Source organism: Taurulus bubalis (genome assembly GCF_910589615.1).
Source record: "Taurulus bubalis genome assembly, chromosome: 6".
Taxonomy (NCBI): Eukaryota; Metazoa; Chordata; class Actinopteri; order Perciformes; family Cottidae; genus Taurulus; species Taurulus bubalis.
The window spans coordinates 24,230,124-24,301,311 of record NC_136594.1 but is presented as its reverse complement, the minus strand read 5'-3'; the positions used below and the strand labels follow the sequence as shown (position 1 = coordinate 24,301,311).

At 45.4% G+C, this 71,188-nt stretch overlaps 6 protein-coding genes across 6 annotated transcripts in view; 4 read left to right on the top strand and 2 right to left on the bottom strand.

Moving 5' to 3' along the window:
- Positions 1-108, top strand: part of pcdh7a (protocadherin 7a) — a gene marked incomplete at its 5' end in the record, with an annotated part of 39,279 nt that extends 39,171 nt beyond the window's left edge. The window contains one exon of the mRNA XM_079219293.1: positions 1-108. This exon is cut by the window's left edge and continues 1,062 nt beyond it.
- Positions 109-15,191: 15,083 nt separating this feature from the next.
- crmp1 (collapsin response mediator protein 1) lies at positions 15,192-22,940 on the bottom strand (the record flags this gene model as incomplete). Its single annotated transcript, XM_079219704.1, has 14 exons — positions 15,192-15,283; positions 15,472-15,637; positions 16,571-16,750; positions 17,615-17,785; positions 17,888-18,029; positions 19,353-19,509; positions 19,618-19,738; positions 19,844-19,912; positions 20,568-20,648; positions 20,744-20,805; positions 21,170-21,334; positions 21,442-21,626; positions 21,780-21,868; positions 22,590-22,940. 14 exons carry the CDS (start codon positions 22,938-22,940, stop codon positions 15,192-15,194), a joined length of 2,031 nt encoding a protein of 676 aa, XP_079075830.1.
- Positions 22,941-24,932: 1,992 nt separating this feature from the next.
- wfs1a (Wolfram syndrome 1a (wolframin)) lies at positions 24,933-33,794 on the top strand (the record flags this gene model as incomplete). Its single annotated transcript, XM_079219250.1, has 11 exons — positions 24,933-25,479; positions 27,520-27,599; positions 29,486-29,630; positions 29,723-29,896; positions 30,134-30,211; positions 30,299-30,432; positions 30,579-30,716; positions 30,842-31,087; positions 31,794-32,072; positions 32,286-32,449; positions 32,592-33,794. 11 exons carry the CDS (start codon positions 24,933-24,935, stop codon positions 33,751-33,753), a joined length of 3,147 nt encoding a protein of 1,048 aa, XP_079075376.1. The 3' UTR covers positions 33,754-33,794.
- A 4,477-nt stretch (positions 33,795-38,271) lies between these two features.
- ppp2r2ca (protein phosphatase 2, regulatory subunit B, gamma a) lies at positions 38,272-43,325 on the bottom strand (the record flags this gene model as incomplete). Its single annotated transcript, XM_079220164.1, has 9 exons — positions 38,272-38,569; positions 38,783-38,874; positions 39,679-39,848; positions 39,954-40,118; positions 41,275-41,452; positions 41,643-41,755; positions 42,395-42,578; positions 42,739-42,836; positions 43,262-43,325. 9 exons carry the CDS (start codon positions 43,323-43,325, stop codon positions 38,272-38,274), a joined length of 1,362 nt encoding a protein of 453 aa, XP_079076290.1.
- A 3,092-nt stretch (positions 43,326-46,417) lies between these two features.
- Positions 46,418-57,286, top strand: pde5aa (phosphodiesterase 5A, cGMP-specific, a; the record flags this gene model as incomplete). The annotated part of the gene is made up of 20 exons (XM_079220226.1): positions 46,418-46,707; positions 47,442-48,081; positions 48,803-48,886; positions 49,037-49,117; positions 49,316-49,405; positions 49,537-49,692; positions 49,794-49,861; positions 49,958-50,106; positions 50,203-50,378; positions 50,467-50,517; positions 50,819-50,965; positions 51,769-51,897; positions 53,423-53,517; positions 53,739-53,826; positions 55,786-55,886; positions 55,985-56,062; positions 56,150-56,213; positions 56,321-56,395; positions 56,859-56,942; positions 57,113-57,286. The coding sequence occupies 20 exons, from the start codon at positions 46,418-46,420 to the stop codon at positions 57,284-57,286; spliced, it is 2,820 nt and encodes a 939-aa protein (XP_079076352.1).
- Positions 57,287-57,905: 619 nt separating this feature from the next.
- On the top strand, positions 57,906-64,815 carry hpf1 (histone PARylation factor 1). The gene is made up of 8 exons (XM_079219687.1): positions 57,906-57,975; positions 60,119-60,302; positions 61,824-62,010; positions 62,135-62,233; positions 62,680-62,833; positions 62,946-63,033; positions 63,167-63,339; positions 64,502-64,815. Exons 1-8 carry the CDS (start codon positions 57,937-57,939, stop codon positions 64,634-64,636), a joined length of 1,059 nt encoding a protein of 352 aa, XP_079075813.1. The 5' UTR covers positions 57,906-57,936; the 3' UTR covers positions 64,637-64,815.
- The last annotated feature ends 6,373 nt before the right edge of the window (positions 64,816-71,188 follow it).

Below are 71,188 nucleotides of genomic sequence, written 5' to 3'. Positions count from 1 at the left end.
TTTAAAATAGAAAAAAAAAGGAGAAAAAAAACCACTGAGGTCTTATCCAGTCAAAAAACAGACGAAGGAGAAGTAACGGGTCTTTGATTGAGTTCCGTGGATCTAATTCAAACCAATCAAACGTTCTGATGCCTAAAGTGGGGGGGGGGGGGGTGTTAACCAATCAAACTGCTGATCCCCGGGAGGATCTCAACGAGTCACAAACAAAGACAGGGTGGTGACTGTACAGTTACACGGGAGAGAAGAAGAAAAAAGGTGCTGATCTCTGAAATCAGGTATCTTCAAAAAAAAAGAAACATTCTGCAATGACGTGAGAAGACTTTTTCTTTTTTTCTTGCAGTAATCAAATGTAACCACTCAAAACACAAGGTGCTCATGGAGCGTCAGTAGTGCCACAGAGTTCCCGGCGTGTGTGAAAATACGTGTGTTATCATTTTTTGCCTCCTGTATGTGTGTATATATATATATATATACACATATATATATATATATATATATATATATATATATATATATATATATATACGCGTACGCGTGTATTTGATCAGACGGCAGGTTTTTTATTTCCTTTGCTGCTGTCCGCCGTTTCCACCGGGGACCGAGGACGCGCGCCGCGTCCTGACAGTGTTCCCGTATCACAAACTGTTTCAAACGCAGACACACACATACACGCAGGCATGCACACACTTAACACACACACACACTCAACACACACACACACACACACTTGAGCATGTGAACACAGTCGTACAGTTGCATTTACAGAATGTGAACATGCATAGGGCCACAGTTTATGACATGATCCAGGTGGCCGTGTATCATAAATTATATAATAACTTCAGCATTAACTTTCGTACAAGAGACATTAAGCACACACACACACACACACACACACACAGTTTTGCGACATACATACATACATACATAGAAACACAAAACCCATTTTAAGATGTGCGCAAGTCATACGCACTATGTGTGTATGTGCTCTTAATCATACTTTTTTAAACATATTGCCTCTCATTGAACTAGCTGTAGCATTTTGCCTGATCTCCCCTCTACCCCGCCTCCTCCACACAGTATTTAAACATGAAATGTATTTAAATAATTACTCATCTCTCTGACTAACGTGCGTTGAAAAGGGAATTTCAGACGCGTCATCTCCTGTATGTAAACGATAGACGATGCGGAACATGGAACGTTCCGCATTCTGTAAGTAGGACTCATAGAAAAACCAAATTTCTGTAAGGGAAAAAAAAACAAAAAAAGGGACTCTGCATGAACGAAAGAAAATGCTGACTTTGTTTCTCTCTCTTTTTTAAACCGCGCGCCTTTTTTGGATACCACGCCTATTTGGATACATCCGTATTACACGTGTGTGTGTGTGTGTTTGTGTGTGTGTGTGTGTGTGTGAGTGAGTGTGCTCGCGCTCACTTGAGGGCAATGGAGATCATGATGGCGGCGAAAGAGTTAGCTTCAGTGGATTAAACTGTTCCCACTCGGATCGTGGAGCCAGTTCCGAGGGGGCGGGGCAACCTTTCTCTCAGTTTCCACCAACAAAAATAAAAAAAAAACACAATGCAGCGGGAGCCGCCGCAGCCCTTTTCACCACACAGTGCCGACCCCAGCTCGCCCACGCCGCTGCGCCAAACTACACAGATAACGGAACTTGTCCTTTTCCCCAGCAGCTGCCGCACGACTCCAGACACACACACTCACACACACACACACACACACACTCTCTCTCTCTCTCTCTTTCTCTGCTACGCCGGGATTGAGGCCGCCGCATCTTAATTCCCATCGCCAGTGTGTGGTTCCGGCAGTGCGATAGGGATAATGGGGTTAGGTCGTCCCTGTGGTCTTAATGAGTTGCCCTTCCTCCCCTCCTCTCCTTGATCGGCCGCTGATCTCATTAACGTCTGGATCGGCGAATGTAACACCGCTAGGAAATTGCCACTAAAGCGTGTCTTCTTCATTTTTCTGGTGGTTTCTCGGAGAGCCGGTATAGAGGTCGGAGGGGACGCCGCGTTGATCCTTTGTGGAGCGAGCGGGTAGTCGGACAGGAGGGCGACACTCAGGTTAAGGTGTAACTACAACGCTCACTCGGCGTGGGCAAAGCAGCGAGTCCCGCGCGTTGCTTTGACGACTGAGAAAAATGGGTGTGCTCCTCGTGCGTGGTTACACGCTGTATATCTGTATATACCTTCAACTTGACGACTGTGTGACCGACTCCCTTTAGCTCGTTTTAGGCCACTGATGTACTTACTCCCTAAGCCTTCATTTACCCCCAAACACGGCTGTTTGCTGAGCTCTGTTGTCGATGGACTGAGGATGTAACGAACTCAACGCATGGATTTAATCTGTGGACGGTTGGGGGGGGAGAAAAAGGGATTGGTGGAAACACTGAAGGAAGGAAGGAAGGAAGGAAGGAAGGACATGTGCTCTTTCTCTGGGAGAAAGGGTGTTGGGGACGAGTGTGTGTACGAAACAAAGAACTAAACGTCCAGCTTGTGGGTTTTTGGAAAGAGACTCCTGGCGCAGCCCTGCCTCTTCAAAGCGGCAGATATTTCTTCAAACTGCCTGTTTTATGGCAGTTCTATTACGGCACCTTTCAAACCCCTCCCAGCACAGGTTTGAGGGAACTTGAGCTGTACACGAATCGGTGTGGGTGTGTATTTCTATTTTTTTCTTTCTTTTTTTTATACTGCACGTTTAAACATGAATATCTTTCAGTCTACTGCAAAACAGAGAGGGGAGACGGACAGAGGAGAGCGTGACGTCTGACAACTATCACCCACTAATCGAGACATTTTTAAAAACAGACACTCCAGCGCACATCATGTCCCCGTCATCCCCCTCGTGCTGTTACTCTTATAGCCATGTACAGATAAAACTACACTGTAGAACAGACAACTGGAACCCATAACAGACAATGGCATGCCTAAGGTCTTCAAATCTGCACTTGAGAAAAAAATGAGACAAAAAAAAAGAAAACAACAACTGTTATTTTTATTTTCCTCTACTTTGTTTTTCTTTTCTTATGGGGCTGGCTCTGTTTTTTGCTGCTCCCTGTAATTATGTAATGAACTTATTGCATTTGCTATGACGAGGAAGAGGAGGAGCTGTCGACGAATGGTTTGGTATGAAGATGAATCATGTAAAAGTTTGACTTTGACATTAAAAACTTCAAACACTCGTGTTTGTTGACGTTTGTGAAATTGTTTCACGCAGCAACAATGAGATAAACCATAAATATACAATAGGAACTAAGATAAACAACTGTTATAATGAGATACACAATATTAATGATGAGATAAACAATCGTTACAATGAGATAAACATTTGTTACAATGAGATAAACAATCGTTACAATGAGATAAACAATCGCTACAATGAGATAAACAATCGTTACAATGAGATAAACAATAGCAACAATGAGATAAACAACATAAACAATGAGATAAACAACCGCTACAATGAGATAAACAATAGTAACAATGAGATAAACAATAGTAACAATGAGATAAACAATATAAACTATGAGATAAACAACCGCTACAATGAGATAAACAATATAAACAATGAGATAAACAACCGCTACAATGAGATAAACAATAGTAACAATGAGATAAACAATATAAACAATGAGATAAACAACCGCTACAATGAGATAAACAATAGTAACAATGAGATAAACAATAGTAATAATGAGATAAACAATAGTAACAATGGATAAACAATAGGTAGAATAGATAACAGCTTCAAACAACAATATTTTGTGTTCTTCCTCAAGGTCTTCGTGTCCTGAGTGGTATTTTGGATTGATCTTTGATCATTTTGATCGTTCCTTGAGTTGTAAAACAATTTTGCACCAAATCTGTGACAAATGGTATGAACCCAAAGAAATGTCTGCAACATCTAATGAGACACAAGTGAGCATGGGAATAGCCATCATATGCTTTCATCATAGTGTTCAAAGTCATTTCAAACTTTCACAATATATCTTAATTAATTACCCAATTGTAATTTATGACCAGAATAACTTGACACACAGTGCTGAGCCTTAATCTCAGATGAATCTTCAGTACTCCGCTTTCAGGGGATATATAAAACTTCTATTTGTGCTGTTGATCTGTTATCTCGCCCTAAAAACATACAACAACCGTCTATGTGGTAAGAGTTATGATAGACATTTATAATTGCAGACTGGGGCCGACTTTTGCTGATGGATTATAAGAAAGTGAGAAACTTGTGACCTTTTATTCATGCCTTCTTAACATTTACAACCTAAATGTTGCCTTCCTTTAAAATGATACCAAACTGGTGGCAAAACAATCTGTATACTCAATCTCCACGTGCACACCATTTTTGGGGGAGATTTTAATTGCAGGTGTTCAAACCTACAACTGTGCAAACTTCCTCTGCTAATGATGACCCCGCGGTACAGAACAAGCCACTTTGGGGACATTGAGTTGAGATTGTATTGACGTCTTCTGTTGCCAAGGTCACAAAAGAACTGTGGAGTTCTTTTGTAGAAGCGGTTTTCATGCAACAGACCCAGAATCCTCCAATTTAGCAGAATGATAACTCGATGCGATTATTATTTTAATGTCAATTTGCGCCCAGGCTGACACGCATGCTGACTACAATATATTTCTAGGATATCACTATAATGTGGCCACAATCCATCAACTTTATCTTTGAAAGGTGAAATTTTCTGACCTGGATCTCGCTGCAGGAAAACTTTTCAAATGTAGAGGGCAATTTGGACTTAAACTTATCAGAAAATGCTTCAGAGGTGTTAACTGCTGCAAAGATTAGTGTGAAGGACTCAAAATGTCAAGAAAAAAAAAGTCCCCTTGTCCAGTGTGCAACACTGACACCATGTGGTCGTGATCAGTACCACTGGCGTGCTCTGGCAGTGCACATGATCCCACTGTAACATGTTATGAGCGCTTCTTTTGCTTCCAATTCATTTTGGTCAAAGTGAAGGATGGAAGTAAAGAAGCAGAAGGGCAAGAACTCAGCTTCTAAATATACTCATCCAGTACTGAAGAGCTATAAATATGTTTCTTTGTATGTTCCGTCCAACGCCATGTCTTCTGAGCTGACAGCTGACACTTTAATTTATAGCAATCTGGGAAAAAATCATTTTTGAGTAGGAGGCTCTTTATATTTCACAATTAATGTCACATCAGATGGGTGAGACATGTATATCTGAGAGAAAGTGACGTCAAAGGACATCATTTCTTCTGTCTGTTCAGTCGGGTTGCAGGTGACCTTAGGGGCGGAGTCTTGACACCTTCGCTGGATACCTGAGTTTAAATGCCGCTCCTCCACCCAGCAGCACTCTCCCCTCGCCGCTTGGTTTGCTCTTTGTTTTCTTTTATTAGTTCAATTAATTCAAAGTTTGGTCGATTTGGTTTTAATTCATCCGCCATGTCGCTTCCCTTGAGCCAGGGTTGTAACACGGACTTAAACGGTTTGGATGTTTAAAACAGTATGCATCAAGCAAAGACTGAACTGAGACCAAGACCAGTACTTTGATGGGTTGAGATTGAGTCAAGACCAAGACCGGAGTCTTGTGCGAGTCCCAGACTGCGACACACAGCCGATAAAATGGTGAACATGCAAACTATATACCGTAAAAGTCGGGTTATACGCCGCTACTACCTTCGGTCATTGTCCCCATTTGCACCCCGCTGTAGCCAGCTGGCGCTCATGCTAGTTCCGCGCTAACTTCCGGGAGCAGCGCACTCCTCAAATTGACCTGAAAGATCTGCATTTCCATTAAAACACCGACCGAAAACAAATGAAGATTCCTCTATATTCACCTCTTTTATTGCCAAACACACACACACACACACACACACACACACACACACACACACACACACACACACACACATCCAGAATATGTTTGTCCCACAAGACATTTTTGGATGAAATAATGAAAAGACATTGCCAAAGCAAATCTTATTTCTGGGAATTTTCCCTTGTTTTTCCATATGAGCAGTCACATTTCTGATGTTAACAAAAAAGATCAGACCATGCACAGGCAATTACATGATATCCCTGCAGTTGACCAGTCAGGACCGGTCTGGGAAAAAGCTCCAGAGTTGTCTTTGTCTGAGAGTCTGGAAACCACTTTTTAAAGGTCTTGGCCTCTTGGTCAAGAGGAATCTATGTAGTACGACAACACCGGCATCAACCATACGGGGTAGAGATGAGGATCTGAGAGGTTAATAAGCAGGGTGATCATTCATTTCATGTTCAGCAAAACCAAACATACTATAATGTTCAATTATCTTTCACCAAATGTTCTCCATCTTAACAGGCCAGCGAGTTGGACTTTGATCCACTGCCGCCCACTAATTAGATTCCAACAATTCATACAATTACAACTTAATATTCACATCATGTTGAATGAATTCAGTTTTTTTGTGTTGGTGTTTCTTTTTTTAAGGCTCGTGGAGGGGGGGGGGGGTGTTGAAATGCCAATCCATGGCTTCCAGGGTCGTATCATTTTGTCTCATTATATGCAATTAGTATAACCACTAGAATTAAAATGCCACCATGTGTCACGTCCAATAAAAGTGTTCTCAACTAACAGAATGATGAATTAGTGACCACAGTTTTAGGTCTTCGAGAAAGAACGGGCCAGACATTACCGTCTCCTGAAGGGCCGCCTGTTCTGCAGCCTGCAATAAAGCCATAAAAACACACTTAAAAGACAAATCATTAAACCGCACAATAAAATGTATCAGCAACCTTTCGCCGCATCAAAAGCATCAGGTATCGTATCAATCAACCTGCAGTCGTAAGTCATCTCTCATAAGTGCCGACCGTAAAAGGGCTTTGTAAATAAATCACGCCGTTTCAGCGGATAAATGGAAAAGGAGTTGTCTTGCAACAAAAAAAGGATAACGGTTACTTTGAACTCTTAATTAAATCCCGGGGAAAGACCCAGTGGATGTGCATATTATGGATTTCATAAAGATAGAGAGGAAAACGTTGTGAGGGAGGTAAACCGCAGAATGACAACCTCCTCACACACTGCCCAGTGTATCAAATGGTCTTTAGATATGTCAGAATGCTTTCAGGGGCTGAAGCAAACTCCTCTTTCTGAGCTGAGGAATCACCTTTACGTGCAGACAGAGAGCGAGAGAGAGGGAGGGAGAGAGAGAAGACTCCTGGCTTCAAAGTGAGAAGATATAATCGTGTAATACGTTGAAATGTTTTCTGATGCCCAGTCAGTTAACATCTATAGCGGGCCGCTGCGAGCCTCCCAACACCAAAGAAGCACCCGGCATCCTCTGTTGAGGAAAGCCTCGCAGCAAAGCTGGAAACATCCTGATTTGATCCTTCCCGTCCGGTCCTCCGTAGGCCGCTGTTTATGTCTCTTCATCTCTTTCACGGTCAATTCGGCACCAACCCATCAAAGCTGGGCCATCGCTGTTCTGGGAGGAATAGCAGGAGGGGACTTATACACAGCATGGTGGTGAATGAAAGCATGCGGTGAGAAGCTGAGTTCTCCACGTACTCCGGAACCTTTACGAGGTGAGAATCGGTGCTCACTGTGAAAGATTCTGCCACAGGAATGAACTATTAGCTTGCTTCTTACGCTATTAATTCCCACATGATATATATAAATATATTTGCTTGGCAGCGGTCTGTTGCAGACGAAATCGTGAAATTTGATTTTACTGTGGTGTGTTGAATCCAGTTTGAAAAATGCTCACAGTCAGTATTTGCGGGCGTATTATGAGGCATCAAGGTCGAAGAGGAAATATGTGGAATGTGGTATTTGTTGTGTAGAAAATGTGGCTCAGTTGTAACATTTGTACATTTTGAGTCAGCGCATTAGCTGTATTGCTGAAGGCGTTTCCAAATTAGGAAAACGATAGAAAAAATCAATTGAATATAATAATGATTATTATTTAAAGCAATAAATGATCTTGTTTATAGTACTGTTATCTGTTTGTCTGTTCACTTTATTTTATATTCTATTGTAAATGTAATATGTTTCTTTTTCTTACACTGTGTTGATTGTTGTTGTTGATCAAATGTATGCACCACCCGCCAAGACAAATTCCTGGTATGTGTAACATACCTGGCAAATAAATGGTTCTGATCTGATTAATAGTGAACTTTAGATGTAAACTGACAGGAACAAAACGGAACCAGTCCAGCTAAATGCCGATGGGACGGTCCTGAGGTTTAGGGGAACCAGAACCAGAACCTTGACGCTCACTTCATCTAAACTTTGTTCCCAGATTTCCAGACTCACAAATTCTTACCATGATGAAGGTGACAGGCCAGTTTCAGTGTCATGGTGTGGATTTTCTACTCAATAAAAATGCGAAACACGGTCCTCGTAGGTAACCCTGAGAACATGGTCCTCTGAATGTATTAAAGACGTATAGCTGTGTGTGTGTGTGTGTGTGTGTGTGTGTGTATGTGTGTGTATGTGTGTGTGTGTGTGTGTGTGTGTGTGTGTGTGTGTGTGTGTGTGTGTGTGTGTGTGTATGTGTGTGTATGTGTGTGTGTGTGTGTGTGTGTGTGTGTGTGTGTGTGTGTGTGTGTGTGTGTGTGTGTGTGTGTGTGTGTGTGTGTGTGTGTGTGTTGCGGATGACCTGCAGGCGCTGATATGTGATTTGCTGTTTCAAGTGATTGCAGAGGTTAGTCTCATCTGATGCTGATTGGCAGACAGTTGAAAGCCTCTGGCTTCAGAAAGACCAGAGACAAATATCCCTCTGTGGCTCCACTCTGGTGTTGTTCCACAGCTCCTCGGCTGTTGTGTGGTTACTAATTGAGGATGTGTCGATAAGTGATTCCTTCATGCCGCAGTTGTGACAGTGAGGATTCGTGGGTATATGTATTAACCAGCTCAAGGCTAGAATTGTGTAACTTGTAACAATTCTTTCAATTCAAGGTTGAGAATGGGGTTTTCTTTGGAAGCGGGCGGGGTATTTAAGGAGTGCGATTGTTTGCTTTTTGGCGTAATTCACCTCTGATGATAGAATTCAAAACTGCTCCTTTAAACCTCGATGATAAACACGTCCTGGTCGGGTTCACCGGGGTCGAAGCAAACACTGCAGTACAGTTTGAAACGTGTCATGCATCTTCTAAACAGCCTTGACCCTCCAGCAAAGCTCAACGTGGACACCAACTGGACGAAAGGAGTCCTGCAGCCTGGACGTCCTGCAGCCTGGACGTCATGCAGCGTGAGCAGAGGTCCCAGCTGAACAGTATTTGTACCCCTCATCTATAAAAATGAGTTTAAAATACACCAGGGAAAGAGAGTTAGTAAAGTATAATCATTCAATAAGTAAAACACTTGATCTTTATTGAATAAAAGACGTTTTGACAAAGATAACCTAAACAGCAGAACATCAATCTCCAGTGCAACACAGAGAAGGTGATATCATATTCGTACAAACCGCACTATGATATCTAAGAGCGGATTGTAACCAACTTTAATTACTTGCCTTGTGTTCAGATATAATTATTATGCATTAATAAACATTGCTTTGCATCACTCGAATGAACCAGAAGAGTCCTGTTGACGCTGAAAGATGAATGTTATATTTCCTGACCCCCATATTCTTAGTTTTTGTTTGGATCTTACTCACAATGCTGCTGAATTCAGAAGAGAAATCAGACACTTTTTTTGTTGTTTATTGTAATGTAGCAGGAGCCCAAGGGACCTCCGGTGGCAGAAGAACAGCTGGCTTCAGTCATTTTGTCCCTTCCTGTTATTTCCCAAACATCCGCCCGTTCCCTTTTTTCCGAGGGACGGGGAACTCTCTGGACCGCTCTGGCACCTGTTCAGGCTTCTGTGTATCGTGAACACGAACAAACTCTGTTTTCCATTTCTGTGGGATTTTATTTTTTTTGCACCAGAAAAAAAAGAAAAACATGCACCATTTCATCCTCACCAGCTCAATATTACAACCCTTTGGGTTTGCTCCCGGAGCAGATGGCAGCGGCAGAATGTAGGTCTCCGTTTGGTCCCTGTGAAGGTGATGCAGTCTGGAATCAGTTCATCACAGAGAGAGGAAGCCAGCTTTCTCTACATACACAGGCCACACATGGGGAATAAAGGCCAGTATAGACTTCACTGTGAAGATCACAACGCTGCAGAAATGTCAAGCTGCTGTGTGTACTTCTTAAACATGTCTCCGTGTTTACAGAAACATCCCCCGATCTGCGGCAAACGACTTGATTTTAAATTCTCTCATATTTGAGACATGGTACACAGACAGTCTTTGTGATCTTTACATTATTTATGATCATGCAGAATAAGGGAGAGTCGCTCGCGCTGTTTGTAAAGCAAGACCCTGCGCAGCATGACGCCGGAAGCCGGGGACGTTGTATAATGTATGAAGCATAAAACGCGGGATAGAAGTTAGACATTGCATCATGCACGCTGTCACTTTCCTAGCTCTCCTTGAACGTAAACACAAGGAACCTTAGCAGGGAACCCGTTTATGAAAGATAGCTTTTTTTCATTTTTGGTGTAACACCAATATTTACGCATCTGCTCCATGAGGAGTGTTTGTTTTCAAAGAAAAAAAAAAAAACTTTTGAACAAACCAGTCCACCGAGGAGTTCTCCTTTGAGGGAACACTTCACAAAACAAAAGTGCTGCCAATCTCTGCTCGGATGAAACGTGGAAACCAAGCGAGGCGAATTAGCCGCTATCGGTGATAAAGGGAGACGTTCCTCCGGGACCGCAGATGGGTGGACATACACCGCAGACGAAGCATAATTAATTACACAATTGTGTTGTGTGAGACATCGGAGCTGACATCCACAGTGCACGGCGGGACGGAAAGTTTTGTGAAATAATTTTGTTTGTACAGGCTTCCACTGATGATTCTTTAGAAAGTGCTGACCATTTGCCTGTGGAATGCTGATGCAGTATGAGTGGAAGTCAAGGGATGATGGTAATGATCCTGTAAAGCACTTTTCTAGTCTTCCGACCACTCAAAGCGCTTTCACACTACTTGTCATCATTCACCCATTCACACACTAATGCGAGGGGCTATGGTTTCCACCTGCCTATCAGGACTAGCTAACATTCATACACACATTCATACACCGTAGGCACAGCTACAGGAGCAATTTGGAGTTAAGTATCTTGCCCAAGGACACATCGACATGGGATCGAACCACCGACCCTCTGATTGAAGGACGACCCTGCTCGCCACAGTCGCCCATAAGGCGCTCCAGGCTCAGGATGAAGCACTTGGTCCGGACTGGTGAGACACTGGACTTGTCTTTGAGGGCAGCGAGGCCCTCAACTCTCTGAACTCCTCAGGATACTTCATGGTCCACCCTGAGCACACTGTAGCCTCTAATGAGCATTGAAATGTGAACAAAGCACCGAAACCCATTTCCACTCCGGTATGAGTAATGCAGCCTTTACTGATTATAAATCTTGAATTATCCCTTTAACTGCAGTCAAATCTATGGAAATAACTCCACATTTTTACCCAGGCTCTAATCGACCATTTATGACGCTATTATCACGTTGAACAGTCTGTCAATTGCTTATGCTAATTACTAATGCTAATTACATATGCTAATAGTAAATACACGTAAGAGTCTCCGGTGCTGTCACTGGCAGAAATAATGCAATAATTGATTAAGTAGTGAATTAAAACAAACATAATTGTGGCAATTCTGGAGCAGAGGGCCTTAATATTAAGCATGAACCCTCTAACTGTGGAAAACATGTTCCTACATGTTTAACCTCGCATTAATCCCCAGAGAGAAGAACATTGATATTATTCGCACACGCCCACTCAGTAATTTGTCCAGACATGTTTCTCTCACGGTGTTGACCTTGAGCAAGCGAAAGTCTTCACTTTCTGCAAAGGTCGCGGAATCGTAAGGGGACAATACTTGGATCTTTTATTCTCCCTAAAATAAAAAGCATTCCCAAAGCTCGTCAAAGTTCTCCATAATCTCTCCGCCCCATCAGAGAGCGTTGGATGTGCACCGACAGGCGAGAATCCCTTTAGCCGTGCGGACATAAATCTCACTTAGTGGAGGCTTCAAGTTCACCTTTTAATGTGTTGTTTATATGTTTCTGCACTCGGGTTACATCTCGACCCCTTTCACACATGGTATTTGTGAAAGCATTTGAAGGAACAAATTTGCTGAGCTGGCAAAATGTCAAATGTGTGTAATCAAATGAATGTGAAACGGTGTTGCGCTAAATTGAGAGATGACACTTCTCCCACATGAGCTTTTGTAACGACTTGGCCGATCAGCGTTGTGTCATTAATCATTTCCACCCTAATGTTTCTGCCGGAAGAGAGAAGTGTCCTCGTGCTGCTCATTTATTCCCCCCAACAACTGACAAAAGAATTCCACTGAAGTCATTTTTCACTTCAATTTGTCAGAATGATTTTGTGAAACGGGACCAAACATCATCGCTGCACAGCTTTAACGCGCCGTGACGGAGCTGATTGTTTGAAGATCACTCCCGTTGTCAGAACATCGGCTTAACTACTCTGTTATTGCATTTATTCTATATTTAACAACGTGTCCGTCCTCGCTTTTCTCTCACCACCTCCTCCTCTGAATCGCCACAAAGCTTTTATGACGTCATCGAAGACAAATATTCAACCCGATCTATGAAAAATGTTCTTTAATGTTCATACACGGTGTCATATTTGCTCCTTATGACAGATTTCTGTTTGTCAATTCTGTGCTCCTTCCCTCCATTTCAACTTTAAACAATCAAGTTGTTTCCCCTCCTTCTAATATATATTAAGTATTCTTTTATTTTAATTGTTGTATTGCTATATACGTGTGAATCAACCCATTCTAACTATGAATTGAAACCTTCATGGAGCCTGCAACTGAACAGAAATCGAATGTGTAGGTTTGGGATAAAAGAATCACCTTTTTAAAATGTTTCCATTCTTTAACGCATGTCACCTTCCTGACAATTCATCGGACACTTCCTGTGGTCCGTGGCGTTTCTGTCGTACTCCTCTGCGTTTTCAGTTCTCTCGCTTTGACTTCGTTGGAGACCCCCCCTCGTGGCGTTCCCCTCCTGGTTACAGCTCCCCGTCCCCTCCCGCTGTGCCTCGTCTCGTGATTAGCACCTTGTGTATTCATTATCGTCTCGTCTTTTGAGTTCTTCGTCAACTCGTTAGTTTGTTGTCGGTCCCGGTGCTGAAGCCGAGTCGCTGCTCCTTGTGTTTCTACATTGTGTTCCTGGTTGGAAATGAGTTGATTATTTATTTCCTGCCAGTGTTTCAAACACATAATGGTCACTACAACCCTCAAAAAGTCACCTAAATACACACCTAACGTTGAAATGCGTTCACACCAAACGCGTTGCGAATTTGACGCGCGAGTAGATTACATGCAAAGTCAATGGGCAAATTGCGCCATTGCCGCCAATGGCGCCAATGATTCGCCTCATTGGCCTCATTCGCCAGAGTTTGAAAATTTCAACTTGGGCGAATGAGGCGAAAAATGTGCGTGGCGTAAGACAATCAGCGTTGAGAAGCTCCGCCCATCATCATTGCCGTCCTGCCGTTCCTGAATCAAAGTACTGCTGGTCGGCCTGAAGTAGCGCTGGTAGCGGCCGTCATTCCGACGCTGTTGTGGGACTACGGATAATATTATGAACCCAGGCACGATGGAGTTTGATGTTCCGACGTATGTGGAAGTATAACGCAGAACTAGTGGTTATTATCATGGTGGATGGCGGAAACGGTAACTGTTTTTACGGAGATAAGCCACAGAGATAAGCCACGCCCACTTTCAGGCGGGAGTATTTGCAACGTGTTTGGTGTGAACGCAGCATTAGAGCGATCTGGTGGGAGAGAAATGTGTCTTCACTTATTATTCAAAAGTTTGATGGTATTTTTTCAAGGATGCACATTTTTAAACTAAAATAACATCTAATACCATGAAATGAATACAACGCAGGTTTCATATTGGAGTAGAATGACCTAGATTCGTCCTGCGTTGAGGTTGGGATCATGTGATTTCGTCTCACGTGTTGAACCCATATTGTCCCAACCGAATACTTTGCAAATTCAAATAAAATTCCCTCAGAAACAAACCTGTGACACTAAACCCTGACGTCACTCTCGTGAGGTCGGAAATGAAACTCTCAGGAACGTTTGTCTCACCGTCACCTTGACAACAGCCAAGTCTTTATTGATCCTTATTAGTGGTTCCATTGGAGACACCAGACAACAGCAACAGAACAGAGCGGCATAGAAACACTGAAAGGTAGCAAGAAAAACATCCAGGATGGATGAAATGAAAACGAACAACAGCTCACAAAGATTGTCAGTGAAGTTTTAAAGAGTGGGACCAGCTGTTTTCCAGTTTGTCCCCAGCCGACTAGTCTACTTTCCCACCTTTTGAATAAAGATAAAGTATGCTTCGCTTTTTCTCAAAGTTCACAGTAATGTGAGAAAGAATGAACCTCTGGCTGGCTGACTTATGTTCTCAGAGCCAAAACATTCACCAGGAAAAGAACAAACGTATTAAAGCATTCCTCCGTCGCAACAATTCAAAGCACAAGTAGGGCGACATCTAAAGACGTGTCCATGCAACGTGTGCGGAGGATTCCGCGTTAGCTAACATCTGCTAACACAGATGCTCAATGTTGGGGAGCAAACAACAACCACTAAGGAAAACTCGGGAGAATGCGGGAGAAATCTGTTATTTGTTACTTCAGCCGTGTCTGAGCGGACCTCCACGCAGGGAGACGTGGGGGCGCGACGAGGAAGAGTGAGGAGGAAGAGGGAGGAGGAAGAGGGAGGAGGAAGTCATGCTAACGGGAAAGGAGATAAAACGACATTATGACACAGCACTGGGTTCACGTTTGGGTGCTTGGGAGGGGGGGTAGGGGTGTGTGTGTGTGTGTGTGTGTGTGTGTGTGTGTGTGTGTGTGTGTGTGTGTGTGTGTGTGTGTGTGTTGCAAGTGCAAGTGCAAGTGTTATCCTATTTTGGATGATTGTAATTCCTTCTCTTCGTTTTTTGGAAGTAGTAATGTGATTTTCCATCTCAAGATAAAACTGATCTCATTTTAAAAGGTCTAAAAAAAGAGCGTATCATACACACAAAGATATCATACACACACACGCACACACACACACACTGGAGAGGAGCCCCACGACGGCCACACTCGGTGCACAGTCGAGTGTTCAACCGAGGCTGGAGATGTTGGAGCGACCACCAGGGGGCGCTACAATGCGGTGGCCAGAGCGACGAGGGACGTAGTCATCACTCTGTGATCCTGGGGAACGGAGGCAAAATGTCAAATGTATGCACTTCCAATCTATTTCCTTCAGAAGCTGTTCAGCACACGTAGCAGGTCCCAATAATGCACAGGGATATTTAGGCTCCATTTAACACATTAAAAGCCTCGAAGGGGATCATCGGATTGGATTTTTTTCGAGAAGTGAAATACATCATTCCTGTTACCTGAGAGGCTGAAGCTGGACTGGTGAAGATTGCGTACGGGCTGCGGTTGGTGGGAGGTGGGTGACGTCCTGGCTGATGGAGAGGGAGTGATGTATTTGGGGGTGGGCACGACATCATACACAGGGCCGTCGTACAAGCCGCGGGTCACGCCCTGCTGGCTCTGCGCCTGGTTAGAAAAAACACACACACACAACCATAATCCGTTAGTCATTCTTCAGTCTGAAGCTGCATTCTTGCCTCCGTTCTCCTGCCGTAACAATGCACACACTAAAATTAGAGCGTGCCAAGTGACGGTTGTGTTGGCTTTGTGTTGTCTTTTTTTGTGTGTCTTTGATATTTTTTTCCCAGTTTGTTTCCTGGAAGAAAAGAAATGCTCGTGATTGTTTATGTGATTCAGTTTTCGAGATTGTTAGTTCCTATTTTTCTATTATTTCTTCATGTTAAACAATGAGTGCAGGTTTTCAATCCTTTAAAAAAAAAAGGAGGATGGAAAAAAACACCGTGAACAGAAATAAATCCAGGACTGTATTATTCAATGCCTGGCAAAGTCTGATTTTGTGATTTTAAAATATATGAGAATGTTGACAATAAACCAATTATAGGGAGAGAACTCAAGTAAATAGGGTACAAAAAAATGCAACTAATGGATGTAACCATCAGAAAAAAACTCTCAAAAACCTTTAGGATATAGATATGAATGAAATTGGACAGTTTGGTGTATCAAAGAGCTTCTGAAGTGGGAAAAACTCATTTAGAGATAACGGCCTTGAAAGATTTTTGTAAAATGATACACATTTTGAAGAGGTGAATAGAGTAAAAAGTATAACTAACAGATATGACCATGAAACTTTCTGAAATGTTGTGTTTACAAATGAGGCACTATGTAATGGAAATGAACCAAACTGTAAAATAAACACCTGAGTGTGTATTTCTGATGTGTTCTGTCCACAAGTAGCAAAATAACTGAAAATTGACGTGTTTGCACTTAAACTGACAATTATTAACCACTAATAGGATGTTGTGACTGCCTGTTAAATCCCTTTTAATGCAACATATTTTCCAAAAGAAAAGTCCTTTTGAAACAATGTGTGTGGCGTACCTGGTTCCTGAACTTGACGCGCTGGTAAGCGTAGTCGGGGAAGTGTTTGCGGGGGATGAATCGGCCGGCGCCCTGCTGGGCCTGCAGCTCGCCGTCCTCGTAAACCACCCGACCTTGACTCAAAACCAGCGCCGGAGCCCCGCGGCACTCCAGCCCCTCAAAGATGTTGTAGTCTGAAGTCTGTGTGGGGAGCGATAACGCACACGAGACCGAGAATTAGGAGGAAAGAAAAGAAAGGGGCGGGATTAAGCAAATTAAACTGCCCCCCTTCACCCCACCAGTGCCTCAGCCCTCTGTGCTATTCCAGAGGAAGGCCTAATACATGCAGTGAAAATGCAGCAGCTGAGAAGAAAGGAATAAGAGAGAGTGTCAGGGCACATAGGAGGAGCGACTCCTTGAACAAATGGGGGGGATGGTAGTGCAGGATGGGTGAGGGGTGAAGGGGGATTATAACCTAAAGCCGGCATCCAGTCTGGATTAGGGCCTTCCAGAGAGGCAGAGCAGACCGAACACATGAACCTCCTCACTGGGCTGCGGCGCATTGCTCAAGGCACAGCTTTAAATATTAAAATGGAGAAGAAAAAAATTACTACTTTGGTCTATACATCTAGGTTTTGATGCCGCCCCAATGCAGAGGGCGTGACTTCATTTTGCTCTTTTAGGATGAAATAGGATTAAACACCACCGTTCTCACTGTGAAAAGCAAAAAAACATCCAATTAGATTGGTTTAAATCCTTTACTCGGCTTTCCTTAAACATGTTATATATCGTTATTAAGCTGTGGTTTTGTATCGAATGTGTTGCCTGTATTGTATTATCATGGTACTCCCACACCTATGCAGTACGGCATCATACTGCTCTCAGTAATGTACATTCTAGGCGTTCTCTCCGGCTCCTGTGATCTGCCTCTTGGTTTTTAATCTTCATTTCCTCCTCCTACTGTCTCACATAGGAAGCCTTTTCTCCCGCCTCCTCAGTTTCCATTCCCTTGTTTCTCCATCGCATCCCATCCAACAATCCTCCTCCCTTTCCTGTCGCTCTCACCGACTGCTGGAGTTTGGCAGTGATGGTTTTGGTGCTGTCCGGGTCCCAGATGACGACGTCCGCGTCCGAGCCCGCCGCTATCCGGCCCTTGCGCGGGTACAGGTTGAAGATCTTCGCCGCGTTGGTGGACGTGACCGCCACGAACTGGTTCTCGTCCATCTTCCCCATGGCCTGTGAGACAGAGAGAGGGGGGGAGGGGTGTGTTTGGAGGGCATGGGTTTGACAAAACTCACAGGCACAGCTGCTTTTTAACACACACAAACACACACTCACCACGGCCTTGTCCCAGACGAAGCCCATCCTCTCCTCCACTCCGTTGGTTCCCTCTGGGATCAGGGTGAAATCCTCTTTGCCGATCGCTTTCTGGGACGTGCTGTAGGCGCAGTGAGCGCTGCCCACCACCTGCAGGTCCCCGCTGGACCGAGGCAACAGAACAATATGAAAATAATCCACAGCGATATCGACCCGTCAAATGTTAGATTGTGTCACTGCAGACTGCTCAATTATTTGTGATCCTATGGTCAGCTCAAGGCAATTTAAGCGATCATGGGGAACGTAAAGACATGCGTTGCTACTCTTCGCCACCAGGTGTCCTCGTGGAGCATGTGACTTAAAGCCATGCAGTGGCCTGGGGCAGAAAAACGCTGATGAACACCTAAGGTTATAGTTGCTCTTCTGAGGCCTTTTCAGTCAGTGGTTAATTACAGCGATCACTTCATGATGGTGAGTGCTTAATACGGAAACAACAGGGCCCCGCTGAAAATATGAGGAACAATGTTCTGCTTCTTTGGTTCCTGAAGAGGCAGTTTTTTGGAACCTAAAAATACACCCATGGGCCCGTCCGCATGCAGGAGCTCCAAAGGCAACAGCGGTATCCAGCGCCCGCCTGGAGTTGCACACGGAGGGGTGGAGGAGCAGAGAGGAGGAGGAGGAGGAGGAGGAGGAGGAAGAGGAGGCAGGCAGTTTGTAGCCAAGGCAACAGATGATGAAGGATCCTAGTTCCTGCTCTATTTATGGAATCGAGAACAGTCAAAAGTGTACAGCGGGATGCTCTGTGTGTGTGTGTGTGTGTGTGTGTGTGTGTGTGTGTGTGTGTGTGTGTGTGTGTGTGTGTGTGTGTGTGTGTGTGTGTGTGTGTGTGGTCCTGTGCCCTTTATCCCTCTCTAGGATGATTACAACTGAACTTCAATACTTGTGTTGCCCTTTATGCATTGATAATAGCATGCGTATACTATTATACAGTCTACATAAATGCATAAATATAGTTAAAAGCGGGTTTCTAAATAATGATGTCATCCTTTATGCGTCGCTTCCACCACCTTCTTTCTGCCCCTCTTCTCCTCACCTTCTCTCCATCTGTTTCCTATTTTTCTCCGGCGTTGTGCGTTGACCACCGGCTGTTTGTGGCATGAATACCAAACGTACATCCAAGGGCAAACCAGCGAGAGTTAGATCCCGGCATGGTGTCACCTCTGGTGTCATCCAGGCTGCGGCTAAATGAAACACCTCTTCTGCCCTCGCTGTGTATTAAAGGGATAGTTCACCCCCCAAAATCAAAGGTGCAAATAGCACAGCGTAGCATAAATAGCACGACAGATAAGAGGAAATATTCAGATTTTAGGGTGAGCCGTCCTTTTAATTAAGAACCAGTGTTGAAACAGGAAATATACTATCGGCTTTTCAGAACATTATCATTCCCAAACTTTGGCGAAGTTTGCCGAAGAGGTCCAGGACGTACCAAGCCAGCAGCGTGTTGAGGTGGTCCGGGGTTGTGGGGTCGGGGCTCAAAGGTGGAGAGGTCACGTAAGCAGCCGCTTTGGCCCAGTTCTTGCTCCAGTAGTGGGAGCCGTCCGTGACCAGGCTGGCTGTTATTGCCTCGCCAAAAACGACGGAACCTGGATGTGTGTGTGTGGGTTCAGGGGAAAAGAAGACGTACATGAACACCGGCGGAGTCGTTCAAAATAGACACTTTAGGAGCGAGCGTGACAAAAAAGAGGGCGGACCTTTCCTGCGGGCCTGGGCGATGATGTCGGCCGCACTCTTGCTCATCACCTTGGTGATGTACACGGGGCAGTTCACGCGGTTGCCAAGAGTGATGGCGCGGAACACCGCCTCAGCCTCCAGCTGCGTGGCGGGAAGTAAAGAAAGCATTCAGACCTCGGATGGACGGATGGACGGATGGATGGATGGATGGATGGATGGATGGACGGATGGACGGAATGTGGTCACCTCTTCGGGACGACTCAGCGGATGGCCTTCAGGCCCGGTGATTCCCATCCCGAGTATCTTCCTCTGCTCCTGAAACACAGACGATCATCTTCATACTCAACACAACACGCAGAGCACTGTTCCACCCACACAAAAAATGCCTTTGCCATTTCACATATCATGGCTGGAAAATGAAAATCTTGTGGTCTTGTCATGCTATCAAAGAAAAACAGAGTTGTAAATCCTAGAAGGTCAACGCATGCTGGCTGCTCTTCTCGTGCTTCTGACAGCACTGTCTGGGGAGCAGCAAGATTGACATGGAAACCAGAAACCCTCAATTTTTGTCTTCCTCGTCACCCATCTGCCCCTTTCCCCCGTCGCACTGAGGTTAACACATAAGTCATTATCATTCACCGGCGGGCCCATTATCCTTCACCCTCATTCATCACAGCTCTAAATGTCCTCTTAATCGGCGCCGATCATCTCCATGACCGCAGCTCCCACTTTTTTCCTCACCGCCCGTCGGCCCTTATCTGCACCTTTCGCTCTCCCACAGCCTTAATTGCCATGACATCATCATTAGTTTAATAACGGCCCACCGGTGATGGCGCCCTGTGACGATGCCTGTCATACTCCGGCAGCGGCAGCGGGACTAATCCTCCCTCTCTCTCTCTTTGCATGGGAGCTACGTCAGAATCGTGTCTCTCCACTGTTACAAGAGAGAGGAGAGGCGGCTCGAGCTCACCTGGGCGATCAGGTCTCCGTTTTCAGCGTGGACCAACACCACGGCGCCCAGCTGCTTCAGGAAGGACAAAGCCTCGTACAGCTGGAGGGGAGGAAACAACAGAGGAGGATTACCAGAGAAAGAAAAGAGCAGTAAATCATGGATTACATGATGGTAGTGGTGATGGTGACACATACCTCAGAGTCTGACAGCTGGTACACGTCCTTGTAAGCCATGTACACCTGGAAGGAGTTGATGCCTGCGTGGCCACAGTGAGGAGGGGGGTTGAAAAGAAACACACATCGGGTGAGTGTCGCCAGAATAATGTGTCAGGAAATGCAATAAAGAGAGGCAGTAGAGAACTTCCTTACGACACTGGAGTTTATTATTGTGAAATGGGACACACAAGCAGCTGCCTTGGCTCGGTTTCTGTGTTAGTTCGCAGCTGCCCCAAAAGAAAAGTGATTACAAGCAGAATTTGTGCACCATCACTACGACAGCGGTTGCGGACAACAATGGCTCTTCGCCGCTCCTTCCCTGTGAGAGGATTCTTGGGCCAAATTGTTTCTAAATCCAGACTCCCACCCCGTTGTTCTCGTGAAATAGCTTGGAAAGGGACTTACCTTTCTCCTGCACCAGCAGCTCCAGCTCATCCTTGACCGTCTCGTTCCACTGAGGGATGTCCACGTGCAGCGAGTAGTCGCAGCAGGCCTTCTTATCCGCGGCCTCCTGCCAGCACTCAAACGCCTCCAGCAGGCTCTGCCCGGGCTCGGGGCTCACGTGGTCGACTGAGAGGCGTGGGATAAGGATGGAGAGGGTCAAAGGTTAGGATGGAAAGAGTGCAAGAGATGTTATTCGTGGTTTACGTCATGTACTGTGGGCGTCCCGCGCTCACTGATCATGGTGGTGCCCCCGGCGAGCGCCGCCCTGGTGCCCTGGAGGAAGTCGTCGGCGGGCTGTGCGCCCAGGCGGGACTTCATCAGACAGGTGTTGACATCTACCCCTCCGGGTATCACCATGCGCCCGTTGGCCTCGATCACCTTGACGACCCCCGGCACCGAGAGATTCTCCCCCACCTGCCTGCCAAGGATCAGACACGTGAGACACAAAGGGGCAGGAACAGAGGAAGAGCAGAGATACAAATGAATTTAAAAAAGGGGCGTTTAAGGAAGTGAAGTTATCGACTGTGAAAGTGTTTGCAGATATTTGGCATCATGGGCTCCCTGTACGCACTTGATGAGCCCGTCCTCAATGTAGACATCTGCATAGAGAGACTGGTCATCGTTGACCACCCGCCCTCCTTTGATCAGCAGCCTTCCGCTCTGCAGGGGGGAGAGAGGGGAAGTGGTTTAATCGATCCTGACATTTTGATGTGTGTGTGTGTGTGTGTGTGTGTGTGTGTGTGTGTGTGTGTGTGTGTGTGTGTGTGTGTGTGTGTGTGTGTGTGTGATCGGCACTGCGAGGAATCTCCCGCCGTGCGGCTGCGTCGACGGACAGGTGACTGAACCGAGCGTCTGCACGGTTGCAGAGAAAGACGGTGTACACACACACACACACACACACACACACACACACACACGCACACACGCACGCGCGCGCGCTCACGGAAACTGAGCGCAGAAAGACAACAATACAGCGAGAGACGCTGTCTGGCGCTGTCCAGTTCAGCACCACAGACCGAGACGAGCTTCGTTGCAGCGACGTGCAGTTCCACGATTTGGAGATCTTTTATTATAATTTTGTTCACGAGCTACAGACGTAAACAAAAATGGCCAAGCTGAAGCTGCAATGCAGCACCAAACTTCATCATTTATGCAGACTGATGCTTTTGTCTGAGAATAACAACTCCTGAGGGGATGTGGAAGTAAGCGACAGTGGACACCTTTTGCATTTGAAAAAAATAAATCAAAAAGATGAAATTGCAACTTAATGTATAGATCATATTGATCGTGAAACCTGTTACGTAATGACACAATGATCCGAATTTCAAAGAAAAAAGCCAGACAAAAAAAAAAGGCCGAGGGGCAAAATCCTCCCTCCTACCTCCCCGTCTGCGCTCTCCTTCCCCGGTGAACATCTGACCACAACACCGGGCCGAACATCGTCCGCCTCCCCGGGAGAGCCGGTGGGCGACCCCTCCCGGGCCTCGCTGGACGTCTTGCCGACGGGGTCCCCAGCATCCAGCACCCTCTCGCGGCTCCCGCTCCTCGGGGTGCGGCTCCCTCTTCTCCCCACCGCGTAGTTATCGAAGTCTAAGGTCTTGCTCTCGAACGCCCCCTCCACGGAGCTGAACATCCCGTAGCTCTTCCTCTGGTTCTGCCCGCTGGGGATCGGCCCCGCCAGGTAAACCGGCAGCTCATCCTCCCGGTTCCACTGCCTTCTGCAGTCCGACATGACGGAGACTCGACTCTAATGTCTGAAAACGATGGAAGACAGAAGCCTCGCTTGTTTTAACGGGGTCACCGGAGAGGCCCCGCCCATCGAGCGCGCGCCGATGCTGTGAACTGTGAGAAGCAGCTATAAGGATGCACATAAACACAAAGTGAAACAATGCAGTGCTCCAGTTTGTGGAAGTGGAGTGTGAACTATAGTTTTGATGTGAATCAGCAGCTCTGCAAATTAAAGGGGAGCAAGTTTCTCTCTCTCTCTCTCTCTCTCTCTCTCTCTCTCTCTCTCTCTCTCTCTCTCTCTCTCTCTCTCTCTCTCGCTCTCATTTTACTTGGCTGGAGGGGGCTATGCGTGACTGGTCACATCACCAGCGGATTAAACCAGACATGTGTCATCCTTTAACCCACATCTGGAGGGAGAGACACTTTGTGAAATGGGCATGTGCTTTCAGAGCGGGGAAGGGTCTCGGATGAGGCTCCCAGGTGCTTTCATCTCCACTGGGCCGAAACCGGTGGCCTGCCGCCGGCTCGTGGGATGTTTTGGCAAATGTGAGACGACGTCGATTCTGGAAAAGGTGTAAGAGAGAGAGAGAGAAAGAGAGAAACTGGGAGCTGTCTTTTTCAGCACTCGCGCAGGTGGACAGCTCCCAAAGGAACAATGCCCATTGTAGCCTCTTGGACTGCCTTGGGGTGCCTTAAACACATTCTGGCACTATATGTAGAATACATCAATACACCACATGACTGGGACCGGTCTAATTATTGTTTATCATAAAGGTATACGAAGCATATGCTTGAGTATTATATAACTAAAGCATGAACCATAACGATCATGAATGCATGAATTGATGCAGGAAGTATCACAACCTTTTATTCCGCAACATTAAGACATTATGAAGCCACTTTTTATGAAATGTTTTTTTATGAAATCTAAAAGAAAAGTGCATTTCAGGTTGATGCGTGTGATGAACAGTGTCGATTCTTATACATCAACCAAATACCCTCGTTATGAAGTGTGTAACTGCATTATGAATCCGGTGCCCTTCTCCTCTTGTCCCTTTTGATGTGGACCGCCGACAGCCTCCATTAAGAGCAGGCTTACAGCTTTTGACCTGGAACCCCATAATCTACTTAAATGCTGTAGTTGAAATAACGGCGCGTGCCGCCTCATTGTACCCATCACCGCACACTACTATTCTTTTTTTCTCTCAAAGCTATACAAAAATTGACACGGGTGATGGATTTAAGAAAACGTCCAAGGAGACGATCAGGACGGGTAAAAAAAGGAAAAGGGGCCCCTCACAGGTGTATGAAGCGAGGACGCGAGAGAGCAGCCAGTCAGACGCGTTGGCCGTCAGACGGACGCTTATTTCTCCCTATCGGGAGCGAGGCTCCTCCGCGAGGGGCGGGGCCACTGAAGTTGCGGCGACGTCACAGACCAGACACATGAGAGTTTGTGCCGCGGCCAGTGTGTGTGTGTGTGCGTGTGTATGTGTGTGTTTCGCGGAGCTGGAGCTGAGCGCACGGAGCTCAGCATGGACGACGCGCACAGCTCCTGAACTCGAGAGGACAATTTACTTTGTGCCTTGAAGGAATCTGCTCCTTTAACTACCAGGTACGGGTTCTTTCTTTCTGTGTGTGTTTTAGTCAGAGCTGTCTTGGTTTAGTGCTTTATGCAAAGTACCCGTATGCTCGCACATGTATTGTCCCGCGAGGGATACATGTGAAAAACTGATTTAAATGTTTAATGTAATGTAGTTTCCTTTCAAAGTGTCAAACTTTCAAACTTTTTTTCATTTGCCTCTATTTGTTTTGTTGGTTTCAAAACTCACATTGGTGTGTATTGTAGAGAGACGGTCCTCTGACAGAGAGTTCAGAGTTCAACCTGCCAGCTGTGTCTTCACTCATGACTCACTATTATATAATGACCTCGTCTTTTCCTGCTGCAGTGTGTATGGTTGTCTACTAACTACTTAGGCTCTTTTTTATTCCAGAAAATATGGAGAAGGATTCCCCATCAACTCCAACTGCTGTCGATCCCCAGGGGCCACCCGGGCCCTCTCTTCTCCCTCCCGGAGAGACGCCTCCCTCGCTCGTCTCCCGTAGCCTCCATGCTGCTCCCGCTCGCCTCGACAAATCGCCATCCCCAACAGAACCCAGAGGAACATCCAATTCCTCCCAGACATCCATCTCTAAACCGATGGATTGCCCTCCATCTGCAAAGGGGTCAAAGCCTTTAACTCCTGCTGCGCCATCTAAACCCTCCTCTCCGCCTCCGAGCAAAGCTTCACTTGTCACCTCTCCCAACCGCTCCATCCCTCAAATCCCCCAAATGTCGGCCCTTTCAAAGCTCACGTCTGCCTCCTTTACGTCGGCTAGCTTGGCCTGTGACTCTCCGACGGATCCCCCTACTTCCTCCTGCGCTGCTTCCACCGCGGCCTCTTCCGCCGCCCCCGTGAAACGCACCTTCGCCTCCATGGCCAAGCACGTGATAATGCAAGAAAGACTTCGGAGAGCCGAGGACAATGCCAATGATGAAGAGGAAGGTAATGCATTTGTTTGTGAGTTCATTTAGCGCCGAGAGCAGGAAGTTGCTGTCTCGTAGCACGTGCTATGTTTTTGGAATCTCTTCTACATTCAATATTTAAAATGTCAATGAAACAGTACAACAACAATACAAAACAGCATCATCAGTATAGACATATCAAAAATACTCACGAACATGTAAAAAAAATACTCATCAGAGTGAAATACAACACATGACCGGTGCATTAAGACACCAGCTAGCGGTTAAGGGCCTTCACTGCCTCAACATGTGTGCTTTTCCATACGGGTCCTAAGCACACAGGTGTTATATAGAATAAATAGCACAGATGCTTGACCAATCTCATGCAAATGATTTCCCTCCCTTACTGGTCTTGTCATCGGCAGAGCAATTTCCACCGCACACTGAGACAGCGAACGTGATGACACTGTCACAGTGGTGTAAAGAGCACACGTCCCTGCCTTACTTATTTCAGTGTGTGTGCTTTCTGTACGGTATTTTAGAACATTGACAAGAAAAAACCTGCGGTCAAGGTATTTTAAGTTATCTATTATCTCAACAGCCTGGTCATTGATAACTAACGGCTGGAGCTCATCTGTTTCTTTTTTGGAGATGTTAAAGGTTAAAATGGAAATAAAATAATGTTTTTTTTTTAACCCAGCGGTTTAATTTAATTAAACATTCAACGGTTTGAATCCCTTCTTAGACCGCGGGTTTTGCTCAGTGATTGATTTGTGTGTGAATAAATCCATCAGAGAAGAAGAGCAAAGCCACTGCATACTCATTCCCTTCTCGTCTTTGCTGCGACTGGCAGTGAACATGCAGACAAAATCGTTTCGAAGGGACTTGCCTTCTCCTTTTGCCACACATGCAACACACACCTCGCAGAACCTTTAGGGTCATGCTATAGCTGCAAGACTCTATGGAGGGCCCAGCCCCGCATCATGGCAGGCCGCCAAATAGTATGGAAATGCAATCCGTTGGTTTTGTGTCTACGGACACTGGTGTTCGACAGCATGTGTCCCAAAGCGTTATTGTGTTTTTGTTGCCTAAACATAATGCTCTTTCCCGTTCTCCTGAACCTAACTTTGTGGTTTTGTAGTCTGGACTCAATGTTGGGTTTGTTGCCTGAACCTAACCTCGCTGTTTTAAACCCCAAAATGTTTTCCTGAACCTACATTTGTTTTGAGTGACACAAACAACCAGAGGCAACGTGAAGTGCCCCCCCTTATTTCACAAGTATTAGTTAGTCAACAGCTATTAGATGGATTGCCATCGTCCACCATTTTGGTTCATGACCAAATACCAAATCAGTCTCAGCTGTGCGTTTCGGGTTAACTCGCAAATGTTAGCAAGGTAACATGTTAAGCTAAGACGGTGAACATGGTCAACTTTATTCCTGTTAAGAAGATTGTTAGCTGTAAAGTTGGACATTTTAACATTTGGGGGTTGACTCCCTTTCGGAGCCAGCCTCAAGTGGTCATTTGAAGAACTGCAGTTCTTGACACTTCCGCCTTGGCTTCAATATTCAGCATTGGAGGTTCCCGCTCGGTCGGCCGTTTAAACTGACATCATTACGTTCTCAATTAAACTTTGTGGTATTTCACCATCATTATATCTCAGAGCTGCTGAATGTAAAACCAACAAACTGGTTGCACCAGTGAGATATTTTGCTGCGCATAAGAGACTTTGACATTTGAAATAGGGCCGCAGGCGAAGACGATGAACTCCTTCGCTTAAAGGACACTCGGGAGACGGTAACACTCGTGAAACTCGATCCAATCGCCAACTAACGATATGACATCGTAGCTGCCTGGCCGCGGTGTGGACGGAGCTGTGAGGGCTTGTCACGACATATCTCTTCTTGTTCTCATGTTACAAGTTGTATGTTAGATGGGACCTATTAATCGCTGTATGTGTGAAAATCCCACTGCTCTTTCAACAAAGTTATACCCCTATACAAGTATGGGGAGGGGAGTATTGTGCAATCCATTGATGAGTAGGTTTTTGATTGATCGACACCTCCTGCTGTTTCCTCCAGATGAAGAACCAGAAGAAGACCTGACCGTGGAGCAGATAGAGGAGAAGGCCAACGCCGGCGACGCCAGAGCCCAGACCCGGGTGAGTTAAAGGGCGACTGCGGCTCGGTGGTAGAGCAAGGTCGTCCTTCAATCAGACGATCGGCGGTTTGATCCCCGGCTCAGATAGTTTAGTTTTAGTTTAGTTTATTTACTGGATCCCCATTAGCTGGCGCCTTAGCGGCCGCTAATCTTCCTGAGGTCCACAGAAAGGACAAATTACATACAAAAACGTGCAAAACATAACGTGAAACAAGCAGTTAAAAATAATACAAACAGAAAAAAATACAAATAAAAATAGTACAGTCAGATACCTAGTGCAGTTCAACCATAATTTATACAAGAAAATCAGATGACTAAAAAGCAAAGGAAAACGTCAAGTGATTGATGTCCTGAGGTGCGCCTTTAATTGTTTTTTGAATGACAGATTATTACCAGTGTGAGATAGTTCATGTCGATGTGTCCTTTGACAACACACTTGTTGCTAAATTGCTCCAGCAAGCTGTGCTTGCAGTGTGTGAATGGGTATGCAAGATTAGTTTGGGTCCTGATAGACAGGTGGCCCCTTCCATGGTAGCCCCTCCCATCAGTGTATGAATAAGTGAATGACTAGTATCTAGTCGGAAGACTAGTACAAGTTCATTAGCTATTTACCATTTATTAAAGGTACAGTGTGTAGGATCTGGTGGCATCTAGTGGCCAGATTGCAGATTGCAATCTGAAACTTCTCCCCTGTGCCTAGCATGTAGGAGAACCACGCTGGCCGACTCAAAAACACAAGACATGTACTGTGTTTGGTTTGTCCAATGTGTTTGATTCTGTACATGCTCCATACAGAGACATAAATGACTCATTCTTAGCTCATGAAAAACACAAACAACGATTTTAGTTTCAGGTGATTATACAGTAAAGAAAAACGTTCAATTCCTGCCAATAGATCAATAGGCCAGTAGCTAAATGCTACACACTGTGTGCATGTGGGTAAAAGGAGCAGACGGACACTTGACATTGTGTTCAGTCCTGCTGGTGGACTCAGTCTGGTTGCGAGCATGCGTCTATTTTTGTCCCCCTTGGAAGATGATCCCGGGCTTTCAATATGATACACCAAAATACTGTTGGGCATGCAAATCATCATAAGCACTATTACAGGGTGTTGCAGCATTGTGCTGAACTTTGTCGGAATAATAATTAAATATTCACACTCTATTAGCACTTTGTTCTCTGCCAACGAATACAAATGTAAAAAGAGGTGCTGGCAGAAGAAATGGGGGGCGGGGCAGGGTGGAAGATGAGCCCCCAGCTCTGAAAGGGTAAATTCCTCTAGACGTCGCATGCTAATAAGTCATGTATTTGCGAACACCAAGCACCTAAATAACCACAGAGGCTGTGAGGAAGAGAACATGTTGAAACATGTGACGGCATCAGGACAGTGGTTGGATGTACATGCATTGAGGAATGGATCAGAGGCTCCAACACTATCTCATACGCCACGATAGACACCACAGCAGTATACAGGGAATCAGAGTTTATTAACACTGTATGAGCGTAGCTTGACATTACTATCGATTTCGAAATGCGAAATATTGTATATTGTATCTCACACAGACGGGAGCCTCTCCGAATGAAGACACATCTCGCCCCCCTGCAAATAGACGTGTTTCATCAAAACTGTGTTATGACATGACAGTTAAGATTAGAACGCGGCCACTTGATCTGCCACTGGGGCCTCTGCTGCCCCTCGCCCGTGACGGAGACACTGATGCCCACAGGGACGGGCCATGAACATGGAGCTCCTTCCTATTGAAGAAATAGTCCCAATAAAACCAGTGCCTTAAGGATGATCCAAACTAATGGGGGACGTTGTCCGATTATACTTATTATGACAAAGCCCACGCAAGCAGAATAATCTCCCCTCTCCTTGTGTTTCAGCTGGGTCAGCACCATTTGAGTCTGGCTAAAGAGAAGGACACAGAGCTGAATAATCATCTGGCTGTTAACTGGCTGATTAAAGCAGCTAAACAGGGCCGAAAAGGAGCGGCGAGCGCACTGCAGCGCTGTTGGATCCAGAAAAAAGGTGAAAGCAACGGAACGCAGCACCCTGAGTTTGTGTGTGCTTTGGTTCGTCGCTACCTCGCTATTCCTCACCTGTGTTCACCCCTCCGCTAGGCATCACCCCAGAGAATGAGGCAGACGTGCGCAAGTTGTCAACAGAGAGTGGGTTTGAGCTGGCGGTGCGCAAAGCCGCCATGATGATGTACTGGAAACTCAACCCGGACAGGAAGAAGAAGGTGGCTGTTTCTGAGATGCTGGAAAATGTCAGCCAGGTCAACGCAGTGCAAGGTATAGGATGCACACACAAAGTGGTCTTTATTGTGACATCAATCCATCCCTAAGCACTACAGACGGCCCAGAATGCTGTGTGGCATGTCTTCGTAACGATGGCCGTAGTTCAATCTGTCCCCTTTGTCATTCCAGTGTCTGCAGCTGCCACGGTGGAGAATATCAGGTTGCATGCTGCATGGCGTTCAAGGGAAATGTTTGTAACCCACTGATGTTGTGGTCGTCCCTCACCAACAGGTAGCACCACCAGCCGGATTCCTGGTCCGACCTCAGGCCAGACCCAGAAAGTCCTGGAGAGCATGGTCAACAATGAGTGTGAGTATACAGACAGAGGGACAGCGAGCGAGAGAGAGAGACAGATATGGGTCTTCCTCTATAACTGTGCTCGTTGTGTCCTCTCAGCCACACAGTTGGTGGACCTGGACGACTTTGTTGAGATGACTAAAAAGTACGCACAAGGTATTGCGCCCCAAGCTGGCAGAAAGGTCACAGCCAAGACTGAAAGTCCCAAACCCAACGTCGACAGCAGTGGGGAGGTACAACGAACCAATCAGCAACAACAGAAATAATCCGTCATCCTAAGAACGGGATGCCGTTTTATTTATAATTGCAATTATTCAGACCAGTGTGTGTGTGTCTGTGTGTGTGTGTGTGTGTGTGTGTGTGTATTTGTGTTTTAAAGCACAAGGCTGAGCTCGTGCCGTCGGGATACAGGAACGCCTTCAAACGTTCTTGGAGTTTGGGCCGGAGTGGGATGATGCTGGACACGGGGCAGAACGGGGCCATGAAACAAGCCATGGACATGAAATCGCGCTTAATGGTAATCGCACAGTCCTTGAATCATCCCTCATTAAATATCTGTTGAATTATTCAGCACTCTCTTTCCTGTTTAGTATTTTATTTCTGCACCCTCCCTTTATGTCCGTCTCTCTCTCTCCGCCTCAGGTGCTGCAGTACCCGCTGCATGGCATCATCGAGATGAAGGAGCACTTGGTGGACTGGGCGTCGCGGGCCGGCGTCCAGTGGCTGAGCACGGCCATCCCCACGCAGCACGTCAACGCGCTCATCTTCTTCTTCATCATCAGCAACCTGACGGTGGACCTGTTCGCCTTCGTCATCCCCTTGCTCGTCTTCTACCTGTCCTTCGTCTCCATGATCATCTGCACGCTGCGCGTCCTCCAGAGCAGCAAGGTGGTTGCGGCCGGCGATTCAGCCCGATTTGTTTTGGGGTTTTTTACGCAAAAAATATGTTTTTACACGTTTCTCCGATCTGTAAAAACAGTGATGTCGTCACAATTGTTTAACATGTTGGAAGCCTTCCATTCGTCCATCCTTCTTTTCACAAACTAACCCACGTGGTCAAGTCACATCTGTACGTTCACCCATCGTAAAGCCGTCTGAGGATGATTCGTGATTTTGGGCTATACAAAATAAATTTGTAACTCGACCCTGTTACTCTTGTGAGTCTCGGCCAGGTACAAAAGAGGGCAACACGCTTGGCTTGATTATTAATGTTGTTTCCACTCCGCTTCCAGCTCTCCCGTTCCACAGCCGCTGCTACTGTTTATATTTGGGAGAGATACAAACACAGATTGCCCCCAGCTGAGGCCAATTACACCTCATGCTCACACCTGTTCCCTGAACCACCCCCTCATTCCGTTCCCTCTGCAGCTGAGCGCAAGCCCCGCCCCACTGCCACACAATTGAATGATCATTATCTTACTGTCATGAAGCACACACATGTTACACTGGAATGCAGTGGAGAGGCCAGCGGGTGCTGATCTTAACAGTACTAATCTCTCAAAATTGTCAATGATTTTGGTCATGGCTTATGCACGTTCAGCATCTTATTTTTACCTCGTCTTTCTTCCTTTGAACCGAACATCCTTCTACAAAGACTTGGGAGAACTTCAGGGCCCTGACGTCTCTGCTGACCCGCTTTGAACCCGGCCTGGACGTGGAGCAGGCCGAGACCAACTTCGGGTGGAACAACCTGGAGCCGTACCTCTACTTCATCCTGTCCGTGTTCTTCGTCATCTTCTCCTTCCCGGTAGCCGACAAGGGCTGGATCCCCTGCTCTGAGCTCTCCACCGTGGCCATCTTCTTCACTGCTGTCAGCTACAAGAGCCTCAGCCCCACCGCCGCGACGTACGCACGCCGAGCCATGGCCATAGAGGTCAATAACCACGTTATCAAATCATCAGAATCGCAGTTTTGCTTCTTGTGGCCTATTAACTATAAATCACACAGCACATTTGATATTGTTTTCCCCCTATGCAGCTACTTTGTAGAACTGTTTGACAAAAATATTGCATCTACATGATTTGTATTGATGGGCTAAAACATGCAATACTCTGACACAGTAATATATATTTATTTTTTTATCCAGGTTGCATCATCTCTGTGTTGCCTGACCCAGTTCCTGCCGGAGAACATGACAGTGCTCCGTTGCCTCGGGCGCACCTTCGGCACTCTGCCACTGGGGGAGTCGGTGGTGCTGAAGCTCAGCCTCCCCTGCCTGCTCTACGTGTATCTGTTCTATCTGTTCTTCAGGTGAGCATTTGGGCCGATCGGATGTGTTTGTTGAACACGAGTTCAGACACTGTGGGCTTTAAAGTCCATCCCAGCTCTGTGTTGATCAAATTATGTCCACAAAACTAGCTATTTTCTCTCCCCCGTCTGTTTCCACCTTCAGCATGTCCAGGATGCGCGGCTTCAGGGGGACTTACTGCTTCCTGGTCCCATACCTGGTGTGCTTCATGTGGTGCGAGTTCTCTGTGGTGCTCCTCCAGTGCTCCTCCGCTGTGGGCCTGATGCGCACCTGCGTGGCCTACTTCCTCTTCCTGTTCGCCTTGCCCATTCTGGCTGTCGGCCTCGCCGCCATGCTCCTCATCCAGCTCTTCAAGTGGTTCCTGGAGCTGGAGCTGACCAAGGTCATCGTGACCCTGGTGGTCTGCGCGATCCCCGTCACCCTGCGGCTGTGGACTCGGTTCAGCATGTCCATTCTGGATGTCTTCCGCTCGATGACCCACCGCGGTCCGGTCAAGCTCATCTTACTCTGCATCTCCATGGTGATCCTGTTCTTCTCTATCTACGTGTACCACGCCGAGGGCCAGAAGGTGTACAATTCCACCCTGACTTGGCGGCAGTACAGCCAGGTGTGCGGGCCGCCCGCCTGGGAAACCAAAGGCATGGCCCAGACGCAGCTGTTCTGCAGCCACCTGCACGGACACAGGGTCACCTGGGCGGGGCGTTTCAAGCACGTCCGCGTGGCCGAGACGGACAACGGGGCGCAGTCGGTCATCAACATGTTGCCGGTGTTCATGGGAGAGTGGCTGCGCTGCCTCTACGGAGAGAGGTACCCCAAGTGCGAGCCAAAGAACGCCACGCTTGCAAACCAAGCCAATCCGGCAGGCCTTCCGGCGTCCGTACTGCTCCGAATGCAGGAGGAGGAAGAGCTGTGTGAGATCAAGGCTCTGGCCAAACACTCGTGCCACATCAAGCGCTTCGACAGCCACCGCTTTGAGGTGACCGTGGGGATGTTTCGGGACGGCGGTGTGGAGGACCCAACCAGGGATATGATCCTAATGGCCAGCCATGAGTTCAGGCAAGTCCTGCTGAACCTAAGCCCCGGCAATATGGTGGAGTTTAGCACCAAGCTGGAGGGCCGCCTCGGAGCCAAAGCACCGGCCTTCGAGCTGAAGGCGATCGACTGTCTGGACTGTGCTTCCTCCCTGCTGACGGGAGCCAGGCAGGTGAAGATCGAGAGGGACTGGAGACGCACCACGATGAGAGCCCTGAAGTTTGCTTTTGATTTTTTCTTTTCCCCCTTCCTGTCAGCGAAAATCACCACCTGACACTGAAGCTGAAGCACAAATGACTCACTTGGATCTCTTCGGGAAGCCACGGCTGCCTTTTTCATGTGACGAGTTCATGTAACTAATGTGACTCAAGGTAATGTTTACAATTTGATCCGACATGGATCTACTGCTCACGTTTACGTATTGACATTTAGGCGATAGCGTCTAGGAGATGTTTTTTTTTAATGTTTGAAGTACTTTAAGTTGCATGAGTTTATAAAGATTTTACCATTTCAGTTCATGTATTTAGAAAGCAGGTAAAAAAAAAATATATATATATATATTTTTTTTTTACCTTACTTTTATTTATATATATATATCAGATACCAGCTTTCCCTTGGGACTCATTGTCACAATGACTTAACTTTTTCTAGACAAGAGAAGAAAAAAAGATCTTCTATTTGTGTCCAGGGTCATACTTTCAGAAAGTTCATGTTTCGATATCCAGTTTTGTTCTGAAGAAGAAGCCTGTTATTTGATAGTGCCAGATTATATGCAGGGAAACAAAATGTTGGGTGCTGACCACATTTGAATCCCTAGAGACACTGTGTATTTGTTCAAAATGAAATATCATCAGAGTAAAAGTTATCTTTGATCGAGCAATGTAGCTGCTTTAGTATGAAGGAATGTCTTGGATATATTGGGAGTATGTTTGCATGTACAGTGTGTGTGTTTACATTAGTGTATTTCTTAAATATGCATCTGCCTATTTATTTATTTGTAGAGGTTGTGTGACAGAATATATGTTTCTGGCTTCGTTAGCCAAGATTTTTCAAGCTTTGTGGTCTTAAAACACTCTGGTCTTCATCTTATTTGTGATTAATGATCAGATGGTCCTGTGCCTTGAGATACAACGCACATAAAATGGCATTTGGACAGCATATACATCAGTTTTCATCCAACTATGCAGTGAGGCTGTTAATAAACCCACAAACATGTCAAAGTGTGCCGCCCGTAATCTCTAGTTACATGCCTTGTATTACACACTCGCACAAGAAATGCAAAGATGGCCAATGATGAAGACAATTCATTTAAAGACTATTCACACCCCGCTGCAATAAAATTAAAGGTTTTTCTAAAGGGACTCTGGCCCTTTCGTCCACAGGGACCGCCAAAATCAACACAGAATAAAAGTTCCTTGTGGTAGCTTTAAGTAACTTGGAAAAGTGACTTCTAATTATGATTTAATATACATAAACACCACTGAGTTTCTCTGGGAAACTAGCCGAAAACTAAATTAGGGGTATTATTCCCCTAATTAGGGGTAGTACATTTTTAAACAGCTTTCATTCCGTAGAATTAGAGGGTCAGCGGTGTGAGTACAGAGTGCCGTGATGTCCTGATCATTTAGTCACGTTTATAAAGACAAAATAAACGTCACCGCTTTTAACTCTGCTTTCAGTCACTGTCAGGTATAACTGTTTTTGTTTAGTTTTTTTATGGGTTGATAAAATTCTCCAACTTTATCAGCCAAATCATTTAAAAAGCAATAATTAGAATTAAATGATCTGAAAGAAAAATAAATCTTTGAGAAACATACCAGGGCAGCAACACCTTGATGAGATGATCAGCCTCTGATAGCGCTTGCAGTGAATACAAAGCCATGTATGTGAACAGCCGTCAGCTGTAACCTCTACTTACCTGTGAATGACGGTCATCAGTGTTGAGCCTGTAAACTGTGAATTTGAGTGCCTTCTTTTTTTTTGTGATGGAGTTTATGGGAGCGTGCAATGACTATTAAAGAGCTTGTCTTTCAAACTGCGGCCCCTTTTGGACACTTTTATTCTGATTTATAGTCTGAAAGTCATTCACTGATGAGAAAAAAATGATCTCCCATTAAATATAGACACACAGACACAAAAGGACACGTCGTTTTTGTCAGATTATTTTATTAATGCACATTCCTTTCATTCACCTCATTTGAGTTATGTGTGTTTTTTTTCGTTAGCTTTGTCTCTTTTTTTTAAAGTATGATAGATATACACGCTAGTAGCTTTGAGTAATGGCAACATGCTAATGCTGCTGTGCTCCTGAACGCCAATCATCTCGCTGGTGGCGTGTGGCGGCGGTTATGATGCGATTACAACTGACCTGCTCTAAACTACAGCTCGCCATCGGAGGACTGAGCCCTGGCAACCCGCACGACGCTTCAGGCAGCCAAGTCACTACGGAGTGTGGGTTGTCAGCCTGGATTTTGTCGAGTTGCACACTTTGTTACACCAACTTTGTCTGCATTCGACAACAGCGGTGGACAGTGAAGACCAACATATAGACGCAAGCCCACAGGCTGTCACGTAAATGTCTGTAAACCGTGATGAAAAGTGAAGAGAGAGAGTGGAACAAACATTTGAACAATTGTCTGCTTTTCTTGAAGATTTAAAGGAACAGTTCACCCCCAAAATCAATAATACATCATTTTGGAGATATCGTCCGTAGAGAAGTCTACACATGGCGCCACATGGCGCTCAGCTTGTGGTGCTCAAAGTTTCCAAAATAAAATATGTTTGAAACGAGTAATGTCTCTTTTTAGGAATCATGACCCGGTTACTCAAGATTATATAAAGACCTTGTTGTGACCAGTTTCATGCAGGAACTATTTTCTTAAAGCCACAGTTCGTTTACAGGAAAAAATATTTCCATAAAGAACAATTGCTGTTAAGTTATTTTTTTTGCCGCTTTGAGCTCCACAAGCCGAGTGCTATGTCGTCCCATTATAATGAAGACAAGGCAGACATATGTACGGCGATATCTCCAAAACTAGTCAACTCTCACCAAAACAAACTAGATTAAAAGCAAACAATCAGTTTTTTTTATTATGGGGTGAACTGTCCCTTTAAGGTTTACACAGTGAAACTGATGTTGATCTACCACACAAAGTACTTGCACTATTTTTTTAAAGGTGCAGCCTCTACCTCTGCACTGATTCTGTTTCTCCACCTGCTCCAGTTTCCCATCCAGACCGCTTACGGTTATCCCATCAGGGCCAAGGTCACTTGAAAACAAAGCACTTCACTGTAAACAATCAAATCTTGACCGAGTCACAGAAGAAGTCAGCCCAACGCGAACATCGACCCTACTGCTGCTGTACATCCTGGGCTTCTCAGCTCCAGAGTAGCATGTGGCACTGTGAGGTATACGGTGTGATGACATCACGAACCTGTGATATGATAACTCCACTTGACTATTGTTTGCATGATAAAGACATTTCAGCAATGTACACAATGAGCTATTGCACTGATGACAACCTCGGACCTTTCAATTACACCGGACACAAACTCACTCGTCTACACTCGATCAGGGGCCTTGTTTATGTGCTTTGGACTCAATCTTTTTTTCTTGATTGTGAGATGCTTCTTCAACATGTGCTTCACACATTGCAGAATGAACGCTGCTCATTTTCAATTAGCAAAACGCTTAACATAAATCAAACCGTTGCCTGTGTTAGATTTGATCACCAATCAGCCTCAATTTGCGCGTATGAGAGACGTTAACGCTCTCTCATTTTCAATAATTTAATTAAAACCCAATACGGGCCCAATATACGCAACAAAACGGTAAGTGTTGGTTTGTGCACAACTCCCCCCTCCCTCGCCACAGCTAGCAATACATATCTACGTCTTGCTTCAAGAAAAAGCCCCGCAATCGAGTCTTTAACTGAAATATAATGTCAATCGTTCCGATCTGCAGTGTACTCTTCTTTCATCCTTTAGCAGCTCTCTGGAACCAAAACTGGTACTGCCTTTAAAATAATAACAAAATAAAATGAAAAAGAGACAACACAGAATATTTACAGCTAACAGTAAAAAGAGTGTATACCTGTAGAAGAAGAGCTCATGTTTTTAAAAGCAAGAATACTGCTGCACTGTGTTTTCATGAGTGCCATTATTGCAAAGGGGATAGGGCATTTAAATGAGACATCTCCAAGAGCACTGCTCTGAAGGATAGAGAAAGGTTTAGGATGTTGTTGTGAAGAGCTGTACGATAATACCGCTCCCATTCCACGATAGTGAGAAGAAGAAGAAAAAAGGCTTAGATTTAAATGCACTGTCTGGCAAAGTCATTTGGGCCTTTTACGTTTTCTCCGTCACTACCAAACGCCTATCTACCTTTTTTTTCTTTCTCTTTTTTGCCAAAAAGGGTACCAGAGCGCATCAGTGAGGAGTGCAACATTGTGTGGTCAACAGCACTGAGTCCTTGCCGAGGGAGAGGTGTCCCCGCACCCCTTCTAGCGCCCCCTATGGTGGAGCAGTTACACACACATCTTCAAAAAGTGGGGAGTAGTGTGGGGCCAAAAAAAACATGCCCTGATGGGTACAGGAGGCGTCAGTTCATCTCAGTGTTGAGTGAAAGAAAAGGATTACACACCCTCCGTAGGGCTTTGAATATATTAACAGTCTTGTGATTTCATCATTATCCAATCTTGTATCGACACAAACGGATGTCAGCATGTTGCGAAACAGCTTGGTTCTCGGCTACATCTTCCGTCCTCGAAGACATCCGAATATAAAGCTTGTGTCACTGTAACTGGCTTTCCAGGCTGACGCGATCCTGGAAGATGTATAGGTTGTTGGTGGCCGCTATGGCAATGATGTTCTCAGACGGGTGCCAAGCCATGTGCAGGATCTTCTTGGTGAAGTCCAGGCTGTCGACGCCCACGTCCCCGCGGCGCCGCTTACCGCCGTTGTACACGCGGCGGGTCCGCAGCACGGCCCGGGGCTTGCTGCTCTCTCGCCAGGCCTCCAGGGTGACGCCTCGGCCCGTCTCCCTGTCGAACATCCGGAAGAAGCTGTTGTACGCCCCCGTCATGATCACGCTGAGGAGAGGGTCACAGAGGGGATGAGGAAGTGAACGGGGCGGAGACAAAAGCAGGAAGGCAAAGGGATCGATTAGGAGTCAAAGCTTGTCTCTGGGATTGATTTAGATGTCGGATAATGGCCGAGGAAGAGCATTCAGGGGATCAATGCGAGCAGGAACACACTGACACACTCTGAAATATGCTGTACTTCGTCCATCCCCGTCTCCTTACCTGTCGGAGCTGTTCCAAACACACTCAAACTTGTCAAAGATGCAGTCGTTTTCATAGAGGGAACACAGCTTACTCCTCAGGTATTCATGGACCTGGGGATCAAGTACACAGTCAACATTAGAGTCTATGGTGGATCAGAGACTGTTTATAGGAAGTGGACGTAGTCTCTGTGACGTCACCCGTTGATTTGTGGACTGCGCTTTTTTGAAGCCTCGAGTTCGGCCTTTTGGTGGCCGCCATCTTGTATTAAAAAAAAAAAATGGAGTTGTACAGCTGAGTTGTACAGCTGAGTTGTACAGCTGAGTTGTACAGCGCTTTTGCTAGTCTCTCGACCACTCAAAGGACTTTCACACAACAGAAGTGACAGGAGAGGTTGGAGCTTATTACAACCGAACGCTGAATAAGAAGTTTTTAAGCGACCAAAAAGGCTACAATTAATTTTCATGAGACGAAAACACAGAATGAAAGGGTTGAAGTTTTGAGAAGAAAACATGAACAACTCCCGGACCGGACATTGGAAAGGTTGCAACCTGTCAATCACAGTAAGCCCCGCCCTAAAACATACCCTGCGTTATTTGACTCGAAATGGACCATCATTTACTAAATGAACATCATGATGTATTGAAGAAGACTTTAAACTAGAGATTGAGACTTAAACTCATGTTTACAATGTTTACTGAAGGAATAAATCAAGAGAGAAGTAGAGACATTTTCTCATAGACTTCTATACAATCTGAGGAGTTGCCCTCTGATGTTTAGTAGAGATAATGCAAGTTTAAGACACTTGGGGTAGATTCAGACACATGGTGGTCCAATGGTTCCACCATTTCCAAAGCGTAACATCTACGATCTGGTTAGATGTCATAGTCATCAACAACACAACAATGCTACCTTACCTGGTACGTCTCCACGGGGCCCTTGTCCATGTTCAAGTCCCACACCTTGGCGGTGAGGTAGTCTCTGGTCAGCAGGTAACGCCCACTGTGGCTGAACTTGACGTCCGACACGGAGGAAATGATCTCGGAGAAGAAGGAGCGGCTCCCTGGATCCTCAGGTTCCTCAAACACTGAGCAACGACAGAGTGATGTGACATTTAGTATCGCGCCTCGTGCTCAATTCTACGCCGCAAAAATGTCACAAACTCCCTAACGTCTCCCTAAAGGCTGCTCACGTTTGGTGTGCCGGTCACAGAGCGCCGAGGCTCTCATGTCACAGAGGCGCAGCGTGCCCTTGCTGCTGCTGTACACAAACAGGTGGCAGTGGTGAGGGTGGAACTCCGCCGAGGTTATCACCTCCGTCAGATCCTCCATGTTGGCTGGTTTGATGTCCACGATGTCTGAGAGGAAGGCTTGTTAGGGATTAAACACCACTGAGGTGGCAGCAAATCCTCGGGAGGTGCATATGTCAAACTGTCTGCATAGATATATAATACGCAGACATTATGAAATATGTTGTCATATTTTTGCAGGGCACAGTGATGAGTCACCCAAAATCCTTTTCAGTGGCTTTTCTTAGTTTCAGACAAATGTGTCTTTTTCCAGTAGCGACATGTTCCCCCCAAAAAACGCTCCCAAACCAACCCCCCAGTATGCGCGCTCACTCCACTCCCCTCTCTGTTTTATTTGCGGCGGTCCCGTGTGGTTCAGAAGAAAGTGTCCTGCCAAGTGAATTATTTAAACTCTTCTTACAAAGATGCCTCTATGATTTTCTAGGTCAGCTTCTATTTGAATGGGAAATGCCCCCCACACCCCCTCCCCTGCCCAACCCGCTACAGCCTGAATACACAGCACTGAACATAAATCCAAACATAGACAGCGTTTACATGAAATATAGATCAAGGATGAATTCAGATGAGAATGTAAAGTGTAGTTCAACTGAATGTATGTTTTAAAGAGGTGGAGTTGTGTGAGTGAGCATCAGAGAGCAAGTATATTAATTTTTTATGTGATGCAAATCAACACTATGAATTAATGTGATGGAGTCACACGCACTGTGCTCTTGTTCAACAGTATATTTTCATATATAGATTCAATTAATTATTATTAATTGTTGGTATTTGTATTTTGCTCCAATCAAAATGTGATTACACATCCTTGCAAAATGTATCAAGCAATCATTTTAGGTAAAAATGATAAATATGTATGTTGACTGATCCCCAAAATATTAGAGACTTTATGACAGTGTTTTAACTTCATCTGTAGGAAAGTGCTCAATCTATTCCACTTTTCTCATGTTTTCCTTTATTCCTCTTACAGAAATAGATTTTTTCTTTAAAGTCATTCTGTTATAAGTTCACACTGCAGCTGCAGAATTGATAGAGATGACACACACAAATGATTTCATAACAATACTTTCATTCTTGGAACTTCATACCCTGTGAAATCTGAGTCTCCTCCACCGGTAAAAAAATAGACTCATAAAAAGTGGTGAGTGATGCCCGGGAGTACAATGAAATAAAAAATATAAAGACGCTGCTCGTTAAGTAAGGATACTGAAGCTGCGGTCCGTGATGCCCAGGTTCCACATGTTGATTCGGAGGTCGTCGGCCGACAGGTAGGTCTCCCCGTCGCTGTTGACTGAGATGGAGTTAACGTGGTAGGTGTGCCCGTTGGAGAACACTCGCCTGGGACGGACCTCTACCATCAGATCTGTGGGTCTCAGCACCGGCACCTTTGATACAGAGACAGAGAGACGGGGTCAGAGGACATGAGAGTCAGGGGGTCGTAGAGGGCACTTGGGACATCAACCTGATACGTGACTGACCAGCATAAAAGGTGAGCATTAGCTGGCTTGCATATTTGTGTGTGTGTGTGTGTGTGTGTGTGTGTGTGTGTGTGTGTGTGTGTGTGTGTGTGTGTACCTGCAGAGAGGTGATGGTAGAGGTGTCCTTGAGCCGCCCCTCCTCATCTTTCAGATTGTATCCCTCTGGTCTCTTGTCTCTCTCACTCACCTTCCACAATTTAATGGTCTTATCTGTGACGGGCAGAAGAGACATTGGCACGTCACCGGAAGTTGAGAGGAAGCTGACATTGATTTATCCTTCACGTGGCCGGTTTCTCGAGAAATCCCGATTAGAGATGCACCGATACGGGTAACGGATTAGCGGTCCAATTCTGGCTCAAATAGAGGGATTGGGTGTCGGTGACAGTTGGCAGAAATGGAAATTACATTTATATCTATGTATTTATTTGTTTCATTTCATTTAAAAAAGGTAGGAAAAACAATGTTTAAATCAAACTGATGTTTCTTGACACATAAAAGAATGATCCACATAATGAGACGTTCAGTTGATTCATAAAACATCGGTATCGTATTAGTACTCGGTGTCGGCCGATACCACAATCATAGGTACCCGTATTCGGACGGATTAAGTCGGATCAGTGCATCCCTAGTCCAGATGAGCTTTTCAGGGCAATTAAGTCTCAATGCAGGTTTACTATACACAGATTAGGTTCTGTGGTTTGAACCCTGGCAGGTCGGTGCCACTAACATCCACACAAATGTGGCTCCGATGACCCACCCAGGTCATAGAAGAAGAAGTCAGTTATTGCTAATATCAATCAGAATCCATGCATAATCACAGCTGGAGATGGTTTCTCACTGGTTTCTCACCGTTGGTGGAGAGGAGGAAATGTGCCGCGTTCTGCTGGGGCAGCCATCTGATCTTGTTGATCTTCTCTTCGATCTCCAAACTCTTCAGATAGTCAAAGTCCGGCTCGTGGCTCTGGAATGTGCTGTAGACATTGTACTCCCCAGAGTCCCCCGTCTCACCCACCTCCTCTGATTCCCCTTTGGACTGTCAGAAGAACAGTGATGTATAAAGATATAGCAGAACATCATTTTGGGATAAGCTGACGCCAGAATGCTGTGGTTTGAGCATATAGGTAAGACTATTCATTCATGCTTTTTTTGCAGATATCCTGGGTATACATTCAAGTTCTGCATGTTAAACCGACCTCAGTCTCTCTCTGGAAGATGACCACTCGGCCACCTTTATCCCCCGTGGCCAGCAGGTCCCCCGTCTGGTTGAACTCCACCGTAGAGATGACATCAGCTGCGGGATGGAGGAGAGAATGTGAGGCGATGCAGGTTAAGGGTTAGGATAAAAGAAGTGGGGGTGAAGGAGAGATGATGGAATATGAAGGACATAAAGTAGGCACAGAGAAAATAAGACAGGGGTGAGAATGAAAGAAAAAACACTGGATCAATACAAAGTATCCAAATAAATATAACCTGAATAACTCGTACTCATGCTTGGGGTCTTGGTTTCATTCTCAATGGGAAAATAAAATAAACACCAAATGTTATTTCTGCTAGTAACTCCTTAAACTCCAAACCAATCGAATTTACATGACCAAAATAATATCTCAAATGTGAAACTGGCCCAACCACTGAAGTAAGTCATGCAGTGATTTAACGTCGACATCCCGCGGCCCTGAAAGCGAATCCACTCAATCACGTCTGACACCACTGCTCTACCTTCGGTGACGTAGTCTCGCAGGAAGGTGTGGTTGATTTTGGGGCTCTCAGCGTCCTCGCCCATCTGAAGCCGAGGGAGGGTGACCCGCCGGCGCGCCCGTCCTGAGGGGAAGGGTCCGATCCGTGCTCTCTCTCCTCGCCCAGGCTGCGCCCATGCTGCTGGGGCCTAGCGGAGAGGCCTGGAGCAAGGCATCCTGGGGAGGGGGGGGGAAACCAGCCAGCCGGAAGGAAGGAAGGAAGGTAGGAAGGAAGGAAGGAGAAGAGGCGTGAAGATGGGGACAGCGACAGGGATGGAGAAAGAGGGGTTTGGGTTTTTTTTAAAGGAGGAAAAGGGGGTGAGGAGGGGTGAGAAGATGCGGGGAGGACAGAAAGGAGGAGAGTTGTGAAAGGCTGGAGGTTGATGTTGGAAAGAAAAGGAGGAGGGCCGTCATTAGGCGGGTGATGACGATACACCCGGCACGCCAAACGGTGTGACCTTTGTGAGACGCTCGACGACGCTCATTAGCGAAGGCACACGTGTGCGGACGCGCGAGGCCTCGTCGGCCCGAAGCCCACCGCTGTGGAGCGGAGGAAAGACAACACACGGCTCCAAGAGAGAGAGAGAGAGAGAGAGAGAGAGAGAGAGAGAGAGAGAGAGAGAGAGAGAGAGAGCAGAAACGCTTCCATATGCACACACAGACAAGGTAAGATGAATGGGATGATAATATCTACATTCGCCCGGTGTAGCTCCGGCAGTGGTAGTAAATGCTCGCAGGGTGTGGTGGTCCTGGCAGATCCCTGCTCTGTCACACACACACACACACACACACCTCGAATAGATAGTCCTTGACAGAGATCAGAGGAGAACGCGATGTCTTCCCTGTGCTACAGGCCTCAGCACACCTACCAGTCCGCCTGCTGCTGCTGCTGCTGCTATTTCTCCCCGCTGGCGCGCGTCCTTGCTGCAGACAGCCCGAGCAGGCCTCGCTCCGGCTCCACGCTACACACCGAGGGAGAGGAGAAGGGAGAGAGCACAATGGTGGCGGTGAGAGGAGGAGAGGCAAAAGGAGGAAAGAGGGAGAGACAGACAGAGAGAGACAGAGAGAGAGGGAGCACGAGAAGGAGGATGGAGGATGGAGGTCTCGCCGCCTGCTGATGCCGTGGAACTGATATTGCGTGCAGCATCCACCAGTGTCATGGCAGCCTCCTCCTGGAGCGGCCAATCACGGCGCGGCTGTCACCCTCTGGGATCCACCCACTGCAGATGATGAAGGAGGGAGAGGCCAGCAGAGGGAGCCATTTAGACACTGAGTGATACCTATGACTGGTAATATTGTGAGAAAATCAAATATACAATGCAACGCTGTCTCTCCAGACACCACAGTGTTACCAGTGAGGGCTGTTTCCTTCACTTCATTCATACGTCTTCTCCTGTTACAGCACTGTTTGCACTCCCTCAACAAAAAGCACTGCTCTGACTCTTTCATGTCCCTTATTGTGTTGCCCTGAAGTGATAACTAAGAGACTTCCCTTTAAAATCAAACATGATTAGAAATCTCTTTTTAGAAGCGTTACATAACTGTCATTCCAGCCCTCCACTCTTTAAGGTAAGTCACGTCTGGTATTACTTTATTCTGGTACAACACTGGTCCTATTTTATGTGCATGTTTTGCTTCCTTTTAAGAGCTCACCCCAGAATAATACACATCCGCCTCTATATCCGGGACTATATGGCACTTGGGCACTCAAAGGTAATCCACACCGTGTTGTGAGCAAGTTTGTTTAGAGCAGGGGTGTCAAACTCATTTTAGTTAAGGGGCCACATGCTGCCCATTTTGATCTCTAGTGGGCCAGACCTGTAAAATCATAGCATAATTACGCATAATTACGCATACATAACGACAATATTTCTCGACGTTTAACTCATTGGTGAAGGTTTTCGGATGATAAACCCTATTTTAAGGTCTTTCTACAATAGAAACATAAAGACCAAAATTCAGTACAGCACAGGTCTAGTTCACGCCGACCCGGTCCAGCGCTTCTACGAGAGCGCTAAAAATGTAATTGGCTGTAGTGTCTGTCATGGGGATCAAAAGAACTCCTCAGAGACCGCCAACATCTTATCAACAGCCCGAATGAATACGGCCAGTTGAGCAACATCTATAGTAATGTCAGTGCGCTCATTGATTGCAACTGAAAATGCGACACATGACTTTACTTTATGCTTCTTTTGGCTCCAAATCTGCTGAAAGATCGGAAATCCTATCCGTCACAGTATTCCTCGTTAGGCTAATGTTGGCAAAAGTCTGTCACTTTTATTTTTTATTTTAACAGTTATCCGCGGGCCGTGTGTTTTTCACCCCTGGTTTAGTCGAAAGAGAATATGTATGTACAACTGGTCACAAGAAGGCAGCCATCATGGGCCGATTCCTCCCAAACTTGGCAACTCACACCAAAACAATCTAGATTTAAATGAAATACCGGTGAGAGAGAAAATATGTCTTTTTGATTTTAGGGTGAACTGTGCTTGAAGTAAAAAGGCAACCAAGGCCTTCAGTTTATTTCCAGATATTTTTTTGCAAATTACAATACACATTAAACAGCACTGCGCACAAGTCTAATTACAGAAAAACTATTTATTCATAACTCTACTTACCACTTTATAACTTACTATGTATTGCTTATTTTTTTAAATACACATTATAACATTGAAGTGCACCAGAAATGTAAGCGTATGTGTTGACTATAATAATGTAATAGGCAATTATTAATACAAGTACATTATTTTTTTATGTTTTCATCAGTGTAAAGGCAAGTGATTGATAGGAAACTGGAACTTTCTCCACGTCGCTAAGAACCTGTGAGCTTTCATTCATGATGGAGAAAGGCTCGCGCGGTTAGGGCCGAGCCATTCATTATGCAATGGAGTTTAAACCAGATCCCTTTAATGAATACACCTGTGGTGCCAGGTCGGCTAAGCGTTGGCGCGTCAGGGGGATTACCTTGACGCAATCGTTTCCTCGGGCTCTCCCGGGTCCCGGCGCTCTCCTCCTCTCTGGCACATCGCCTCAGTCTGCCTCACAGCCTCCACATGGCCAGGTGCTTTCTCCCGGAGTAATCAGCACGAAAGGTACACTGAGTCTCAAGGATCTTTTCGCGCTCTACTTGAGCGAGGGGATGCCCTGCCTCCAGCCCGAAGCGCCGGCGGACATGGAGCCCGACGGTGCGACGCCCGGGACGACATCTCCCACCGCCGCTCCCGGGATAGAGGGGTCCCTCTGCGGGGAAACGGAGACCGAGCACCCGGTGGTGAGAGGAACGGGCTGGTTCTTCTCCCCGCTGTGGAGCCCTCGCTCCAAGACGCGCGGCCGGAGGTTTGGAGACGACCTGAAAGATGACCAAGTGGAGGCATGGCTGGATGACCACTCCGACTTCACGAGGGCCTACTTTTTACGCAGAACTTCCGCGTAAGTTATTTGACTTTTTCTTTTCTCAGCTCAGCTGCATCTCCTAATACATTTATTTAAAAAAAAAGTTATACTTGACTGCAATAGGACGGCTTTTACAAAACTGTTTGATGAGAACCATCTAGAAAGCTTGCTTGATAAACATTATAGCAGTAAGACGATTTTTTCTCCACATTTATTTTCTTCCTGTCAATTTTTTGGGGGTGTTTTCTCAGCCAATCAATAATCAGAATCAGAAACGGTTTTTTGCCAAGTTACACATGAAAGGAATTTGGCTTGGTGATTGGTGCGTGACAATAAACAAAGTGCAATAGTAAAATACATTTTTATATAGAAAATGTGAAAATGTTGGCTGCATGGTGATGTAGTGCCTATACTGTCACCTCACAGCAAGAGGGGCCGGGGTTCGATCCGGATCCCGGAGGGTCCTTCTCTGTGGAGTTTGCATGTTCTCTCCGTGGCAGCATGGGTTCCCTCTGGGTTCTCTGGGTTCCTTCCACAGTCTAAAAACATGCAACTTGGAGATTCTAAAATTGCCCGTAGGCGTGAATGGTTGTCTGTCTCTCTTATATATGAGATAAACAGGCGACCTGTTCAGGGTGGACCCTGCCTTCGCCCCTGTGACCCTAAATATGGATTGTGAAAATGTACAATGAAATAGGATAAACAAACAAACTAAAAGTGTCATGCGTAGTATAGTTAACAGTAATCATCTGTCTTCTCCGTGACTTCAGGGTCAGTGGTCCACAGTCTCCGCTGCCCAGGTTTCCCAGGAGCAGCTCGGACCACTCCGACATCCTCAGGACGGCCCATCACCGCAGGCCTCCCTCTCCGCTGGCCGACTCCCACTTGAACATTTCCTCCCTGACGGACAGGCTCAAACCCCTCGCCTCCAACCCCGAGTGGGCGGATGTCTTCAGCCCAGACGTATCCCCTTGCTCTCACCTCTCTCATCGTTCATCCCGTTTCTCCTTCCCTCCCTGCCGCCCCCTCTCTCCGGTTTTCTCCCCGGACTTGCCCCTCTCTCCTCATCCGTTGCGGCATCCCCCTGCTGCGTGCGCCAAAGGGGAGTGTTGCCCGTGGGCGTCTGAGCTCCTGCGAGGGGGTCTCGGCTGGATAGGCTCTGTGGCAGAGCTCTGCCAGGGGGCCGCCTTGCACGCCGGCGAGCTGCTGACAGCCGAGTGCTGCTCCCTCTCTCTGGTGAAGAAGGACTGTGGTGGGAGGAGCACCCTGCAGGAGGTGGTCGCCCCGACAGCGCCGGGGCCCTTGAGCGAGGTCAACCTCTGCGGCCGTACCCACCTGGAGCTGCTGAAGGGTGTCATGGGGTGCGTACGGGCGACGGGGTCACCGATGAACCTGAGGGACGCATCAGAGGTAATTAGTTGTTCTGACTCTGCATTTTGGAGTAAGCTCTGCTTAAAAACCAAAGCGTTTCCATTCATGACCAAGTAATCTTATAATGGGGACTGCGCACCAACTGAGTCACCCGCATCCCGATTACAAGCTTTTTAGACGATGACATGGTTGTGGAGGTGTGTATCTGTGAGGGAATCCCAGATGACGCACCTGCTCCTAATCCTTTTAGAGGCTTCTTCCACCGATTAACTTCTGACTAATGACACAGTGTTGTTCTGTACTACGCTGAGCTGTCCCCTACACACACACACACACACACACACACACACACTCGTATACGCACACCCACACTAAGACGGCACAGCTCACTTAAGGGCTTACAGGAGGTGCCCACACCGTCACTTGTCCTCATCACCGATGTGATTAGGAGCATGGCGCCAACGCCTGGCAGAGTTGGCAGGTAGCGTGGACGTGGATGGTTGGTGCCTAATGACCTGCGGGACACACAGGTTACTGGGGAACCACGGTATTCCTGGTTGTGCCTCTGAAGCCGATGAGCAATATTGAGCAAAGGGCCCTGGACCATGAATAGAGTTAAGTCAGGGGAGCCGTTAAAGTCTTTTGCTGCCAAATCAAGATCTTAATTCACACAATGATGCGATACACACTGTTTCACACACACACAAATGTGTTGCAATGAAGTATAAATAGGTGACGTAATCGCCGTTCACGTCCTCAGGACCCCAGGTTCGACTTCGATGACGAGGAGTCGTCACAGATCAGGACAGTGTTGAGTGTTCCCATCAAGAACCACAGCAGAGAGGTAACATTGTCACAATGTGTTTGTAATGTTATGATATGTGTCTTTTGCCCGTGCCTCAGGGGTAACTATGTGGGCCCTTCAATGCATTGCATTGAAGAGATTATAACACAGATTATGTGACAATAAAACACACCCTCTTCTTGTGGACAGGTGGTCGGTGTAGTTGTGATGATTAACAAGAGAAATGTCTACGATGGATCGGCTTCCGTTTTTACCAACATGGATGAAAAGGTGCGTGACGGGAGGTTCGGGCCTGTTATCACAGAGCAGCACATGTTAGAGCTACTGTTTATGTATGTACACTACTTGTTATGTAATGGATGTATGGCTCCAACTCTAAATATATGTACACCGTCTGTTGAGAAGCGACTAATGGCTTTCTGCCAGCAATACGTTTGCGTTAAGTTTGAGTTGACTTTGATACGCCAGGTGCTGTCAAACCATATGGATGTGTTGGGGATGGTGCTGGATAATGTCCAGCTGTATGAAAGCTCAAGACAGGAGGCCAAACGCAGCCAGGTAACCAGAGAACCACGGGAAATCTATTCTATCTATGCATTTGTCATGTATGTATGTATGTATGTATGTATGTATGTATGTATGTATGTCTACGTAATCTAACTGTGTGCGTGTGTGTGTGTGTGTGTCAGGCCTTGATAGAGATGGCACAGGTATTGTCAAAGGAGCACCATTCCTTTGAAGTTCTCCTGAGTAAGATGGCTGCCACCATCATGCCCTTCACACATGCTCAGTACTGCACCATCTTCATCCCCGGCGGGAAACCCTCAGCTGTGAGGGAAGACCAGGTGCATTGTCCTGTTTGATTCCTGTTCTTTTTGAATTGTTTAGATAATCAGGTTGTGTCTTTCCTGATGTACGGTATGTTCTCTTCCTCTTTTTGTCGCAGGTTTCATTCTCCAGAGTGATCCACCTGGAGTGCGAGGACCTCGGATCAACCTGCCAGATCTACAGAAGGTTCTGCGCGTTGCTCTGAACCATTAAGGCCAAATAATGTGTTGCCCTGCTGGTCACCATCAGACATAATGGAACTTGTGCCATGTCATTTTTCAGGGAGCGCGACTTCAGAGACGTGGACCAATCGCATGCCATTCAAACTCTGATTTCCAAGGAAACGCTCAATGTGTCGGAGGGTTCCGAGGAATCAATGAAGAGTGCGATCTGCTGCCCTGTCAGAAATGAGAGGTCCGAACATGTCATCGGTGAGTCTGGCGACAATCTGGGTACATTGCGGATCCACAAAAGGGAATTCCTAAAACTTCCCTTTGTCCCCTTTCTTTTCTTCCCGTGTCCCACAGCTGTGTGCCAGCTGACGAACAAGAGGAGCAGGGACTCGGATGAGGTGGAGGCCTTTAACAGATACGATGAGCGCCTGCTGGAGGACCTGGCGGTGTACTGCGGCCTGGCCCTGCAGTACGCTCAGGCAGTGCAGATCACCGAGGAGCGGAGGGCCAGCATAGAAGTCACACAGGAGGTGATGGGGGACCATGTTTTTCCTACTCGCATCGTTACCTTACCGCCAAGTGAGCATTTTGATGAGTGTTCTCTCTTCTTTCCCTCAGGTTCTCGCCTACCACATCACTGCGGCGGAGCAGGAAATCCAAGCCCTGCAGGTGACTCTCTCTTTTTGGTAGAAAAACTAATATTTTCTTTAAGTTGGGTCCTGCCTCACTGGCCCCCCATCGCAATATAAACATGTAAATAATATTAACAAGAAATAGGACAATCTCACCTATCCTCTTCCCTTTCCTTTACGCACCACATCCTCCCTCACCACCTTTCCTCATCCACTTTCTATTGTCCTGGAAGGTCGGTTTTTGACAACTAATGCTCGATGATTAGCGTATGAATGCTTTGTGCCTCTAAGTGTGTATATTCGATTGTTTATTGTTGTCATGTTTTATGTTTTTTCAGGAGGCCACGATTCCTCCCGTTGAATCACTGCAGCTCCTAGACTTCCACTTCTCTCATTTTGGTCTGCCGGACGAGCGGACCTCGCAGGCCACCGTTCGCATGTTTCTGGACCTCCACTTGGTGCAGGATTTCAACATTGACTACAAGGTAGACAACCTGCTGATGGTTAACGCTGCATGGCGGAGGGTAGTGCCGCTGTTCAACCGTTGATGTATGAATATGAAAAAGACATGGATTTAAATGAGGGTGTTCAAGATGAGCGAGAGCGCCAAATGAGTAGATTTCTCTTTAGAGTTATGGGGTTGTGACATGTGTTGAGGGTTGAGGGTTGGGGGTTCGACACTGGCTCACAGGCAGTGCTACTCTCAACATGGCTCCTATGAACAACAAGTTGATTTTGATGTTTCTCAAATTACTATCGTTCAATATGTCTCCAGCCCTCTTTGATCTTTTTTTCTTCCTCTGCAATTTATAGTCTAAATATGGAATTCAGATTTTGCTCACTTTGTACGTAACGACACGTCGGCTGAAGATCGCATGGCTTGCACAATGTTGAGGCCGCGAGTTCAATCCCACCCTTGGGCAACACTGGTCTCAGAGCACTCTCAGTACCATTCAGCTCCCAGTATTCTGTTAGAGCGGCAGCTTGCTACGACACACATCACCACACTAATTATTGTGTAATAGTCCCTGGTAACTAAATTCGGCAAAGTTGTGCACAAAGGGACACTGAACTGGTCTGGAGCAATCAAAAACAGTTTCACCTGGAAGTGGCACTAGAGGATTTGAGAAAACTGCTGTTGTAGCATCCTGCGCCTGGCTGCGGCAGCAGCTAACGGTGCACAGCTAACGGTGCGCAGCTTTTCTTTAGAAATAACAAGAAAACACACATTCCAGCCCTGACTGACCCTTCCTGGGTTCTTCTCTTGTGCGGGTCTCTCTCCTTCCAGAGTCTCTGCCAGTGGGTGCTGACGGTGAGACGTGGTTACAGGAACAACGTGCCTTACCACAACTGGAACCATGCGCTGAGCACCGCCCAAAGCATGTTCGCCATGCTCATGGCCACGGACCAACTCCAGGTGAGCAGACGCCTGCAGCTACGGGTGTTTTTATTTGTTTGGCTCATGTGCATGTACAATTGCCGACCAAAAGATCACTACCAAAGCTGAGATTAAAATGTAACTTTCTTTTGCCAAACTACCGCGATTGCTGATTCATCACTCGCTATTCTTTCATTCATTCATGTGCAATATCTGCGTCAACATCAATGTTTGCATGTGCAATATAAATACTATGTGCAATATTAACAATTTATATTGTTTTCTCATATGTGCAATAATGTAGATCCAGTTTTTTACGATTTACTGATTTATTATACATTTACTGTTGGGTTATACAGTATATTGTACTTTTATTTATTTATTAATTTGTTCTACTTCTCTTGTTGCACTATCCACTTTGCTATAATTCTGCAAATTTATGTTTTAAAAAAAAGTCTCCCTTTTAAATACAGTGTGCGTCTCCTAATTTCGTTGCCGATGAACTGCCGCGTCTCATATTAATAATCTCATATTGCGTCTGCTGCTCGTCATCTTTCTTTTGATGTTTTAAAGCACAGCTTAGCTCTGGAGTTTGTCGAGGAGTCATTTGAGGTTCTGCAGGGTTCCTCTGGTACACGGCACTCTTAATTATTAGAAAGAGGATTCATTTTTAGACCTCAACCAAAACCTCTTAACTGCTCTCCATGGGGATCAAACACCAGCCTCAATTTCTGCTCACTTATTTCACCCTCTCTCTCTCTCTCTCCCTCCCTCTCTCTCTCTCTCTCTCTCTCTCTCTCTCTCTCCCCCTCTCTCTCTCTCCTCCTTTCTCTCTCTCTCCTTTTCTCTGCCTGTGTCTCTCTATAACATGATTAGCTGTGACTGTGGTGCAGTGACACTTCATCCTGTTTGATGTGTCAGCGCTCTGCACATTGGATGTTCTACTGGGTTGTTACAGTTAAGGAGTTGGAATGACTGTAGGGTTTGGTTTTTTGGCCTGAAACCAATATCCATGAGTTTGGTCAGGTGTTTCAGATGTAATACGGCCAAGTTCTGCAGAACAAAAATGAATTGATCCTTCGGCATCCTGTCTTGGTAACTTTGAGTTTGAGCCCTTTATCAGGATGTTTTGAGATATTTAGTGTAAACTTTGCACGAGCACATGAATAACCCATCAACACCGATGCCCAAAACATGAAATGAACACAATTATATTTGATCCAATCCTCATGTTGTGTTATGCCTGTTTTTGTTCTGGGGTGGAGGTTGATGGGCTTATTTAGTTTTTACACTTTGTGGTGTTCAGTCTTGAAAGGTGTAAAATAAATATGCTTTACTGAACTCCACAAACTGCAGAATCTCTGCATGTGTTTTTCATCCTTGATTCAGGAGCCTTCCTTGACTGGTCGCTTTAAAACTGCAAAGAATGTAGAAGATGAAACTGGCCTTCATGGAGAGAAGCAGGGAAATACATACTTACTGTTTCTCTCTCTCTCGCTCTCTCTCTCTCTCTCTCTCTCTCTCTCTCTCTCTCTCTCTCTCTCTCTCTCTGCTGTATTATCAGAGCATTTTTTCCCGTCTGGAGATCTTAGCCCTGATGATCGCCACTCTGAGTCACGATCTTGACCACAGAGGAGTCAGTAACTCGTACATAAAAAGGTAAACCTATATATATATATATATATATATATATATATATATATATATATATATATATATATATATATATATATATATATACGGGTTCATCCAGTATTATACTGATCATGCTTTCCCAGCCTTCTTATATTGGCTCAAACACTTTGGAACACTTTAAACCAAAACTCTCTCTCTCTCTCTCTCTCTCTCTCTCTCTCTCTCTCTCTCTCTCTCTCTCTCAGGAGCCAACAGCCTTTAGCTCAGCTGTATGGACACTCGTCTCTTGAAAACCACCACTACAACCTGTGCCTCTTCATCCTGAACAACACAGTGAGACTTCATCTCTTCATCTTTTCATTCTGCTTGACCTCCCCTCTGGTTCTAACCCTCTGAGTCAGCTGTGCATGCACACAATCTTGACCTCTTTTCATCACGTCCTGCCACGAGTAAACCACACTATACTACAGTGTTTATCTCCAGTAACTCGAGTCATTTATAAATCAAACTTTGCACCACACAACAACGATTTTTACAGGAAGGAGTGCAATTAATTGGACGATATAATTACAGATTTTTTGTTAGAGATATTGATTGATTGTTTGTATGGATTTATAACACTTGGAATAGATTCAGGGTTGCGAGACAGAATAAGAAATGGCATACAATTAAAAAAACGTAACGGCGCCGGATATTCTCTAAGAGAAATGTTGCCAAATCTCCCTTAAGTGGTCTTTATTTGTATTTTTATCTGAGTCAACGTGTGGACACAGTCTTTGTTCTCGTGTTCGAGCCGGACGGTCTCTACGTTATATCTGGCTGTATCTTGTATATCTGATTGTGTCTTGTATATCTGGTTGTATATCTGGTTGTATATCTGGTTGTATATCTGGTTGTATATCTGGTAGTATATCTGGTTGTATATCTGGTTGTATATCTGGTAGTATATCTGGTTGTATATCTGGTTGTATATCTGGTAGTATATCTGGTTGTATATCTGGTAGTATATCTGGTAGTATATCTGGTTGTATATCTGGTAGTATATCTGGTAGTATATCTGGTAGTATATCTGGTAGTATATCTGGTAGTATATCTGGTTGTATATCTGGTTGTATATCTGGTAGTATATCTGGTAGTATATCTGGTAGTATATCTGGTTGTATATCTGGTTGTATATCTGGTAGTATATCTGGTTGTATATCTGGTTGTATATCTGGTTGTACATCTGGTTGTACATCTGGTTGTATATCTGGTAGTATATCTGGTTGTATATATGGTAGTATATCTGGTTGTATAACTGGTAGTATATCTGGTTATATATCTGGTTGTATATCTGGTTGTATAAATGGTAGTATATATGGTAGTATATCTGGTTGTATATCTGGTTGTATATCTGGTTGTACATCTGGTAGTATATCTGGTTGTATATCTGGTTGTACATCTGGTTGTACATCTGGTAGTATATCTGGTTGTATATCTGGTTGTACATCTGGTAGTACATCTGGTAGTATATCTGGTTGTATATCTGGTTGTACATCTGGTTGTACATCTGGTTGTACATCTGGTAGTATATCTGGTTGTATATCTGGTTGTATATCTGGTTGTATATCTGGTAGTATATCTGGTTGTATATCTGGTAGTATATCTGGTAATATATCTGGTTGTATATCTGGTTGTATATATGGTTGTATATCTGGTAGTATATCTGGTAATATATCTGGTTGTATATCTGGTTGTATATCTGGTTGTACATCTGGTTGTACATCTGGTTGTACATCTGGTAGTATATCTGGTTGTGTATCTGGTAGTATATCTGGTTGTGTATCTGGTAGTATATCTGGTTGTATATCTGGTAGTATATCTGGTTGTATATCTGGTTGTATATCTGGTTGTATATCTGGTAGTATATCTGGTTGTATATCTGGTTGTATATCTGGTTGTATATCTGGTTGTATATCTGGTAGTATATCTGGTAATATATCTGGTTGTATATCTGGTTGTATATCTGGTTGTATATATGGTAGTATATCTGGTAGTATATCTGGTTGTATATCTGGTAGTATATCTGGTTGTATATCTGGTTGTATATATGGTTGTATATCTGGTTGTATATCTGGTTGTATATCTGGTTGTATATATGGTAGTATATATGGTAGTATATCTGGTTGTATATATGGTAGTATATATGGTAGTATATCTGGTTGTATATCTGGTTGTATATATGGTAGTATATATGGTAGTATATCTGGTTGTATATCTGGTAGTGCATCTGTCTCTCTCGTCCTCTCCCAGGGGAGTCAGATTCTCAGCGGTCTCTCTGCGGACGACCACAGAGCCGTCCTGCACATGATCAAAAGGGCGATCCTCGCAACCGACCTGACCGTCTACATGGAGTATGTTCAGAACGGGACATGTCAGAGCAGCTGTAGGTCAAGCATCTCGTGCGTCTTCTTTTCACCCCCTGATGCCCCTCCTTTCTTTATTTTTGTAGGAGAAGGAAGGAGTTCTTTTCTCTCGCCAAGAAGAGCAGAGTGAGATGGAAGAGTGAGAAACAAAGAGACTTACTGAGGTGAGACTCACATAAATGATGATAATAACATCCGTGGTGCAACGAGGCAACGGGGCCGTCCCTTTACGGTATTTATTCACCCCACAGGTCGATGCTGATGACAGCCAGTGACCTCTCTGCCATCACAAAGCCTTGGCCCGAACAAAAGAGGGTAGGTTCCTCATCTGAATACTTGCCTATTTCATTTTTTTATTTTTTTTATCTCTGAGCCATTTTGAATTCATCACAAGCCTTGACCTCACTCTTTCTCCGAAACAGATTGCCAACCTGGTTACCATGGAGTTATTTGCGCAAGGGGACAAAGAGAAAAAGGAGTTCAAAACCAAACCCATCGTAAGTCTCGCTCGCAGGATTTATTTCTCTTATGGACATTTATATATTGTACCAAGGCTTGTAGAACATGTAGTTGCATCCAAAGTCCAAAAAGAAAATGTAAAAATGCACTCATAAATCATAAATTGATTCAAACTAACTGTGTTATTTGTCATAACTATCATGATTTGTTTTCCCTACTCTTCTTTATGGTAAAATAAGAATCACGTTCATCCCAAAAAAAATATTTTACCTCCCTGATGCAGGCTTTTTTCCAGTTGAAGAGTCCTTAAGGCTTGTTTTAGTCCCAGATTAGAGAACATATATAACTTTTAAAAAGCATCACACCTACTCAGCAGGTGTCACACCTTGCCAGAGGAGTCATGTAATTAGATAATACTATGTTTGACGAGATCGACTACAACGCTTCCGGCCTCCTGTGAAATAGTTTTGCTAGCAGCCAGCTCTGCCCTCCTCTCACCAGGACATGATGAACAGAGAGAACAGCACTCGGCTGCCATGCATGCAAGTGGAATACATCGATGACATCTGCTACCCACTCTACAAGGTGTGTTATTCCTGCAGCTGTTGCATGTGTGTGGAATGCATACATGTGTTAGTGAGGAAAACACAAAACCCACAACAGTGTGCTCAACGCTGCTCCATCCTCTTATTCATCTGATTTCCAGTCTCCCATCGCTCCCCGTCATCACACCCCGCTGTCTCTGTCTCCCTCAGGCTGTATCGAGACTGTTCGGCGCCTGCTCCCCACTGCTGGGTGGCTGTAAGAAGAACAGAGAAAACTGGATGCATTTGGCCGGGACCGCAAAGGGAGAGGACTGGGAAAATAGTTGGCGCGTAACCCTAGAAGGGCATCGCAACGAGGAGGAAGAGACGCAGGCAGAGGAATAGGGGACGGAAAAGGAATTTGACCCACGTGCTCCTGTTTGTGCTCCTCCCTGTCTTGGACACTAAATATCTGCATATTTCCATTCTATATCTGCATTTTTGTGTCAATGCAGAACATTGTTATGTAATTACTGTATATTGCATATACCCCCTATCCATCTGTGAAAAAGTATTTTGGCCTGTCCGTGGCTGCACAGTATAGTTATGACCTCACAAGGCCTACAGTATGGTATGTGATCCTGAAAGGTGTTGTTGTCCCCCTCTAGGACCAGTGTTGTTTATAAAGCATTATAAATGAATGAAATTAAGAAATACATTTTGTGTTTTCTGAATTTCCCATCAAACTACGATTGCTGTTTGCGTCGATTTTAATAAATTGTATAGTACATAATCACATCCCCAAATTACATGAATGCTACAAACAGTTAAAACACTACTGTACAATATGTCTATGCTTTTTAAAGTATAGCTGGAAACACAAGATAAAGATGATAACACATCAACCTCCAATGTGCAAAGCTCAGGGACACGTTGGTTGCAGTTCACGCGCCCGGCCTGCGGGGTGCACTGGTGCGCCTTAAGGCGGCGGCGCAGCGGCGAGCCGATTCCGACCCGCAGAAGAAGACGCCAACGGGGGAGACAAGAGGAAGAAAATGACAGGGCGCGCAAAAAGAAAACCCAAATCCAGTCAGGTAATACCACAATGTTTTGACCCCCCGTGTCTGTCGGGCCGCAGAGGTGTCCGTTCAAACGGACGGAAGTACCGGGCCGAGCAGCGGTGCTGCGCGTTGTTACCCCGGCGACAGCAGCAACTTCTGTCACACGCGACGGGCAGAGAGCCGTGTGGCGGCACGCTGTCTCGAGCAGCAGCGGTCAGACGGCAACATGGCACCGAGACCGTTATCGGAGAGACGTTCACGAGCAGCAAACCGTTAGACGTCACGCGCCCGCGTATAACGTCACGTTTCTATGCTGTTTGCTGTGACTTCACGACACAAGTCTGCAGCGCTCATTGGACGTTATTGTAGCTAGTTGTGTGACGTTTGTAGGCCAGTCTGCTGTAGGGAAATGTGGTGAGTGTGAGTGTTTGTTTGTGTGTGTGCGTGTGTGTGTGTGTGTTCCCACAAGGACCACACAGTTGTGCCCTCGGCGCTAACGCAGGTTAGCAAAGACGAGTTTGATCCGAGGAGCTTTCAATGTCCTCGGTCCCTGAACGCCCCTCCGCCGGTGTTGTGTTGCATACTGTTACCTCGTCGATGTGTGTATGTGTGTATCCCCCCCCACCCCCACATGCCTACAACCGAACCAGCCCGTATCTCCTACCCTGAACCACCGAGAGGAGGCGCTATCGTTATTACAATTGGGAAACACGATTCGACCGGGAACAGATTTCTACATAACACCTGTGAAGAAGTAAAGCAGAACACTGAACACAGCTCCATGTATAAGGGCGCGTGAGACCATGTGCAATGCAGTGGTCATTTTATTCAAACCAATTATGCAGCTTTGCAATAAGTCCTTCCTTCTTATGAAGGTTATGATGGTCAGTGTTTGTCTCCGAACTGTAGAGATTCACTTCGACTGTCATTTTAGAAGCTGTAGGTTGTGATTCTGTTGAGTTTTGGTTGTGCTGTGCTGACAGGTGTTTAGAAAACATTCATATTTTAAAAACACAACTATTAATATCCCTTTGCAACAAGACTCACCATTAAACAAGTGTATGTATACTGCATTGACGTGATCCCTTTTATGGTAGTGTTGTTGTTATAGTAGACTTGCATATTATACTTTCATAAATGCATTACACACACACACACACACACATTAAAAGTGAATACGAAAGATATAGCGAGTGGGTCTGCCGGCTAACCAAATCGAGTTAAGGTAATACCATAATCTGGTTATACTGGAACGGATGGCCTTTTCTTTGGGGGGAAGATGTGTGGTGGCTGCAGTCCATCGACTCAAAGACGGGTCCATTTTCAGTCTTAAACATGCGGCCATTTTCATTCCATGGACTGGTGTGAGTCTTTCACTGGCGTCTTTTTTTCACATAATTGGCATTAGTTGCCACAAGGATCGTTAACTGGTAGTCCTATGTTTCTTTGTATGAAGTAGCGCAGTTCTGAAGGTGCACCGTTGTTTGATCTTGGTGCGCACGCCTTCCAAGTACTTTTATGTATCCCTTGTATGTAAACCAGACCTGTATGGGGGCTTTTGTTTTGTTGGTCTGGCAGCACATGACCATCCATTGATTGATAACGGTCCTTCTTCTGCCTATCTTTTCAAGCCATTATACTCTGTGTATTTAAATGCATTTATTAATCATCTTAAATGTTCCCCAAATGGGCTTAACTCATTGAGAGTAATGTTGAGAGATGAACTTTATATGTCGTTTTTTTTTGTTGCTCAAACTAGTGCCCATCTTGAGATCACCGGGTCCATCAGCTGAGCTGCCTGATAGTAGTTTCTAAAGTTTGGTCGAATGTGTCCTCAGTCTTTGGATGAAATTAGATTTAAAAGAATTTTAGCAATTTAAGCAATCCGTTTCTATTTTAATGAATGATGTAGTTCTTCCCAACTGTCTGTGGCTGATTTTGTTTGCAATATTGGTATAACTGGGAGGTGTTTGGAGTAACAATAACACCCAGGTATCTGATTCCTCTATGAACCCAATAGCTAGAATAGTTTAATTCTGTTGGTTTAATTCCTGTGACCATTGTAGCAAAACCCTTTTCTTCTTCTTCTTTTTAGTTTAACCTTTGAACTACAAGTATAACTCAATACAATTAGTGCGTAGCATAATTTTTTGCTCCCTCCAATCCATTTCTTCAGGAGTCAGACACTGGCAATGGGGAGTTGAAGAAAGCCCGTCCCGATGAATCCAAAGCCGCGGCGTCGTCGGGGGTCCATTCGCAGCAACGGGATGAGATGCTGCAACTGTACAAGCTGCAAGCGCCAGAAGATCTGTACCACTTCTGGGACTTCTGCAAGGAGCTCAGTCCCGACAGCCCACGCGGTATGCTCTTTACCCCGACGTTGTACCTCGTTACTGGAATACCGGGTGGACGGAAAGGGGCGTCCATTTTCCTGCCCGTAGACACGGAGCAAAATGGGATGGACCAGTACTTAGCCAATGGAAAGTCTGGATGAATGGGCCGAATGCACACATGTAGTAGAAGTCGAACAGCCACTAATGGTTACTAATTAACTTAAATACTTAAACACACAATATACGTATAAAACTAGGGCTGAACGATTTGGGAAAATAATCTAATTGTGATTTTTTTATTTTTTTTTTATTTTATCCTCTCTTTTCCCCAACAAAACATAATGAATGATTTAAATATGACCAACACAATATTAGATACATTTAGTGTAAAATGTTCTTTCCCATTGACTGGGCCTATTTGTTAGAATTAAATAAAAAGAGGAGTGAGAGGAAATATGAATTTATTTAATCCCATCCACTTTCCACAACTCAACATAATTTATATATTTTTACACACGATAATTTACCAATGGCAAGATGTAATCTGTGCCCAAAACACTGGGGCCTCGTCCATTCATTAAGTCGTGCATCCAGCACCATATCTGTCGTGATGCAGACGTGTTTCTCCTCGTTCCCGAGCTCCGAGGTTGAAACCTCCGTCAATAAAATGGACTGTAAGACTCTGGTAAGGCTCAGCTGTGCGGCTCGACCACAGATCAGTAGTGGTAGCAAAAAAGTCCACCGTTTTAAGCTCCGTGGCGACTTTCTCTTTGCACTTTTCGTACAGCTCCGGTAAGGCAGTCTGACTGAAATGTGTACGGGGGGTATCCTGTACCGTTTATCAAGCGTTTTGATCAATGCCATGGACCCAGGCTTGGTCACCGGGCTGAGAGGCATCATATCTTTGGCTATGAACTTGGTTATTGCCCGAGGGATTTCCCCGTGTCGTTGTGAATTACGTTCATATGGATTGACGCTTTCAAACATTTCGGTCAGTGATCCCTGTCTGGAGGTATTTGGCTTGTCTGGCGCACTGGTGCTCGGCATCTTGGCCATACAACTGTCATACGTTGATTTGTGGTGTTTTTTTAAGTGCTGGAACAAGTTTGTAGTGTTACCCCGTGAAGTACAGCAGGAGCGCGGCATGCTCTGCACATCACCTGACGCTGCGCAGCATCTTCTTGTTTGAAACCAGAACAGCACGGTGTGGAACCACCGACGACTAACGTCTCAGCTGTGTCAGGTTCTGACTGTTCCGTGGAGCCAGAGGTCATTGCGCAACAGGTTAACGGGCCGCATGAAAAGTTGATGCAGCCGAGTTCTCCGCTCTTTCGCTCGCGTCACGTGATGACGTTGTAATCGCGCACGTTGCGGTTAGAAAATCTCGTTTTATCATATCGCGATATTATCGCAAATGCAATTAATCGTTCAGCCCTAATAAAAGCCATCCGTAAAAGCCCAATTTGCAGCGGGCAAAAACAAACATTTGACTGTCTGTTTTTCCAATTTGTGTCTTCGTCAATACATTTTATTTTTGTGTCTATCTAGGTGCTCTGAAAGACACGCTGGGTTTGCAGCTGGTTGGTCCCTTCGACGTCCTTGCAGGAGCCCACAAAAGCACCAGCAATCCTCAGCCCAACTTCCACCTCCACTGGCGGTATTTATACGACCCGCCGGAGTTTCAGACCATCCTCCTGGGCAGCGGAGACGGTCAGCATCACGTCGGCTACTACAGGTACGTCTTACTTTACTCTCCCAGCTGCAGTGGGAGGATTCGACGGAGGAGCCGCGCAAACTGTGTCTGCGCGAGTTTTATTCGTAGTGATTTACCGAATGCTGTTGCTCCCCGAACCTACCAGGGACGCTCCGGACTCCCTCCCATCATTCGTTGGGGAAAATGAAGCCAAGAAAGGCTGCTCCATCGCGCCGATGGGCGACAACGTGTTCGCTGCTGTCCTGTGAGTACTGACCACATATTCACCACGCAGGGATACTTTCAGCTGCCTGACTCAGGAGAGAAAGTTTAAATGTAATACTGAGAAACTGTTGAATGTAGAACATTAAAGTATGATTTGTGTGAGTAATTTAAAAAAAAAGGGCATTTTATCCGTCTGGCATTTGCAGTTCTGTTAAAATTTTCCAGTGTGTGCTGACACTGCATTTTACAACGGTAGCAAACGGTGAATAAGCATTCCAAAAATAATTGTATTATGTCCAAAGTCAGATTTGCACTTAAATATATGGAAGCCACAAAAACCGCCAAACGCTAAATGCCTGCTCAGATCAGTGATCACAAAAGGTCATTAATTACCCATTAGGATAATCGGCCTTATTATGTCTGCATTTGTCTTCTTTTCGATTCCTCCGTGCATGTCATCTTGCCCACTGTTCCCTCCGCCACCAGCCTGTGTCTGTTGAGGAGGAGGAAAGAGAGGGGCAGCAAGAAAGCAGGAGGAGAAGCCTTGGACAGCTTGGAGGCCCAGCTGAGAGACCGGGCGGAGACGCTGGGCTTGTCCCTGGAGCAGAAGACCAAAGCCATGAAGCAGAGGGACAAGAAGGTGACTCAAGCAATGGAGCAAAAAAAAAAAACCTGAGGTTTTATCCACCGGCTGTTGGTTTTAAGAACAATCCTAGCTTCCACATCTTGTAAATCTCTTGTCGCACCAACAGGTGGTCACCAAGACGTTCCACGGTGCCGGCATCGTTGTACCTGTAGACAAGAACGACGTTGGATACAGAGAACTACCAGAAACGGATGGTGAGCTTGTACACTGTGTGTGTCTATATAGTAATACACCTTGTCATTTTAAAGACTTGGAAAGTGTGTTTAATTCCAGGTACTGTGAGCGATTACTTGATATTTATTGCCGTCCCTCCTCGTCTCTGTTCAGCCGGCCTCAAGAAGATCCTCAAGGCGATCGCTGAGGCCCAGAACGACGACGAGCGCGTCAAAGCCTTCGGGCCGCTCCAGGAGATGGTCACGTTCGTTCAGTTCGCCAACGACGAGTGTGACTACGGCATGGGATACGAACTAGGGATGGACCTCTTCTGTTTCGGATCCCACGTGAGTCTCGTAAAGTGGGAGTGGAAAAGTTGTTTCTCTATTACAGCCACTTGTCTTTCTGCCTTCTGACCACTGTCTTCACTTTACGGTATTAAACCGATTTATTCATGATTTATTTCCTGTACGCAAACTAGTGGTTCAACGAATCATAAAACTCACGGTTTGAATTTGGATCACGGATCAGTCTCAGATTGGATCAGCACAAAAGAAAAAAGGCTGCAAAAATATCTTTTAGTGATTCCTGATCACGTTTTTGCCGCCGATGATTGATGATGCATATTAACAGATACAGATCCCTTTGTTGTTTGATTATAGCAGCTGCTCTACAAGTCCCCAGACTATTCTTTTATATATTTTTTCCACCATCCCAAAAGTTCCGTACGGATCACGGATCGACCGCGGGTGAAATCTCCGCTCGGGTTGTTTTTAGTATTTTCCATTCGGCTCAGTGCTTCCCAAGCATCTTGGGACATTGGTTAATGGTCAGGAGAAAAGTTTAACTGCTCATCACAAAGCATTGCCTCATCGCATCGTTTCGGGTTCGGCACCCTTCTAATAAATCACTGGGACAAGAATTACAGCTAGGGAGTTGGTAATGTGAGTCAAAACCATTTATTATTGCTCTTGACAGCAGTGAATAAATCAAATGCTCCAACAATAAGATAAAATAAAAATCTGGTCTCTTGATATCTTAATAAGTTCATCTAATCACTTAATTCAGCCTTAGACAAACTGCTAGCTTGACTGCTGAGTACTAACAATGGCCATGTTGGTTGTTTACGTTCTTTGTTATCATTGTGGGGGGCGTGGCTTCAGGGGGAGGCGGGATAGAAAAGAGTTTGAATCGCCGATGAAGCTCAAATAAAGTGTACTCGACATGGATCCAAATGTGCGGAAATGTTTTCTATCAATTGGGGAAAAAGTTGACAACACTGGTCTGGGTATTTTGGTTGGATAGTTTTTATAAATCTAGCATTCACTTCTCAACATTACCAACTCTAGCTTTGATGGGATATTACAGACAGACACACATTTGTATACATTTTGGGGGATTTAAAAGTCAAAATGTTTGGGAACCGTTCCTGTAAGACACGTATGGTGGCCCAGATGTTGAGACCACTAAGATTTTAGTTGAAAGAAATATTAATCCTTTCGTTTTCAGTATTTCCACAAGGTCATCCGGCAGCTTCTGCCCATGGCCTACAGCCTCCTGAAGAGGAATCTGTTTGGGGAGATTCTGGAGGCGCACCTCTCCAGCCGCAGCAACGACCACCTGGACCAACTCTCGGCACATTGAAAAAAGAACAACAAAAAAGACTCAAAACTACACTCCAGCTCTAACTCTCATAAGCTTTTCCCCACCATGTGTCTGTCTGTCTGTCTGTCTGTCTGTCTGTCGTCGTTCATGTTTCTTGGTGGTTTTGGTGCTGCTGTCATTGATTGGAACCAGTTCAATGATTATCTTGTTTGTAAAAGGTAGATAGATGTCTAATAAAGTATTTTTATATATTTAACCGTCTGGTTTTTGTTTTCTGTGTTTATTGCTGTACCATTCTTTTATTTTAGGAATATATTTTTTTACAATTTAGTCTGGACCACTGCCATGATGGTTTAATGTCGTGAATCGTGCCTCGTAGGATGCGTTTTTTGTTTGGAGTGTGATACCATGCAGTGGAAGCAGAGGGCAGTGCTGCACATTAAAAATAAAAATAAAAGCATCACATGCTTCAATCAAATACCAAGCAAAGCCCTGTGGTATAATAAAGTCTGCATCTAATATTCCTGTTCTCTCCATTTTAAATGTCCATCTGCCCTGACCACATTTTTGTACGAGTAAGACTGACAAGAGGAGATGAGGGTTTCTAAACGGGGCCTCAGCACTCAGGACATTACTTCTGATGATTATGACACATGTTCATTAAAACCCTCCTGCCTTCACATTTACTGACATATTTTACCCTTGGGGTCAATTTGACCCCAGCAATTTAAAACTCCAGAAAATGATTATAATTTAAATGTTTTCCCAAGTTTAAATGTCAGGTACTTCATGTTTGTTTTGTTGACTACCTAAATATCCCTTTAAATAAATCATTGATGGTGTTAGGAAGAGCTCAAATGCTGTATGTCTTGGTGGGGCCTGGAACCATTTCGATGACATCAGCAGCACTAAGTCTACCTGGTGTTCAAGTGGGGAGATGGACAATTATAACTTTAGTGCACACTTTTACATGTTTTAACCATATTTCCCCCTCCCCATGTCATGTGAACTATCAGTGGTTCTCACACTACTACAGTTATGATATGATAGAAGGATAGAAGCTTTTTGAAGATTATAAAGTTGCATGTTATAGTGACCTCAATATCATCCAAAACGACCAAAACAAATGTGTGTAAAATGTTGATATTTCTTACATGTTTTATACAGCTAAAGCAGCCTGGGGTCAAATTGACCCCAAAGAACACCGATGTGTACAAGATGTGTACAGGACATTGAAAACATATGTGAAACATCATTTTAATGTTATGTATACCCAGTTGTCCTCATTCAATTAAGAAAAGTCATGAAATATGAAGAAGAAAAAAAATGTCAATCATATATTTAGAGACGTTAAACATGGAATGGGGTCAAATTGACCCCAAAGATAACAGGAGGGTTAAGTCATACAAAGACAGACCTTCTGTTCATTAGGTTCTGGATGCTCACTGATACAGATTGGGGCCGACTTATTCCAGCACATGGGACGGCCCCATGAAATCCCCTTTATCTACTCATGTCTGTAGCTATGACAGCCTTGTCATTACGTTAAAAAGAAACAGGCAAAGGTTCCCTGTCCTGAATCCAGGTGTGTCTACGATGGGGTCACACCCATTAAAGGTCGGACTCTTTAACGCAGATGCTTTTCAAATATATTCAGGCGAAGCATTTGCTACACATCTAGTCAGACTCTTAATTTTCCAGATTCTCATCTTTTATTCTGCCATTTAGTTAAATCAAAAATATGTACATACATCAAAATATAACAAGATGATTCTGCTGTCAGCATGATGTCTGTTGAACATGATTTCCTCCACCTCCTCCTCCTGGAGTCCTGCCTGGTTTTCAAACGTCTCCAAGACATATTGGTATTGATTTCGTCCTGTCGACCCCCATTACATGTTGTAGCTCAGTGAGGGAGCACAGGCCGGGTCGAGTGTGTGTGTGTGTGTGTGTGCGTGTGTATGTGTGTGTGTGTGTGTGTGGCGCAACAATAGGAGCTACATTATGTAAGCGCAGACCCATGTCACGTGCCTGGGCTTTTGATTACTTCATATTTGTGTGAGCAGTCACACAGTTTTCATTTCACCATGGAGCTCACAGTTAACTTGCTGCTGCAGAAGCACCGACGGGTGGGGACGCGAAGAGCATAAACAGAAGCGCACTGCTGCTTGGCGGTGCGTTCAGGGGCTGTTGGCAGGAAACTGCACAGTCACAAAGTGTATCGTTGTAGGGATCAAGTGGAGCGGAGCTGCTATTCACAGTGGTAGTAAGATATAAGTAAATGTTCTGTAGCAGTGCAATCACTGTTTTAGGTGGTAAAAACAACACTACTATATGCAGATAAAAAAGTAAAAAAAATGTTTGCAAAAATAAAGTGACGCTATAACTCACATATAAGTCACATACGATCAATACAACATGAGAACAAATCCCCTTCGCCAGGTCCAGATGTGTTTTAGTAACTGTCTGACAGGAAATACAGTTTCTTTCCCCCATATTGATCGTCCTAATCGAAGCGTTTCCAAAGTTCCCGACTATCCCTGAAGGCAGCACTGATCCTGCGGAGTTTCGGGGAAGCGCATTTGAGGCGCGCTCGCGTCACTCCACACATATACACAGGCGCGCGCGCGCGCAGGCTCCAGCAACACACCACCGGGAGCATCCCTTGAACGGACGGAGAGGGAGCGCTCGTTTCTGGGCTTTGACAATCTGGGAGAATCACAGCGCTGTTGTTTTGTCACGTTTTCATACCGGGAGTGTGTGTGTGTGTGTGTGTGACGCCGCAGAATGAGCCCGGGCCCCGCCGAGCCTTGTGGATTCTGAGGCCCCCCTCCACCTCCACCACCACCACCACCGCGCCACAAGACATCCACCTTGCACCGGACCCCTCGCCTCCAAGCAGCACCGCCGGAGACAGGATGTCAAGTAGCCCCGAAGGAAGTCTCTCCAGGGGCGGCGGCTCCGACCGCGACTTGAAAATGGCCTCTTCCAGCAACACGTCCCTGGAGGGGGGACCTCCACCGCCGCTGCACCAGAGCCGCATACGGCAGGTGGGTGTCCGTGCGTCCGTCCGCCCTCCGGCAGCACCCGCTCTCCCGCAGCGGACTGGCCCGGTCAGTGTAGCCGAGCAGCCCCAAAACCAGCTGCAGCTGCTGGTGCTGATGCTGGGGCGTTTAGGGGAGAGCGGGTCAAAGGCGTTGCCGTTGCTCTCTAGTATCGGATGTTGCATGAAATATCTCACTAATATGAGCAAGCATCTGTTTTGAGACTCAGAGCCAGGGTAGTGGGCTGGGTGGGGTGTAATAACACCCAAATAGACACTGTGCGCTGTCATAGTCACTATCACAGGCTGCAGCGAGGAGTGTTTACAACTTCACGGCCCTGTGCACCTTTTTGGAGGCTCACTTGTTTACATGGACCGCGTTCCGCTTTACCGGCCAGCGGGGCGGGCAGCCGACACGTAACGTGACGTAATGCGAGGGGTTTAGTCCTGATACCGGGCTGATGTGTAGTTTAATAACACATTGTATACAAAGTCTGCATGTGTGTGCGTGTGTGTGTGTGTGTGTGTGGTTCTCTTTCGGCATTATGCATTGCAAGGGTAGTGTGTGTGTGTGTGTGTGTGTGTGTGTGTGTGTGTGTGTGTGTGTGTGTGTGTGTGTGTGTGTGTGTGTGTGTGTGCTCTCTCAGGCCACTCTTGGGCTGGGCTGGTTTAGTCTTCCTGTCCTTGTGGGTGACTGACATTCTGATATTGCCATGCAACTTCTTCGTCTGTCCTCTTCATTTTTCGTGTCTACAAAACAAATTCATCATATATATATATATATATATATATATATATAGGTTTTGCTAAGAACTATCCCATTGATATCTATGAGTAATTTTTCCTGAATCTATGACATTATGAAAGGAAATGAATGTGAAGTGTTTACTATCTATAGATCTGATCGTGTAGTTTGTGTGTTTGTGTTTGTTTGTGTGTGTGTGTGTGTGTGTGTGTGTGTGTGTGTGTGTGTGTGTGTGTGTGTGTGTGTGTGTGCGTGTGTCTCTGTGTGTGTTTGTGTGCGTGTGTGTGCGTGTGTGTGTTCACTGACAGTGAGTCAGGAGAGAGAGATGGTGGATGGTCGTTTCCTGTCTCGGTGCACTCCCCGAGGCTAATGTGATTTCAGTAATGGACTGTAGTGCTACGTATACACACACACTCGTGCATGCAGTGCACACACGGGACACACACACACACACACACCTTCGTCTAGGGTGGGGCCTATGAGCTCACACGCTCGGATGAATCAGGAGTTGTTGTTTTTTTGTGTGTGTTTTTTTAGCATTGAGTAAAGCAGCGCTGCTCAAACAGGTGACGTTATTGTCCTTTGTTGGGTGTGTTGTCCGTATACACGGAGGGCAGATTAGCAGATTAGTGCTATAGGTCTTTGAACTGTCTTGATGTGCTCTATCACAAAAATACACAAGAGATCTCTCCTTTATTTCCCCCTTGAAAATGTGAACTCTCTCTACACACTACTATTACCCTCTGAGATCTGCATCCACGCGTGTATCCACATCCTACATTGCCAGTTCATCGGCTGGTCTCGGACATGCACGTCTCCTCAGCTGGGATCTCGTCTTCGGCAGCTTTCTGACATGGAAGCGACTCTTTTGCTTGAATCCCTCCCATTTACCTCTTATATTAATAACCTTATAAACCCCAGGTGGGGGCAGCATTCTTCATCAGGAGCTCTTCCTCACTCTCCAAGTCCTTGTGCTCCCATGAATCAATACCAAAGCCACTGATGTGACATAGCAAAAAAAAAATGCACAGCCTGGCCTTACAAGAGTATATAAATCCATTTTAACATGTTTATAACACAATTTAACCATAAATATTAACATAAACTATAAATATGACCCGGAAGGACTCGAAAGTAACTCGAGAGAGCTCCCCAAGTTATACAAATATACATTTTGATATCCCTAGCTTGATGCCACACATGATTTTCGCACCTTTCTGGAAAGCTTGCGACCTACAGAATCCCTCACGCCCTCAAAACCACCACCATCAAAGCCTCAGCAAGATATCAACCACATTTGGATTTTTTTTCAGCCAAAAAACTGAAATATGACTGACTTACTTATGGAAGAAACGATAATTGCTTGGTATGTATTGGTGCATCTGCATGAGCAGAACCCTACTATTGTGGAACCAGAGGCGTTCAATGTCCAGGAAGAAAGTTAGGGCTTTTTTGCTTTCAGCGGACCTAAAGCTACGGTTCACAAAATCTCCACTAAATTAATTAATACAAATATTTAACTTCACTTAATCAAAGTCAAAATTTGCAGAGATACTGTAAACATACAGTGCTATTTTATAGTAGAAAAAAGTGATTATATGCATAATTAAAAAGAGGAAATACATCCTGGACTTTTTATTTATTTATTATTCTTTCTTTTTTTCTTTCCTCTGTTCAATCATCAACCAACAAACCAGTAACACATATACTGCTACATGAACCCCTTAACTGGTCTCACAAGTGTTTTCTGTATATTATACCTTTTGAAATGATTCAAATAGCCCTTGTGGTTGAGGAGATATTCTGTATTTAGTAAGGGTATGCAAACCATTTGGAATTTTGGAGAAAAATGGCTGGGGCTTTACTGGGGCTTAACGAGTTTAAAGCTTTCTTCTTTTGCTCTTCTCATTTGCTCTTCTCATTTGAAAACTTCTTTTGGCAGCTAGAATGGGATGTGTGCTGGTAACTGGTCCATTTCTGTACTCAAACGGAGTCCTTTCACAGAGTAATTGGGTTCCTTTTGATCCACCATGAAGGTAAGAAGTTTGAGGATGGTTGAAGGTTCACATTTGTTCAGGCTCTCTGAGGCGCCTGGTGGTGCAGGGGAATACTAATTAACCACTGCAGAGATTGATGTTCAGTCCCTATTAGCATGGTCCCCAACTTGGCTCCATTGATCGATCACAAGTCCCAGTGGTGATGGATGATCATATCCATGTTGTGGTACCACTGTCTCCCACTGCTTGGTCTGTCTGTTTGTTTCTTTCCCCCATTTGTTTACTCCACACCAGGCGGCAACCGGGTCTGAAAAGTGAAGCCGATGCATTCTTCAGAAAGGGACCCTACTTCTCTCTTGATTTATCCCTCAGTGAACATTGTAAACACGAGTTTCAATCTCTAGTTTCAAGTCTTCTTCAATACAGCGTGATGTTCATTTCGTAAATTATGGTCATTTAGAGTCAAACAGACCATAAAGCAGGGTGTGCTTTAGGGCGGGGCTACAAGGTGATTGACAGGTCGCTACCACGGCGCTGTCCGGTCAGGGAGTTGTCCGTGTTTTCGTCTTTCATCTTAAACCCTTTTACCGTGTCTTTTCAGTTAATGAAAGTTTCTTTTAAATAAAAAAATGTCTTACTCTCTCACCTTTAGTTGCAAAAAGAAGAACTCCACAACCAGCTGCCCTGACATCATTTTGGCTGAAAAATAGACGTTTTTGCTAACATGTTAGCAAACATTTACCTATTTACAAATCCAGCAGACAAAGAGCAACCGAACCAGATATTTGTAGTCAAGTTTCTGACTA

What these genes read in the sequence shown, in the direction of transcription:
- hpf1 (XM_079219687.1), top strand. Translation starts at nt 57,937, where the DNA reads ATGACAGGGCGCGCAAAAAGAAAACCCAAATCCAGTCAG. An exon ending in GAAAACCCAAATCCAGTCAG is followed by an intron (nt 57,976 to 60,118) that starts GTAATACCACAA and finishes CCATTTCTTCAG; the next exon opens with GAGTCAGACACTGGCAATGG. An exon ending in AGAACTACCAGAAACGGATG is followed by an intron (nt 63,034 to 63,166) that starts GTGAGCTTGTAC and finishes GTCTCTGTTCAG; the next exon opens with CCGGCCTCAAGAAGATCCTC.